At 46.3% G+C, this 72,089-nt stretch overlaps 2 protein-coding genes, 1 non-coding gene and 1 pseudogene across 3 annotated transcripts; 1 reads left to right on the top strand and 3 right to left on the bottom strand.

Moving 5' to 3' along the window:
* Positions 1–11,764: 11,764 nt before the first annotated feature.
* On the bottom strand, positions 11,765–12,178 carry LOC136461271 (uncharacterized). The gene has a single exon (XM_066460635.1). It carries the CDS (start codon positions 12,176–12,178, stop codon positions 11,765–11,767), a length of 414 nt encoding a protein of 137 aa, XP_066316732.1.
* A 33,544-nt stretch (positions 12,179–45,722) lies between these two features.
* LOC136459693 (glycine-rich RNA-binding protein 2, mitochondrial-like) lies at positions 45,723–47,886 on the bottom strand. Its single transcript, XM_066459535.1, has 5 exons — positions 47,754–47,886; positions 46,722–46,862; positions 46,563–46,631; positions 46,329–46,435; positions 45,723–46,148 (listed from the first exon to the last, which is right to left on the bottom strand). Exons 2-5 carry the CDS (start codon positions 46,846–46,848, stop codon positions 46,008–46,010), a joined length of 444 nt encoding a protein of 147 aa, XP_066315632.1. The 5' UTR covers positions 46,849–46,862; positions 47,754–47,886; the 3' UTR covers positions 45,723–46,007.
* A 2,495-nt stretch (positions 47,887–50,381) lies between these two features.
* Positions 50,382–50,578, top strand: LOC136462158 (U2 spliceosomal RNA). Its single transcript, XR_010760676.1, has one exon. It is a non-coding gene; the product is annotated as a U2 spliceosomal RNA (small nuclear RNA).
* Positions 50,579–51,204: 626 nt separating this feature from the next.
* Positions 51,205–54,729, bottom strand: LOC136459692 (selenium-binding protein 1-like; annotated as a pseudogene).
* Between the last annotated feature and the right edge of the window lie 17,360 nt (positions 54,730–72,089).

The following is a 72,089-nucleotide window of genomic DNA, read 5'->3' as shown; positions in this document are numbered from 1 at the left end:
AACATTGTTCATGAAAGTCACTTTTCTTAATCAAGCCTTAAGGCATGTTTCCTGTGATTGCCCTAACTAGCTCTATGAGTGACTACTACATAAAATGATTGAATGACCTTGCAATTTGCTTAAACATGCTTAGGATATCATTATGAACAACTTTGGTATTTAGGGCTAGGGCTAAATTGGTCATGTAGTCATGGTTTGAGTATGTATCATCATTTCAAAGTGACATGTTTGACTAAAGTTGAACTAGGTGCTAGAGACCTTGCATGGAGGAGATCACTAAAGCAATGTTGTAGTGTTTGACATAAGGTACAACTTTGATTTTTGGGTCTTTGACTGATTCAGCTCCTAACATGTGTGAATTTGGATTACAAAAATCAGAGAAATCAACAATTTCAACACTTGGCAAATTTTGCTAAGTCATGAACACTGACAGCCTGACAAGCCAACCTTGTGCATGATTTTTCTCTGTTTCTATTGCGAATTAGAACAAGTGCTTTGAACAAGTATTGTAGCTGGTACATAGGTCTACAAATTCGGTTTAGGATGTTTGCACAACGGAGCCACAGATTTTTAGTAAAATCGTTTGTGAAACCCGTCGTCAGGCTTAGTTTCGGTTCACTGAACGAACTGAATCAAAGCCATCAGTGGCCGACCGGTTCAGGCCGTGGTCGCTGCATGGCGCGGAGCGTGGCCGCGCGTCGCCGGCGCTCTACCCAGCGCGGCCAAGGCAGGCCGAAGCGCGCCTTCAACATGCCAGTACCCGCCCGCAATGCCCAGCGCCCTCAGTTCATTTTCCCCGCTCCTCCTTCGTCGTCTCGCAGCGCCAGCAGCAGCCGTCGAGCTCCCGCAGCTCCGCCATCGCCGTAGCCGTGCGCCAGCTCATGCTTAGCCACTCCATCACCACCGCAGCACTCTATCGCCACCCCAGCAACCCACTACCTCCTCCCGTGCCCGCTGACAGCTTTCGGTAAGCGCCAGCGTCGTGCGCAAGCTCGCCGGAGCTCCACCGCCAAGTCCGTCACCGTGGCTGGGGCACGTCCTTCCACCGTAGACCGTGTAGCCGTGCGCGTTAGATTCACCTGAGCCCCGGGATACTCGTCCGCGCCTTTTTTCACTTCGCCGTGGCCTCTACCGGCGTACCGCCGTAGTCCAGCCCCGCCGCTCCGCCATGGCCGCCGCCGTCATCTCTAGAGTCGACAATAGGGCCGGCCAACTGGCTCATTAGATGCGCTAGGTCGGGTAGAAAGTTTGGTGATGATGTCACCGCCGGCGAACTCGCCGTCGTCGAGTTCTGGCCGCGTCCGTAGAGCAGCGCCGCCGGCTCTGTTTTTGTCCCGCTGACCAGTGGGTCCCGCGTGTCAGCGACTCCATGTTTCAAATCCAGTTCAGTTTGAATGCAGATTCACATGTGTTTTGTTATTTTGTATCTTCAGTTTGATAGCCCCAAAAATTGTGAAATAAATTTGTGAGTGTTCCTTAGGAAGTGTAGTATTTAGGAAAAATATGTTTTTAACATTTACAGTAGAAAGTTTTGGAGATTTAAATAGGGATTTGAAATGTGCTTTTGAATGCATTCAAATTTGTTTATTTTATATCTAGAGTTCCTGTGCTCCAAAAATTATGAAATTTTTGTGGTAAGCTAGTCTTAGCATATATGAGCTCTGGTAAAAATTTGAGGACCAGTGCATGTGTAGATTTATAGTTATAGATTTCTCTTTTATGAATAGTTAATCCTTGCCTAATTTTTTATAAATTATTTAGGAGTCCAAAATTCATGAAATTTGTTGGAGGTAATCCTAGTACCATATGGATGTTAATAAAAATAGGAAATCTGTTGCTTGACACTTTTCAATAGGATTTTCCATTTATGCTATTTCAAGCCTTGCTTCCTTGTCATTTTTGTATAGAATGTTCTACTTGGTAAAATGACATGAAATTTTTATAGTAGTCCTTTGATAGCATTAGTAAGGCACTGTAAATTTTTGAGAATTTATGAAGTGTATCTGATATATGTTTATTATTTAACCTAGATATCTAAATAAAATAATAAAGGCAATTAAATAAATAGTTTGGGCTTCACCATTATATTATCTTAAATGTATTTGGTATGCTTAAACTGTTGGTAGATTCTATGTTGTCAAATTTTGAATGATTACATGAAGTAGAAGTATTATTACTTTATATTGCATATTAAATAGTTTCCGGACTGATTCTAGAGTTTAATGAGTTGCATGTTGAAACTGATGTGTACTGTAAAAATGGTTAATAACAAAGTTGTAGAGAATTTGATAAGCTTTCCAGAAAGTCTAGGATCACTGTTTTTGGATTAGTAGAACTCCAGTTAGGAGTAAAACAAGTAGCTACTGTTTGTGGCATAGTCGATGCATTGTAGAAGTAGTTAAGTAATAATCGAGAAGAGATATGCACCTACTCAATAAACATGATGCACTTGTTAACATTTATGCATTCGTAATACTTATGCCATACTCATGCATCTAGGATCGGAGAAAGAGATCACGTTGCTGGAATTCGAAGAAGCAGAGGAAGGGAACCAGCAGGAGGATCCACAAGCTGCAGCTCCCGAAGGCGTGGAGCAGAACCCTGAAGAGCTTCCGGAGTGCCCTGACCACCGTCCTACTTCCTTTCTACGAGGCAAGCCCCGGAGCATTCTAAGTCTCCCAGTAATTTACAAATATTTACTTACGTATTTATGGTTGATGCATTAGGTTATAAGAGTTGAATGAAACCACTTGATGCATATACATTCCTTGTCCAGATATTACACCTTTAACCGGTATAGGTCCATGATCGAATAAATGCTTAGCCATGCTTAGACCGGTAGAAGTCGGGTGATGTCCTGTCACCTACGAGATATAGGTGGATACCGGAGCACGGTTGGCTATATCTACCATCGTGGAACAGAACCATGAGGTAAAAGTAAATTAAGACCGGACGGGAGGTCGATAGAGAAGCAACAAGACATGGAGGTCTTGGGTGTGGATCTATCCCCGTCTGTGTCGATCAAGGACCGTACCGTTGTTGGAACTTCTGACAAGATTGAACGCATGCCTCTCACTTAGCTGGTCAGATAACTCGTTCCGACCGCGAAGCCGAGTAATTCAATTCAGGCCGGGACCCGTTCTGTTGTGCGCTCCTTCTGGGGAACGATCAGACTGAGCCCAAGGGCAGGCTGGGCCTGAGCATCCTGGCATCTGGTGTTCCAGATTGTGCGGCGTGGTACGGACCCATGAAATGTGTACCTGAGTTGTACCAAAGGTGACCTAAGGCTATCGTGGCTGGTAGACCTGGGTTTGTGTTAGGAATAAATTCCCAGCTGGTTGAAATCGATTCGAATCGCTGTCTCTCTCGGATAGTGAGAAACTTGACTAGCTCCAACATCGTAGTAACTGTGTTATGGAACATGATGGTTCGGATGAATATGGAATTACAATACCTGCTATGGTTACTATTGTATGCTTCTAAATGATATACCACATGTTTGGCACAGGATAGTTTGCGAATCTAAAAATGGATAGTTATAATTAACTTGATAAAGGAATCATAATTGTACAATGGGTCCATTGCCTTTTTCGCAAAATGTTGTCAAGTTTCGTCCACTTAAACAGCCTTGCATAATTCTTGGAGTCATTTATTTCTGGTTCATGACGGGTAAGTCTAGCTGAGTACCTTCTCGTACTCAGGGTTTATTTTCCCATTGTTGCAGATGGCACTGTGTATCATGGTTATTGCAAGAGTTGTTTCTATCCCACTGTGGATGAGGAGTAAGCCTTGGGTAGGCTTCTTTATTAATTCCTATCCTTGCTTTTGTGGACCGTGATATTACTTGGCACTGTATCAAACTATGTTGGAAACTTTATCTTCGAACTTATTTGCTTCCGCTTTATTTATCAAACTCGGTTTGTAATAACTTTTATTCGTACTCTGATGACGAAATGTAGCTGTGAACTTTATGTAATATGTGGCATGTATGTTGAATCATGTACGATCTTGGTTGTTGTAAATCGTTTATCGAGACCCGTCGTGGTACTCGACGGACTACCGGGTTTATATGGGTTCAAGTATGACAGTGCGACCCCTTGCGGATTGCCATTGTACTTGTATTCTTATAAATTGGTCGGTTCTGCGACAGATGCCATCACCGTGAACGTGCGGATGATCTTGAGATCCATCTGGTTCGCTATGGATCAGCGCGCACACCCCCTACCTGGCGCGCCACTGTCGACGAAATATGGTCAGCAGTCCACCGAGGGGGGTGCCCGTGGTGGTAGATTGTCGGTAGACGGTGCGTGTAATTAGGAACCAGATGGTGACACAAGGCGCAGAGACAGCGATTTAGACAGGTTCGGGCCGTCTGATCGACGTAATACCTTACGTCCTGTGTCTTTGGTGTATTGTATTGAGATTTAGATCTATCGTGCCCCCTGAGGGGGACCCCTGCCTCTCCTTAAATAGTCTGGAGGAGGAGGGTTACAAGTAAAGTATCCTATTTAGTACTATTACAATATCTGGTACAACTTGTAATCTAGCCGTGTACGTCTTGATCTTACGGGCCGGGCCACCTCGGATGGTGCGGCCCATGTACCATCTTGTGGTACCCGGGGGTATATCCCCCACACGCAGCGACAAGGTGGTGGTTATCGAGGAGGAAGACACCACCAGGGAGATGAAGAGACTAAAATCCACCGTCGATGGAGTAATGAAACAAATTGAGGTAAGTACTACATCTGAAATGCTCGTCTATGATGTTGGAGATCGGAGTTTGTCATTAGCATTGTACATTTGCAGGGGATAACTCGGACTATCAAGCAATGGCACCAGCTAATAAAGAGGATGGAGCCCCTCACCGAGGAGAACGAGAAACTCAAGGAGGCGATGAACCTCTTGGAGAAAAACATCCAGAGGACCCAGTGCGAACGAGACCTTGCAGAGTCCAATGCGCGGGACCTAGAATATCAGAGGGGGGTCTAGTCCGAACAGCTGGCCACTGTCTCCAAACAACTGAGGGGTGCCTCCGAGCAGTTGGAATAGAAATCCGAATAGCTCAGAAGTGTATCCAAGCAGAAAGCAGGTACGATATATCAGCGAATGTACTTTGTATTGCTGAACAACCATATTTTTGGTGATAATTGTTGTGCTTGAAGAGCAAGACATGGAGCTGAAAGGTCCTAATGGCTAGAGGGGGTGAATAGCCTAATAAAAATTCTTCAACAACACTTAACAAAAGGTTAGACAATTATGAGGCGAAGCAAGTGTTGCGCTAGCCTACTTAAAATGCAAGCCACCTACCACAATTCTAGTTTAGATAGTGTCAATTCACACAAGAGGTATGACACTACCCTATGTTAGTGTGCTCTCAAAGACTAACTAAAGAGCCACACCAACCAAGCTAGCAAGCTCTCACAACTAGTTACACTAAAGAGCTTGTCAACTAGTTTGCGATAATTGTAAAGAGAGTGATCAAGATAGTTATACCGCGGTGTAGATGAAGAACCAATCAATCACAAAGATGAATAACAATGAAGACCAATCACCTCGGAATCAATGATGAACACAATGATTTTTACCGAGGTTCACTTGCTTGCCAGCAAGCTAGTCCTCATTGTGGCGATTCACTCACTTGGAGGTTCAATCGCTAATTGGCTTCACACGCCAAACCCTCAATAGGGTGCCGCACAACCAACACAAGATGAGGATCACACAAGCCATGAGCAATTCACTAGAGTACCTTTTGGCGCTCCGCCGGGGAAAGGTCAAGAACCCCTCACAATCACCATGATCGAAGCCGGAGACAATCACCACCTCCGCTCGACGATCCTCGCTGCTCCAAGCCGTCTAGGTGGCAGCAACCACCAAGAGTAACAAGCGAAATCCGTAGCGAAACACGAACACCAAGTGCCTCTAGATGCAATCACTCAAGCAATGCACTTGGATCACTCCCAATCTCACTATGATGATGAATCAATGATGTAGATGAGTGGGAGGACTTTGGCTTAGCTCACAAGGTTGCTATGTTAATGAAAATGGCCAAAGATATGAGCTACAACTGGCCATGGGGCTTAAATAGAAGCCCCCACGAAATAGAGCCATTGTACCCCTTCACTGGGTACACTGCGCTCTGACCGGATGCTCCAGTCTTACTGACCAGACCCTGGACTCAGCGTCCGGTCCACAGATGTCGTCAGATTCCAACGGCTATGAAGTTGACCGGACACTCCGGTAAAACTGACCGGACGCTGGAGCCTCAACATCCGGTCGAGTACAGTAAGGGTCGAAACCTGGGTTTCCTCGACCGGATGCGTCCGGTCCACCTCGACCGGACATAGCCCAGCGTCCGGTGGTAAACCCTAGCCTCTGTACCGCCAGTCAACGCGACCGGACGCAGGCAGTCAGCGTCCGGTGCTTTTGGATCCAGCGTCCGGTCACTTGACCGACGCTGGCATCACCTCTGTTTTCACTTCTAACTTCTCCACCCTTGCTCCAATGTGCCAACCACCAAGTGTATCACCTTGTGCACATGTGTTAGCATATTTTCACAAATATTTTCAAGGGTGTTAGCACTCCACTAGATCCTAAATGCATATGCAATGAGTTAGAGCATCTAGTGGCACTTTGATAACCGTATTCCGATATGAGTTTGACCCCTCTTAATAGTACGGCTATCAAACCTAAATGTGATCACACTCTCTAAGTGTCTTGATCACCAAAACAAAATAGCTCCTATGGTTTATACCTTTGCCTTGAGCTTTTTGTTTTTCTCTTTCTTCTTTTCAAGTTTAAGCCCTTGATCATCGCCATGCCATCACCATTGTCATGCTATGATCTTCATTAGCTTCTCTTCTTGAAGTGTGCTACCTATCTCATGATCACTTGATAAACTAGGTTAGCACTTAGGGTTTCGTCAATTCACCAAAACCAAACTAGAGCTTCCAGGAGCTTAGCCAACTACGCCGAGCCATCGAACAACTTCGATAGGAGAAGGTGAAGGAGTCAGACCGAGCAGACAAACTGGCCGAGGAGCTGAAAGGTGAATACCTCCTGGTCGGAGTTACTGTTGAAGTAATTTCCTTGTATGATGGAACATTGTAACGCTTGCAGGCTACCATCATAATGCCAAGGCACAGTTTGATGTGCTAGTGTAGGAGGCTAGGACCCAAAGGGATAACTTCAACGCTGTAGTTGCCACAATTAAACCAGTGCTCGACTACGTCGACCTGGAACCGGCTCCTCAGCCCATCGGCAGGCATCAACATTTGGACACCATCATCTAGAGGTGCAAAGCAGTGTGGGAGAACTTCAAGATCTTCAACCACGATGACATTGTGACCGTCGCTACTCACGCCCTTGCGGTGGTTCAGTCCCACTACCCAACCATCGACCTTTAGGCGATAGGGGACGGGTTCACCGAAGGGCTGAGCGAGGTGGAAACCCAGCAGCTGGAGGATGAGGTGGAGGATGCAGCGAAGAAGCTGGCCGGTGATATAGACTTTTTCGGCGAGACGGAGGGTGATGGTGGAGCACAATGATCTGCTCAAAGGGTATTGTCTGTAACATCTTTAGAGGGTAGTTAGGACACGCGAGAGCGCAAAAAACATTTATGTATGTGTATAAATGTTATAAAGTGCATGTGATGCAGCTTGACTGTATTTGTGTCGAAAAATCATTGTAGTAATAGCCCTAATGCAATTATACATAGTATAAGTAGCATCCGAGCAGTTAGTTCGTTACTAAGCCATATGGCCTTGGCTAGCCCATAGTCCATAACGTCGAGCGCGGAGCCCGTGGATGTGTAGGAGCAACAAGCATGACCAAGGAACCGTAGCCGACCACCCATAATGTAGAGCGCGGAGCCCGTAGCACGTGTAGGGAGAGATCAGAGACTGGGTCTTCTCCATAGAGCGCAGAGCAAAACATGTGCTGCTCGACGGCTGGTGAAATAACTTGGAAATAGACATAGTATAAGTGGTGTCCGAGCAGTTAGTTCTTTACTAAGCTCTCGGCCTTGGCTAGCTCATAGTCCATAACATCAAGCGCAGAGCCCGTGCACGTGTAGGAGGAATAGGCGTGACCAAGGAACCACAGCCGACCACCCATAACATAGAGCGCGGAGCCCGTAGCACATTTAGGGAGAGATCGGAGACTGGGTCTTTTCCATAGAGAACAGAACTGAATGTATGTTGCTCGCTGATCGGCAAAATATCTTGGAGATTTGGAGAAAAATCTTCGGCGATTTGGAGAAACACATGGCGAAATACATTGGCGATTCAGAGAAAACATGCTCGGCGATTTGGAGAAAATGTTTTCGGTGATTTGGAGAAAACATGTTCGGCGATTTGGAGAAAACGTGTTCGGCGATTTGGAGAAACTCGTGGCGAAATACATTGGCGATTCGGAGAAAAGTGGTCGGCGCAGTCATGGCGATTTCATTTTGGAGTTCATCATGGAGTGGCGTAGAGCTCGGCGACCATAAGTGGAGATTTAAACTGTAATTGAGAAAAAAATGGAGACAAAATATGGAGACCAAAACTTTATTCATCATAAAGTGGAGAGTACATATTTGGGGTGTTTCAAGGATAGAAACATATGAGGTGCTCGATGTGCCAAGAGTTGGGAACATCGATTTTGTCTAAGTCACACAGGCAATAAGACCCTAGCTGGGTAACCTCTTTGACGGCGTAAGGCCCTTCCCAAGGGGAGGAGAGCTTGTGCATCCCTTCAGTTTTTTGTTTCCTACGAAGAACGAGGTCGCCGACAGCAAAGGAACGACCTTTGATGTTGCGGTTATAGTACCTCCACAAGCCTTCTAGATACTTGGCTGTGCGGACACAAGTGATTAGATGTTCTTCCTCGGCCCTATCGACGTCCTCTATCCGAACAGCTACAGCTTGCTCTTCATCATAATTCACCACCCTAGGTGCTCGGAAGGCATTATCTGCTAGTAGTATGGCTCCTGAGCCATAGACCAAGAAGTATTGAGACACACCGGTGCTATGACTAGCTGGAGTGCGCAGTCCCTAGACTACAGCTGGTACCTCCTTGAGCCATCTGTCTAGGTGCTTTTCTTCTTTCTGATATAGCCTCTTTTTGAGGGCATCAAGGATCATGCCGTTCGCCCGTTCGACCTGGTTGTTGGCTCTAGGATGGGCAACAGAGACGTATTTGACAGAGATGCACCGGCCTTCGTAGAAGTCCCAAAAGTGATGGCCGGTAAATGTAGTTCTGAGATCAGTGATGATGTTGTTCGGGAGACCGAATCTATGGTTGATGTCTTCAAAGAGCTCGACTACTTTCTTTGCAGTAGCCGAGACAAGCGGTTTATACTCGATCCACTTAGAGAACTTATCAATGGCGACATATACGTACCGAAAGCCACCTAGCACTGGCTTAAAAGGGTCAATCATGTCCAGTCCCCAGCATGCGAAGGGCCAAGAACCTAGAATGGTCTGCCGCTCTTGTGCTGGCACGTGTATTTGCTTAGCGAAAAATTGGCATCCTTCACAATGTTGGACGAGGTCTTCTGCATCGGAGATGGCCGTGGGCTAGTAAAAACCAGCTCAAAAAGCTTTACCGACCAGTGTTCTTGAGGCCACGTGGTTGCCACAGGAACCAGTGTGAATTTCGAGAAGTAGCTTCACTCCATCTTCTTGGGTGATGCATTTTTGCAGAATCCCTTCCTTGGCACTTTTCCTCATCAAGTTGCCATCCACCAGCACATAATGTTTGCTTCAACGGATTAGGCATTCGGTTTCAGTCTTATCGATGGGTACTTCGGCGCTGAAGAGGTACTTGATTCACTATTCCCTCCAATCGGCGACCGGCAAAGGTACCATAAGTACCAGCTGCTCGGTGGGGGGAACTTCCTGAATTTCCTTTTCTTCCTTAATGGATGGCGCCAGAAGATCTTGAACAAAGACCCCCAGTGGAATCACGGCGCGAGAGGAGCCTAACTTGGACAAGTGATCGGCGAGCTAATTTTGATCGCGTACCACGTGGTGGTACTTGATACCGTAGAACTTCCCTTCAATCTTCCTAATTTCGGCGCAATATGCATCCATCTTCTCGCTGGAGCAGGACCAGTCTTTATTCAGCTGGTTGATGACTAGCGCGGAGTCCCTGTATACCATGAGGCATTTGACACCAAGATCAACGGTTATATGGAGTCCATGGAGACATGCTTCGTATTCGGCGTCGTTGTTGGAGGCCGAAAAGTGTATCTAGAGAACATATCAGAGTTTATCCTTGGTCGGCGTAATGAACAGGATGCTGGCACCAGCACCGTTGATGTTAAGGGCGCCGTCGAAGTACATCACCTAGTGCTCGGGGCAGGTGGCGGCGATGGGCTCTTGGATCTCGGTCCATTCGGCGATGAAATCGGCGAGCGCCTGAGACTTGATGGTAGGCCTACTTCTGAATTCAATGGAGTAAGTGCCGAGCTCGATAGCCCACTTGATGATACGGCTGTTGGCCTCTTTGTTGTAGAGGATGTCCCCTAGAGGGAACTCAGTGACCACAGCGATCTTGTAATACTCGAAGTAGTGATGGAGCTTGCGCAATGTGATCAGGACGTCGTATAGTAGCTTCTGGACCTAAGGATAACGAGTCTTGGGCTCGTTAAGAACCTCGCTAATGAAATATACCAGACGTTGCACCTTATAGGCGTGCCCGACCTCCCCGCGTTTGACCACAATGGCTGTGCTGACGACACAAAAAGTAGCAGCGATGTAGAGTAGGAGGGTTTTGTCTGGTCGTGGCGCCGTCATGATCGGAGGCTTTGTTAGGAACGACTTGCGTTGCTCGAAAGCTGTGTTTGCCTCCTTCGACTAGGAAAAGCGCTCAGAGTCATTGAGGAGTTTGAAGAAAGGTAGCCCTTTTTCGCCGAGGCATGATATGAAGCGGCTTAAGGCAGCCATGCAGCCTGTAAGCTTCTGTATATCCTTGACGTATGTTGGTCGTTTCATGTTGGTGATGGCAGAGACCTTGTCAGGATTGGGCTCGATGCCTCGTGCACTGACAATGCAGCCCAGGAGTGTACTAGATGGAACTCCAAAGATGCACTTTGAAGGGTTTAGCTTCTATTGGTACCTTTTTAGGTTGGCGAACATTTCTCGAGGTCGGCGATAAGGTCATCGGCGGTCTTGGACTTGACGACCACATCATCGATGTAAGCTTTGATGTTGCGGCCAATCTATTGATCGAGGCACATCTAGATAGCCCTTTGATAAGTCGCCCCGGTGTTCTTGAGTCTAAAGGACATGGTGGTGTAGCAATATGCACCAAAGGGCATGATGAACACCGTCTTGATCTAGTCTTCTTCTATGAGGGAGATCTAGTGATAGCCGGAGTAACAGTCAAGGAAGGAGAACAGTTTGCAGCCGGCGGTGGAGTCTACAACCTCGTCTATCCGAGGCAAACCGAAGGGGTCTTTAGGGAAGTGTTTGTTAAGATCAGTATAATCAACGCACATTCTCCATTCTTTATTCTTTTTTTGAATGAGAACAGGGTTTGCTAACCACTCAGGATGATACACTTCTTTTATAAATCCGATAGCTAAGAGCCATTTTATTTCTACCTTAATAGCCTCCTTCTTGTCTGGCACGAATCGATAGAGTTTCTGCTTGATCGGTTTGGCGATCGGCGAGACATTTAAGGAGTGCTCGATCTTCTCCCATGGTACCCCCAGCATGTCTCCAGGTTTCTAAGCAAAAATGTCAGCGTTGGCATGTAGGAAGGAGACGAGTGCTCTTTTCTATTTAGGGTTAAGGTGAGCCCCAATCTTCACGGTCTTGGAGGGGTCATCGAGGCCAAGGCCGACCTCCTTTATTTCCTTAGACTTGGCGGAGGCACGGGGAGGCTCTAGCTCTAGGATCTCCATGTCGTCGGTGGGCAACATCTTGGCTTCGATGACCACGCTGGCCATCTGGATGGAGAGGTCGGTGGCTTTGGCGAGGGTGAGACTCTCTGTCTCGTAGGCGTACGCGATGGAGAGGTTGGCCCGTAGGGCCAAAACTTTTACAGGCGAAGGCATCTTTAGCACTAGATACACGTAGTGTGGTACAACCATGAACTTGGCCAGAGCTGGCCGACCAAGTATGGTGTGGTAAGTGGTGTTGAAATTGGCGATGTAGAAGTTGATGTGCTCGACACGGTAGTTGCTTGCCATACCGAACTGTACTGGTAGGGTGATCTCTCCAAGCAGTTTAGAGGCCCTACCAGGTACCACACCCCAAAAAGAGGAGTCAGAGGGTGTGAGATCTGCTAATCTGAGGCCTAGCTCCTTTAGGGCTCTGGCGAAGAGGAGATTCAGAGTGCTCCCACCGTCGACGAGCACTTTTCTGAAAAGCACCTTCTGGATGGTTGCATCGAGGACAAGGGGGAAACGCCTTATGTAGGAAATGTCCACCCACTGGCCGGCCCTGCTGAAGGAGATGGGGACCTCGGACCATGGGTGATAGCTAGGGTTGGCGATGGCGTCCTCCGTAGTGACGACGAGCACCCGACGTGCGGCGAGCTTCTGTTCTCTTCTGCTCTTGGTGGAGGCGAGGCCCCCAAAGATTGTGGAGACCACCTTGTCGTGGTCCTAGAAGGCATTGTCAATGCCCTTAGGTGGTCGGCGACCTCTGGCTCCATCGTTGGCATCATCGTCTAGCTTTTTGTCCTAGAACTCCTTAGCTAAACCAAGGCAGTTCTTCATCTTGTGCTTGGCATTCTTATGGAGAGGGCATGGGCCATCGAGGATCTTCTTGTACTGCTCGTCGTAGTTGCGCTTGGCGCAAGGTTCATTGATGGCAGCGACGATGTGGTCTGGCCGGCGACAGCGATTTTGACCAGTCTTGGGTCCTTCTAGCCATTCACGACCGTTGTCACGATGGTAACTACGGTCATCGTGGCGGCGGTCATCGGGGCGATCGTCGTAGCGGCATGTTGGGTGATGAGTGCCCGCATCCTCATTGAAGCGCACCTTGGCTTCCTTAGCATCGGCGTACTAGTTGGCGGTTGTGATCATCTCGCCGATCCTAGTGGGCGGCTTGTGGTTGAACTTGGAGCGAAGCTCGCAGTGATGTAGTCCTCGAATGAAGGCGGTGATGACCTCAGCTTCCGTGATGTTTGGAATAGAATTCCTCATCTCAAAAAAAGCATCGGATGTAGCTGCGGAGGAGCTTGGATGGCTTCTGGTTGATGCGGTTGAGATCATGCTTGGTTCCCGGTCACGTACATGTAGCCATATAATTGTTAGTGAAGACTTTTTTTAGCTCTTCCCATGATCCGATGGAGTATGGGGCAAGGCTAGTGAACAAGTTCATGATGGTTGGTGTGAGCATGATGGGAAGATAGTTTGCCATGACACTAGTGTCTCCTCCGGCGGCGCGAACAATAGTGGCGTAAGCCTGTAACCACTGTGTTGGATTCATCCTCCCCTCATAGGGCTCGACCCCAGTGATTTTGAAACCACTGGGCCACTGAAGTGTTCAGAGCACCCTTGTGAATGCCGAGGGGCCCTCGGGGTTGTCGGCACCGTCGTCTGCAACGTTGCCGCCAACAAGTGGCTCAAGAGCTAAGTCCGGGTTACCATACTCTTGCTCATACTCCTAGCGGTGGTGTACTTCATCTTCATGGTGACCGAAGCGGCATTCATCGATATGTCATCGTGCATCTCAGAGATTATTGAGGTACACCCGGACATCCTGGTCGACCTCCTGGTCATGTTGGCGGTGATGTTCGGCGTGGTTGCCCCTAGCTCTGCCCTAGAGGGGTTGCCTGTCGTCATGGTGCTGGTCAATGAAGCGACTTTTGTGGCGATCGGTTCTTGTGGCGACAGATCGGTGAATCAAAGTGGTGGAGTATGAAGGTCTCTGATCCTAGCGAATCTCATTGACCTAGTAGGCGCCGCTTTAAGCATGGTGGTGACCTTGGCAAGCTTGGGCGTCTGCGGGAGGAGGGCAAGCTCGTTGGTGTCCACTGCCAGATTGGCGCTTGGAGTCTTGAAGACGTTGTGGCCGTCAATGCGGAGAAACTCTTCGTTGAGGTTGCGTTGGAATGGTACTCCTTGTGAGTCAAGTTGCTGCTCGGCCCTCGCAAGGACATTCTCGTTTGCCCGATGTTGTGCATGGTTGACGTTCTGGTTCTCACGAGTGGCGCGTTCCTCCTCGGTCTCGCCGTTCCGAGGGGGGCTGTCGACGCTGATGTTGAAGATCACGTCACCCTGGAAAGGAGGGAGAGGAGGTTGCTCAGTGAAGGTTTCGACGAGGGTCTCCATAGAGCCTTGGGACTTGGAGTCTGGATTCTCCTCCAGGATGGTCTAGAGGGACGCTCCAGAGCGTCGTCTGATGTGGAGCATGTTGATGGCCAGCGAAGGCTGGTCGACGATCTAGTCGGTGAGAGGATGGATGTCTCCCACCTGGTCGGCAGCTTTGCCCCTTAGGGTGTCTTGGAAGGTAGCAGCGGTGTTGGTGAGCCCAAAGGGCATAGCCGCAACTCCTAGAGTCTTCCGAGCAGCCTCCGGTAGATCTGGATCGGTGGGTGGTCAGTGCTGGGCTAGAGTGTCTAGAGCCGATTCGATGATGGAGAGGCAATCGGCGAGCTTCAGACCAACCTGATCGATAGATGCGATCAGATCATCATTGTTAATCTGCCTCCTCTGGTAGCGAGGAAGCGAGCAACGAGTCGTCGATGAAGGTGACCTCAGAGGTAGTTCTGAGATCAGATCTGCTATCGCAGGTGCAGGGGTGATCGGCGCAGAATCAATTTGTGCCGGCTCAAGGAGCTCTCCGACTCCGTCAGCGTTGATGATCCACGAGATCGATCCGACCATAAAGATCTGGCTGGGCTACGGGAGGGATGAAGAGCCTACAGAAAAGTCATCTTGTTCGACAGGGAAACAGCACGCAAACCCCTACCTGGAGCGCCAACTGTCGATAGAATATCATCGGCAGTTCTTTGAGGTGTATCCCACGAAGGTAGATTGATCGGTAGAGGAGTATGAGATCAAGAACAAGAAGGCAACAGAGACACACGACTTAGACAGGTTTAGGCCGTTAGTATGATGTAATACCCTACTCCTATGGCTTGTTGGTTTGTATTAGCTATCGTATGATATTGCATGAGTTTGGAGGGGGTCCCTGCCCGCCTTATATAGTCCAGGGAGAAGGGTTACAAGTCATTTAGATCTGATAGATAACCAGAAAGTAATAACTGATTACAGAAATCTTGGAATCATACATATCCTAACAGATCTCGTAGTATCTTCAGGATATCTTCTAGATGTCTTGCGAGAGGCACCGAGCAGAGTCGTGCCCCACAAGGCTTCGTCTTATGGGCTAGGCCGCCCCTAGGGGCGTAGCCCATGTGGTCTGTTATGGGTATCCGGGGTCATACCCCCCACACTGCACCTACCATGACCTATCACCACGTCTCGTCGCGGGGCATGCGCACGCAACCTATGGCCATCCCCTTGGAAAACACACCAGATGTTTCGCCTCCCTGAACCAGCCATGACCCATCACAGGTAAGAGGGATATGGAGTTGAAGATGCTCCTACGGCCCATCTAGGCCTATGAGTTTGAAGGTTGGCCCACCGATGGGTTTGGCAATTGTTTCGGGCACCTTTAGAGTGTTGGCTGGAAACGAATGGGCCCGCTAGCAGCTAGTACCTAGGCGCACGAGCGCTGTGGGCACCCTGACCATGTTCAAGTCTTGGCCAGATACGATCCATGGTTTTTCCTCGAAGAAAGGCAGAGAGCCCTCAGGATCGGTCGAACGGACCCAAGAACTATATGGATTGACCACTAAGAATCTAGAGTCGGTCACCAACTAACCTAAGCCAGACCCCCATGAATGGGATGTCGGGGCCCCACTCGGACTAGCCCATTAACAGCCCACTAAGCACCATGATTCGTCCATAGAGGAAAATCATGGCACGGCTCAGCCCCTCCTTTTTTATCGAAAAAATGCATGAGGGAAGACGATCACAAAGATGAGCCGACCCTTGACTAGACCCCTGCTATGGGTGGGGGCTCAAGGAAAGTTGGACTCATAAGGAGACCGAATGTGTGGTCGCAGAACGATAGACCCCCATAGGGGTCAAAATTAGGAAAGACCTTTTCTGACCCACCAAATCTCATGGCTATACCCCAAGGGTTCCGATTATGACGAAAGGGAATCACCGTCCCTAGGACATGCCGTGGGCAATAAGAAAAGGCCAAGGCCCTTTGAGTCCTCCCATTCGGAAAAGCCTCTAAAGGAGTATTCTACTCCTACATAGACTCAGGGGCTACTATCAGGGACCAATACTAGGGTACCCAAAGAGGAGGAGCTAATGGTCATCAACATTGATTCAACCAAGTAGTCAAGAGTGCGCCTACAGCTCCAACCAACCCCCAGGTGCGCATGCTCTGCCTCGTTCGACCCTTGGGGGCGGGCTCCACCTCGCCCGACCCGAAGGCCATAGGCTCTGCCTCACCCGACCCTTGGGGGTGGGCTCCATCTCGCCCGACCACTAGGGACAGGCTTCACCTCACCCGACCTCTGGGTCGAGGGCTCCAACTCACCTATCCTCTGGGTCGGGGGCTCTGTCTCGCCTGACCCCTCGAGCGCAGCTCCTGATGGAAGCCCATATCACCGCCAACACTAGGGCAAAATGTTACATTACGACCCGCTGACAACACTAGGGCGTGTCATCAGTGGTGAACAGTCGCCCAGCGTGGAGCCATCCCTGTCACCATCTGCAGTGTCGGCAGGACCCGCACAAAGGAAAAGAAAGGCCCAGCGGTCCTGGAAGCCTTCCTCTCCTTGCCTCTTCTCCCTCTTTCTCTCTATGTAACCTGCTCTTCTCCTTTGTCTATAAATGGGGAAGCAGGATGTCCCAGGAGGGAGGTGGTTCATCACTCTATATGGTTGTAGACATCAAAACACATGCCCTAACATGCCTTAGGAGCACATGCACATCAGAGACTTGGGACATATACCTCTCTCGCTCATTTGTAACCCCTACTATAAACTTTCAGTACCGGTAACACGAGCAGCAGCAATGAACTGGACGTAGGGACTTTCTACCTGAACCAGTATAAAACTCGTGTCCTCTAAGCACACCATCCGAGCCAGATGCGTAATACTAGAAATTTACTCGTCGGTGGTAACTCAAAACACCGACAAAGATGGAGCACCTAATTGGCTTCCTATGCCACTTACAGGTGCAAAGACCTGAGCTATAAATGCCCTGAGCAAGGTGATTCGATGGGCGGCGGTGTGGTACTCTGGTCGGGTTATTTTGTGGGAGGGTACATGAGTGAACTCGAGCATCTTAAGACGGTGGCTCCGAGCGCTAGTGGCACCCCGAGCACATGCACCCAAGCGATGAGACAAAGGAGCTTGGTGTGATGTTCTTGAGTTGGAGCGGCAAGGCCCGAGTGGGCTTGCCGACGTCGGTTAGCGGGGGCAAATGAGGCAGAGAGGCGTCGCCATCAGCACTGTGACCTTAATGCGGTGACAATGGCGCATGTCCTGGAGATTGACTCGGTAGGTCAAATAAAGGGTGGTAGGAGTGCCTCGTTAGCCCAATGACACCGTCGCTGCTTTGACCTAGCCTAGTGGCACAGCGGCAGCAGGAGTCAGGCCGCGGCTAGCCGAAATCGGCCAACGCCGGGACATGGACGCCACGAGGCACTGACTAACGCTCAAGCCGACCAGCGGTAGTGGCCCGGCCATAGTTGGAGCTCAGCACCAGCAGTGCTCGCACGTAGACTGTGACCGTGGCTCATGCCGAACAAGAGTAAGTGGTGATGTGCATAAATTTTAAAGCGAACCAAAACTGTCGATTAACTCGACTAAAGTTCAACCAACTACTCTAACCCAAAGCCGGCACTATCCACTAGCTAGCGAAGCAAATCTCATGTCCCAAGAGCGACTAGAGAGGGGGATTGAAGCATGCCAACATGAGCTTGTCACGCCGAACGCCAGTCCACGAATAGAGCACCAAAACATGATCCACCGCGCGTTCTAAGGAGTTTTGGGCAATTTTTACGAGTACAACGTGACACCCAACATGGCTATAACCTTCACCATGCTCAAGTACACACTTTGACGTAACCAATAGTGCAAGAACATGGATCTAGGGCTTAATCATTTTTGTCGGAATTTAAATACCAACGCGACATTGTCTATTATCATTTCAGACTTAGGGAATTCAAGGGTTCAATTAGAACTAACATTCCCTAGCACTTTTTCCTTAATTTTTAAAAGGTCTAAACCTTGTTACTTTCAACTAACAAATACTTCATGCAATAGTCCATACCTTATATTAACCCATAGGAGCAAAATATCTAAGCACCATTTAACTATTTTGCTCAATATAATTTGCCAAAAATGGTATTTTAACAATAATTCAAGTGTTTGCCGACTTAACGAAAAGAGCTTATCATAACATCAAAATTGATTTTTGAGCTCCCAAAACACTAGTTAACAACATCTATTTTCCAAAAGTTAAAGTTGCCTTGTCATCTACAAAGTTTGTACTTCCAACTTTATTTAAGTATCACACACATGTTCTATAGTGTTTTTGCTTAATAAAAATTGGATTTAAACCCTACTTGATATACATGAGCTATTGAATCAATATACATTTAACATTTTTATTGGTTATTTTGGGCTATAAGAAATTTATCAACACCTTCTATCACATGCATTATTACATAAACACAATGCTCATGACATGATTTAGTAGTTGGTTTAGGGCGTAACACCGAGGGTGTTACAGGTATTGCCGCACGTGTTGTGCACCGCCCCTAAATGAATCGACCTATTGATTCAATTTGTCCATCAAATCTCCCTCCTACTCATTCATAGTACCACTAAGAACCCAAATCCATCACAGAAACACTCACATTGCATAGATCGAGTAGGTTTAGGGTTCTACCTTCTCAAACAAGGATTGGAGAGGATAGGGAAGAAACTGCTCGGGCCAAGGGCAGTAGCAGCCGTCAGCGACGTTGAGGGAGGGCTAGCAGCTACCGTGGCACTACCAGAGACCGGCAACGTGTGGCCAAGCAACGGCGATGTCATGGGCATGAGAGGAGAGAGAGGCGCGGGCGTCGACGTTGGGGGGAAGAGAGAGGGAAAGAAGTTATTGCAGACCTGGGGATAAGAGGAAGAATAAATGGGCCCCATAGTAAAACCGTTTGGGCTGAATCTCAATTGAGATTCAAAGTATGGCACTGCCGCATGCCTAGCCCGGCACTGTCGTAGAGTGGCACTGCCGCACGGCAGGCGCGGCACTGCCACACTCCCCAAAATAGTGGGAGTTAGCTATAATCTATATAACTCTCTCTATATAAGATATGGACACATATCACCTATATACCATGACCAGAAACAAATAATCAATACAGACCATGATCATGATACATAAGTTGCCTTTTATAAATCATTTTCATGCACAATATGAAAATGTTCAACTCTTTTGCCTAGATACTAGTTTATCAAACAGAGGCATGCTAAAATTCAAACCACATTACGAGAATCAAGTATATTTAGCTCACTATGCAAAGCACAAAACCTTGACTCATCGAGGGCCTTTGTGAATATATCAGCTAGTTGCTTTTCGGTGCTCACATGGCGAATTTCGATATCTCCTTTGGTTTTGTGGTCTCTCAAGAAATGATGATGGATGTCTATGTGCTTGGTTCTAGAGTGGCTTATCGGATTGTTTGCAAGCATAATGGCACTCTCATTGTCACATAATAATGGGATTTTGGTAAAATGACATCTGAAATCATGAAGAGTTTGCCTCATCCAAAGTAGTTGGGCACAACATGCACCGGCCACAACATACTCGGCCTCAGCAGTGGAAAGGGCTACACAATTTTGCTTTTTAGAACTCCAAGACACTAGGGATCGTCCAAGGAATTGACATGTCCCCAAAGTGCTTTTTCGATCTACTTTGCAACCAGCATAATCGGAATCCGAATACCCAAGTAGATCAAACTTAGAGCCCTTAGGATACCACAAACCAAGGTTAGGAGTGTGTACTAAATATCTCAAGATTCTCTTAATGGACACCAAGTGACACTCTTTCGGGTTAGCTTGAAATCTAGCACACATGCACACACTAAGCATAATATCAGGCCTAGATGCGCACAAATAAAGTAGAGAGCCGATCATGGAACGATATACCTTGGTATCCATGGCTTTCCCTTCATTGTTGAGATCAAGATGTCTATTGGTTGGCATGGGAATTTTGATAGGCTTGGCATTCGCCATGTCAAACTTCTTGAGCATATCATGGGTGTACTTCGTTTGACTAATAAAAGTTCCATCCTTCACTTGCTTGATTTGAAATTCGAGGAAGAACTTCAACTCACCCATCATGGACATCTTAAATCTCTTCATCATGATTCTACTAAATTCCTCACAAAAAGTATGATTAGTACTACCAAATATTATGTCATCGACATATATTTGGCACACAAATATATCTTTACCAACTTTGTGAGTGAAAAGGGTAGGGTCGGCTTTGCCTATTTCAAAGCCTTATTTAAGCAAGAATTCCTTAAGGCATTCATACCATGCTCTTGGTGCTTGCTTAAGCCCATAGAGCACCTTTTGGACTTTGTAGACGTGGTTGGGGAACTTGGGATCTTCAAAACCCAGTGGTTTCTCAACATAGACAAGTTCTTGAATGGGGCTATTGAGGAATGCACTCTTCACGTTCATTTGATATAGCTTGAAATTGTGATGAGCGGCATAGGCTAGAAGCATTCGGATTGCTTCAAGTCTTGCCACCGATGCATATGTTTCCTCAAAGTCCAAGCCCTCTACTTGAGTGAAACCTTGAGCAACCAATCTTGCCTTATTTTTTGTCACCACGCCATTCTCATCTTGCTTGTTGCGGAAGACCCACTTTATGCCAATGATATTGGTGTTGGGTCTCTCCACCAAGGTCCACACTTGATTTCTTTCAAAATTGTTGAGCTCATCTTGCATGGCCATCACCCAATCTGGATCACCAAGTGCTTGCTCAACCTTAAGAGGTTCCAAAGAAGAAACAAACGAGTAATATTGGTAAAAGTTTGCTAAATGTGAATGAGTTGTTATCCCTTTTGAAGACTCCCAAGGATGTTGTCAACAGGATGATTCTGTTGTATTGTTTGCCTTAGCCTTGGATGATCAATGGCCTCTTGTCCATCTTCTGGATCTTCATTATCTTCTTGCTCGAATATTGTTGTAGGTTCTATCCTTGAATCGGAGTTGGACTTGCTACTGCTATCAGAGGGAGTGTGGCACTGCCACTCTACTGATTTGTAGTAGGGGTCTGCTCCCCCTCAGCATCAGGTATGTCAGTGGAACTTTGTTCATTAGCAGCTTGAGGAACCTCCACTTCAGTGACTTTGTCTTCTTGTGGTCTTATATCACCAATAGCCAATTGCTTGATTGCTTCACATGGTGGATCCTCCTTTCCTACAACACTTGAATCAACTTGCTCTACTTGAGAGCAATTAGATTCATCAAATGTCACGTCTACCGCTATTTCAACTCTCTCGGAGGTTTTGTTAAAAACACAATAGGCATGCTCATTTGATCCATAACCGAGAAGAAAACCTTCATCAACTTTAGGTGCAAACTTAGAGGTTTTGGGTTTCTTGTTAAGAATGAAACACTTATACCCAAACACTCTAAAGTAGGACATCTTTGGTTTGTTACCGGTTAGAAGCTCATATGAAGTTTTCTTCAACTTCTTGTGTAGGTAGAGGCGGTTGATGGCATGGCAAGCGGTGTTGATAGCTTCGCACCAAAAGAGGCCCGACGTCTTGTACTCATCTAGCATTGTCCTTGCCATGTCAATTAGTGTACGATTCTTCCTCTCTACTACACCATTTTGTTGAGGGGTGTATAGAGTTGAGAACTCATGCTTGATGCCTTCTTCATCAAGAAACTCCTCAACTTGGGTGTTCTTGAATTCGGTCCCATTGTCGCTTCTCATTTTCTTGATCGGGAGACTGAACACCTTTTGAGCTCTTCTAACAAAAGTCTTCACTTTGTCTCTAACTTGACACTTATCAAACAAGAAAAATACCCAAGTGAAACAGGAATAATCATCAACAATAACAAGACCATATTTGTTACCCCCGATACTTAGGTAGGTGACCAGTCCAAAGAGATCCATGTGTATGAGCTCCAATGGTTGCATCATGGTCATGATGCTCTTTGGTGGGTGAGGTACGCCAACTTGCTTTCCGGCTTGACAAGCGCTACATATCCTATCTTTCTCAAAGTGAACATTTGTTAGCCCAAGGATATGTTCATCCTTTTGAAGTTTGGCCAAGTTCCTCATCCCAACATGGGCTAGTCGGCGATGCCAAAGCCACCCCATGCTAGATTTTGCCACTAAACAAGTCTCAAGATTAGCTTTAATTTTATTGAAATCAACTAGGTAAAGCTTGTTCTTTAAATGACCCATAAAGATAATAGAGGAATCCTCCCTTCTAAAGACTTCCACACCCTTATCCATAAAGAGATAATTGAAGCCCATCTCGCATAATTGAGAGACGGACAACAAATTATAACCTAACTAATCAACATGTAAAACATTTGTAATTGAATGCTCAAGGGTTATAGCAACTTTACCGAGACCAATCACATCCCCCTTAGAGTTGTCTCCAAAGAGAATATTTTCATTTGAGTCCATCTTCGGGGTAAATGATAAGAACATACTCCTTTCTCCGGTAATATGATTTGTACATCCACTATCAAGCACCCAACTTGACCCACCACAGGAGTATGCCTGCAAAATAGATTTAGTTGCTTGATTTAGGTCCCCAATTAGACTTGGGGCCTTGCATGTTAGTCACAAGAAATTTAGGAACCTAAATAGAAGTATTCCTATGTGTTGGCTTCATTTCCAACATATTTGGCAACCACTTTTCCACTGTTGTTGTTCCTTAAAACAAAACACGAAGTCAAGCTTTGTCGAGGTGGTTGAAACTTTGGTTGGTAGGCATACTTGTTCATAGTGCCCCACACTAATTCCTTTGGCTTCTGCTAAACCTATTTCTACTGGGACACCTTCTTCTTGAACTTAGTTTGATCAGGAGCAGAATTGGTAGCCTTCCCATTTTTACGGGGAGCGGCACAGCCAGCCTTCACTGCGGCACTATCGCGGTGCAGCACTGCTGCTCTAGACTGCGGCACTGCCACTATCTATGTAGGCTGATTTGTACCAACTCTTTCCTTCCTCTCAAACTTGACACTCATAGCCATTTATGATCTTTCTTCCATTTGTCTTGGCTCCTACAGTGAGCCCAAGCCCATGCTTGATTGAGGGGTGTCTCCCTTGCTTGAATTGAGGCACTTTTGAATCATTTGCCTTCTTGTCACTTACTTGAGCCTTACCACTCAAGCAGCCCTTGTAACAGAACCGACCAAATCATAAGAACGTAAGTACAAAAACAATCACCGAAGTGATCAAATTCCTATACTTAAGCTCCCATAATCCCGGTAGTCCGGAAATCACGAAGGATTTCAACCAACTCTCGACATACAAACCAAGTTCGAATTTGCGGAAGCAACATAGTTTAGTACATAACTTCATAGTTTCAAATACATTGCCAGATCTTAGTCATGTCCCACAAAAGCATCATCAGGTATGAGAACTAGGAGAGACCGCGCCCAACGGTCTAGTCTTCATCCCCAGCTGGGAGAAGGCAATACTTGCAGCAACCAAAGTAGAACTGGTCATCTGCAACAGGTGGGAGATAAACCCTGAGTACGAGAAGGTACTTAGCTAGACTTACTCGTCAAAACCAGAAATAAAAGACACCAAGGGTCATGCAAGGCTTATGAGGTGGGCTAGCTTGACACAGTTGCATAAAAGAGCTTATAATTATAGTAACCAATTTAAACTTCGCATCAAGCTTATCATCATTTACCTGTCCACTAGATTTGCACCTGTACTAGAGCACTCACTTATTAGGAGCAAACAATATTAACCATAGCAGGTATAATCAGGCTATCATCATCATATCATCATTTCCAAACCATTAGGTTATTAGTGTATCTACTTTGGAGATAAGCCCGTCAAGTTCTCACTAACCGGGAGAGACGGCGACTCGAATCGAATTACAACTCAGCTGAGGGGGTATCCCTAACTCTCACCCTAGCATACTTAGCAAGGGTAGCCATGGGTCACCTTTGGAACAACTCAGGAACCAAATTCACGGGTTCGATCAGTGCCAGCACTCTCAGGGATTACCCTTCTGCCAGGACGATCAGGACTTTTAAATCATCTACCCTTGGACTCACGCCTACGGCTCCCTTTCGAGGCGCACTTTATACTTATCGACTCCCGGCCTGAGGTGAGCTACTCAGCTTCGCGGTCGGTCTTCAGACATGGCCAACTAAGAGAGAGGCATGCGTTCAACATGAACAGGAAAGGCTCCAAGATTCAGTCCTTAATCGACACAGACGGAGTCACTGCAAACCGGCAAGCCTCCGTCCGGTCTTCATTTCAAATTAAGACTGGTTCTTTTCCACGATAGCAAATATAGCCAACCGTGCCATATGTATCTTCCTATAACTCGTAGGTGACAGGAAATCACCTGACTTCTACCATGTTTAAGCAGGGCTAAGCACTACACGTGCCTGAGCTACATAGGATTCAGGGTATCAATATCTAAACAAGGATTGGATAACCAATGCAGCAAGTGTTTGTATCCAACACCTAAACTTAATGCAACAATATATATATGTAACAATAATACTTTAACTGCATTTCGGAAATTAGGAGGCTTAATATGCTTCGGGGCTTGCCTTTCACAAAGTTGCACGGACTGTGATCCGGGCACTCAACGGCGACCTTGTCTGGCACTTCTCCTGAAGGCTGCACCTCCTGAACCTCCGGTGTTGTCTGCTGCTGCTCGCTTGGTTCCTCGAATTCCAGCAGTGTCACACCCTCCGGTACACCTATTGCATGCCGATGCACAAGATAAATATCATGGATGCATAAGGAATGACATGATGCTCATGATGAATGAATCACAGTAAGTGTTTAACGAAAACATCACTGGACACTCGTTTATCGATTAAGAATAGCTCTATTCAAATCACTTTAAAACATGTATCTAACTTACTTGAAGAACAAGATCAACTTACCTAACTTGCATAACCTAAGATAAAGATGCTCATCTTCAGTTAAAGGCCTAACACCTAGGAACATTACCACAAACTTAGAAATAGTAAAGGCATACTTAAAACAACAGTTAAAGTTTCATATGCACATGGGTAGTTCCTTAATTCAATCATAACCAGAGTTCTATAAATTCAAATGACTTGCAAGAGGACATTCTGGAAAGCTTATGAAATTCTCTACAAATCATTTGTAAACATCAAAGCATGATTCTTACGTTAACCAAATCGAATTCAAGTAAACCTAGAATCTATCCAGAAATGACAGGGTTACTAAATTAAATATTTAGTGATGATGCAAAAGCATAATTGGACCACACCAAGTTTACCAACTTGTTGCACATACTAGAGGAACATCAGAAAGTATAGTGCCAACTTCTAAATAAATTATTTAATGCCCTTTTCTAATTTATTTAGTTAATTAGGTGATTAAAGCAATATATAGTAAAATTGTTTAGAAAAATCTATAAAAATTACAGTAGCTATCTCATGCTTCACATAGACTACCATAAAAATTTCAAAGCCATTGAGCAAGCAAAACTTGCTGTATCCAAAATAACAGATGGCATGTCTATTTCGAGCATAATTAGGAAACCCTATTGAAAAGTGTCAAGCAACAGATTTCTTATTTTTCCTAGTATCAATCTAGCATAAGAATAGCACTCACCAATGTTTACCCTTACTGGATCTATAGAAAAATTATGAAAATTCACACAAGATCCATCCACACAAACAAGAGAATTTTATAACTCCTACATACAGTGTGCAAAATGTATGAAAATTTAACTACAAGCTATTCATGATATGAGCAGTACACCATAAAAATTTCATGCCATTTGGAGATACCTAGAAAAATATATAATTATCCCTATTTCCTTCATGATTAAAAGAGATATTTAGCAACTCCATTTTTCATAACAGAACATGGCATAATTTATATTTTTAATATAAACTAGACATTATCATGAACTCAACAAAATTGGAACCACATCATTTGAATCTACCAACTAGGAGATACATATTTTTTAATATATACACAAATCTGTGAAAAGAATAAAACAAAAACGAATTTGAAACCCTAACTCTACTGCTGGGCCGGCCCGAAGGACACGGCGGCCCGCGAAGCGCACGCTGGCGCCGCCCAGACTCGGCACAGCCCAAGTCTGGCTCCCGCCTCTGCTTCAGCGGCTGACACACGGGACCCGCGAGACAGTGAGACAGGCAGGGGAGGAAGAGAAGACGGCGGCGTAGCTCGTCGCCGGTGGCATCTCCGGCGAGTCCAGCGGTGCTACGGTGTTCGCCTCACCCATGTGCATCTAGCGGTGCCATCGATTTTGGCTATAACCGCAGCAAGAGGGGGTGGTGACGGCCACGACGGCGCTCGGCCACGGCTTGGCCGGCTCCAGCGAGGCTATGGCGTCACGGCCCTAGTGGGTGACCCTACGAGCTTCAGCGTCACTCACAGTGCTAGCGCAAGGGAGAGAAAGGATGGGAAGGTCGCGGTGACAGTTGGCCGCGTGGAGCGCCAACTCCGGCGAGGTCCCGCCATGGCGGCGGTGGAAGAAATGGCGATTACGCCCTTACCAAGCTTCAAATGACCCGATTGAAAGGTGGAGGTGGTAGAGGGGATCACGGCGAAGCTATGGGCAAGATGGCCGACACATTTTTGCAGTGGTGAGCGCGCAAGGCGACGGCGATGCTCGGTCGGAAATGGAGGAGCTGCGGCGGCTCGACGCTGCGCGCGGTGGAGGCGAAAGAGTGCAAATGGAGCAGGCGAGTGCGTCAGGCAGGCGCTGGCTTTCATCTGGAGCTCAGACACGCGACGTGGAGACGTTGGCTGAGCATGCACGCCACGGCGAGCTTTGTCTATTTTCTGAAATGTTGATTCAGTGTTCAACGACGACGACTAACAGGCGAACTTAGCAGTGATGGATCTCTTAAACCGTGACAATTTAGTGGAAGTGATGTATACAAAAGTTGTAGAGCTATGGTGGGGCTACAACTTTGATTTAGACATCTATAGCTAATTCACCCTGTATCCTAAGTTGTATCAAGCCAAAGTTGGCTCGATCCAACTGGAATGGCATCAATGACTTAGACAAATTTTTCAGTAAGAACTCAGCAGGGAAAAATGACTTGTGGCCCTTGTTTGAACATGTTCCACACATTTTCATGAGTTGGTCATAAAATAACTTTTGTTCCTTGATAATTTAGCTACAACTTTGGTAAAGAGTGTACAGCCATGCAAGATCTCTAAGTTGGACTTTTGAATTAGTCAAACAGTTTCACTCTAAAGGTCATTCAAAGTCAAACCTCCACTTGAGGGCATTTTTGTCATTTTGATCCACATGAACAATGTCCCAACAATTACCCTAAGTGTAATTAAGGTGTATTAGACCATAATCAACCACTTTACACCAGTGCTATACCCTTTTCTAATGATCACATGGGATGAAGCAACAAAACAAGCAATTCACTCAAATGTTGCAATTCCATGTTTCACATGTTTTATTACTTTTGTTGCAATTTTAACTTGCCACATTCCTACCATGTTGCCATGTTTCAAGGTATAAGAAACTCATGTTGTATTCACATGTTGCACTACTATCATTCATAAGCAATCAAGTATGAAACAAACAGAATTTGCGAACGTTGCATATGTATGTTTCAGTGACAATGGCATGATGAGATAAATGATGCATATGTTTATGAAATGAAATGCAATTTTGTGGAAGCCAAACACCTAGGGTGTTACAGCCCTCCCCCCTTAGAAAAATCTCGTCCCGAGATTTGGAAAGCGTACCATTTAATATAGAAAGCCGGATAATTTTCCTTTAGATAATCTTCCCGCTCCCATGTTGCATCCCGATCACTATGATTACTCCACACTACCTTGTATAACTTAACTACTCATCTATGAGTCACCCTTTCTTGAGTATCCAGAACCTGCACGGGCTTCTCCTCATAAGAAAGATCAGATTTCAATTCGATTCTCCTCGTTGCTATTCTTTCCTCGGGAATACAAAGACACTTCTTCAGCTGGGACACATGAAATACTAGGAATATAGCTCCCATCTCTCATGGTAGATCGAGTTTATAGGCTACTCTTCCACTTTTCTTGATAATGCTGTAAGGTCCAACATATCGAGGCTCAAGCTTCCTTTTGATTCCAAAACGTTTTACTCCTTTCATAGGGGATACCTTCAGATAAACATGATCACCTACTTCAAACTCAATAGGTTTTCTTCTCTTGTCAGCATAGCTCTTTTGTCTAGCCTGAGCGGCAGTCATATTCTTCTATATAGTTCGGACTTGCTCTTCGACTTCTTTTACAAAATCAATACCATAGAATCTTCTTTCTCCTGGTTCCACCCAGTTCAAAGGAGTTCTACACTTGCGGCCATAAAGAGCTTCAAAAGGAGCCATTTTGATACTCTCTTGATAACTGTTGTTATAAGAGAATTCAGCGAGAGGCAACCATTCCTCCCAAGAGCCTTTGCAAGAGATAAGACAAGCTCTAAGCATGTCTTCAAGAATTTGATTAACACGCTCAGTCTGTCCTGATGTTTGCGGATGATAGGCAGAACTACGGATTAGATGAGTGCCAAGATTATGATGTAAGCACTCCCAAAAGCGAGCCATGAATTGCGGTCCTCTATCTGAAACAATGGATTTGGGTACACCATGGAGATGTACCACTTGTTGAAAATAAATCTCAGCATAATTGTGAGGGTGATAGGTAGACTTGACCAGAATAAAGTCAGCGGATTTGGTTAGACGATCTATGATAACCCAGATGGAATCACAACCCTTTTTGGTAGTGGGTAACCCAACAATGAAATCCATAACAATTTCTTCCCACTTCCAGCCAGGAATAGAGAGTGGCTGCAATAATCCGGGCCTCATGTGAATAGCCTTGACTCTGCAACAGTTATCACACCTTGCCACGTAGGCTACGATTTCTTTCTTCATCTTGGTCCACCAATAATACAGCTTGAGATCTTGATACATTTTACTGCTACCAGGATGGATGGACAATTTAGAAGAATGGGCTTCAGCCATAATTTGATTTCTAAGTTCTTTATCTTTGGGTACCACAAGCCTATCATTAAACCAGAGAATTCCTTTGTCATCGACCCTAAAGTGCTTGGTCTCCTGATCTTTCATCTTCCACTTGATGTGAAACACACCCACATCAGTCTTCTGGAGTTCGATAATTCGACTTCTAAGAGAGCAATCCACAGTGATATTGTGGAGTACTACAGGATGAAGGAGGTGTGCCAGATGAAAGTCTTCACTAACTAAGGAATTGCAATGGGCCTTTCTGCTTAAGGCATCAGCAACCACATTTGCCTTGCCAGGATGGTAGTGCACTTGAAGGTTGTAGTCTTTGATCAATTCTAACCATCGTCGTTGACGCATGTTCAACTTGGGTTGAGTAAAGATGTACTTGAGACTTTTATGGTCAGTATAGATGTTGCACACATTACCTAGCAAGTAATGTCTCCAAATCTTCAGGGCATGAACAACCACGGCTAGCTCTAAGTCATGGGTAGGATAATTGACTTCATGTTTTCGAAGCTGGCGGGAAGCATAAGCAATGACTCGGCCCTCCTGCATAAGAACACACCCCAAACCGATGCCACATGCATCACAATAGACATCAAAAGGCTTCTCAATGTCAGGTTGTGCCAATACAGGAGCAGAAGTTAGTAGGGTCCGCAAAGTGTGGAAAGCCTCTTCACACTTCGAAGTCCACACAAACTTCTCATCCTTTTGAAGTAGTCGAGTCATGGGCTTGGCGATTTTAGAGAAATCCGGGATAAAGTGACGATAGTAGCCAGCCAAACCCAAGAAACTTTGGACTTCTGTGACCGTAGTAGGTGCCTTCCACTCTAGGACTTCTTGCACCTTAGTGGGGTCAACCGAAATTCCATCTCCAGATAACACATGACCTAGAAAAGGTATCTTGTTCAACCAGAATTCGCACTTGCTGAACTTAGCATAAAGCTGGTTGTCACGTAATCGAGTTAAAACAATTCTCAGATGTTCAGCATGCTCTTCTTCATTCTGAGAATATACAAGAATATCATCAATGAACACGACGATGAACTTGTCCAATTCCGGCATGAATACTAAATTCATTAGGTACATAAAGTGTGCTGGAGCATTTGTCAACCCAAAGGACATGACAAGGTATTCGAACAAGCCATAACGAGTAGAGAAAGCTGTCTTAGGTATATCTTCAGGACGAATTTTGATCTGATGGTAGCCAGACCTCAAATCGATCTTGGAGAATACCTTAGCTTTGGAGAGTTGATCAAACAGAATATCGATGCGAGGAAGAGGGTATTTGTTCTTGATAGTAACAGCATTAAGGGGGCAATAATCCATGCACATGCGCAGAGACTCGTCCTTCTTCTTCACAAAGATAGCCGGACAACCCCAAGGAGACGAACTAGGCCGAATCAAACCTTTCTTTAATAGCTCATTCAACTAAATCTTCAGCTCAGCCAACTCATTGGGCGGCATTCTATAGGGCCTTCGAGAAATAGGTGCCGTACCCGGGATGAGTTCTATCTTGAATTCTACATCACGGTCCAGAGGTAATCCAGGCAAGTCATCAGGGAAGACCTCTAGAAACTCACAGACAACCGGTATATCTTCAATGGCTTTGGCTAGGGTAGCATTGGCCGTATTGTGGATAGCGATATCACGAGGTAACTACACTAGAAAACCCTTCTTATCCACAGGATCTCTCAACATTACCACATGGGTTGATGTATCGATCAACACTCCATTCTCGCTCATCCACTTCATCCCTAGGATTACATCGATTCCTACCCCTGGCAGAACTACAAGATCCGTAAGGAACTCTCGATCCCCAATCTCAATCTTTATATCTTTAACTACTTGGTTAGTCATGATATTATTTCCAGCAGCACTAATACAATAACCACCCTTGACAATTGTAATCACATTCATCTTATGCTTAGATGCAAAAGTAGAACTCACAAAGGAATGCGAAGCACCCGAATTAAAGAGCACAACTGCAGGGTGATCATTAACAAGGAACTTACCAGCAGTGACCACTTCACCAGCAGGAATTTCCTCCACAGTAGTGTAGTGAACACGCCCCTGACGGACGTTTCCCTGAGCATTCTGCTTGGAAGGATAGGGACACTTATTAGCCCAGTGACCAGGCTGGTTACAGTTCCAGCACAGCCTGTTTGCTGGTGGGACATTGGAGCTACCCTGCCCAGAGGTATTCTTTGGCAAGGAAATTGTGTACCCCTTGCGGAAACCAGTTTTAGCTTGATTCTTCTTCTGAGGTGGGCGGTACCGGACATTAGCATTGGGTGGACTATACTGGGTCTTGGATACCACTGGTGCCTTAGACTGAGAAGCACCTGCCTCAAAGTTTCTTTTATGGGTCTTGGAAGCAGCATATACCTTATCATTATTCTCCTAAGTCAGGGTGTCACTGATAAACTCATTGAAGGTGACACACTTGCAGTTGCCCATAGACTTCATCAGTTTAGGGGAAAGTCCCCTCTTGAAGCTAGCTATCTTCTTGGCATTAGTATCCACGAACTCGGGAGCATACCTTGCCAGGTTGTTGAATGCCTAGAGGTATTCATTAAGACTCTTGTTGCCTTGGGTTAGCTTCATGAACTCGGTATGCTTAATGGCCATGAGACCAGGAGGGATAAAATGTCCCCTGAAAGCTGCCTGGAACTGGTCCCAGACTATCTCGACATTTGCCGGGAAGGTGGTCCTGTGATGGGTCCACCAGATGCATGCAGGGCCTTGGAGCTAGTGTCCTGCATACGAGGCCTTCATACCTTCTATCAAACGGAGCAATCCAAACCTTTGCTCTATCGTACTCAACCATTCATCAGCTTGTAATGGTTCTTCTGTCTCTCTAAAGATAGGAGGCTTTGTGTCCATGAAGTCCTTAAAGCTGCTGTACTAGTTCGGCTCAGGTCCCTGGCAGACATGTCGATCCTCGTGGTTAGCCATTTGGCGCATAGCCTCAGCTAGCATGCGCTGACTTTCGACAACTGTCTGCATTAGCTCAGCTGGTGTGGGCGGTGGAGGAGGTGGTTGTTCCTCATCTCCAATGCTACGACCGCGACGAAGGTTATAAGCCATCTGTAGCAAAAAGTTGCAACTTAAGGGAAGAATCATTTAAGGGATACGAAATTTAATTAGTCGAGACCATCAATTTTTAAAAGAGGGAGTAATGCAAAAATGCTATGTATGCTTGAACATGATGCATGCACGATCCGTACGTCCTCACAAACCTAGAAAAATTTAAAGGCTAGCGAATATACGGTGGCATACATACGTTCTCTCGTATACGGTATCTAGTCGATCTACAATGATACGTTGTTAGTGTACCTACAGAAAATTTCATTTCAGCCCAATAATTTCCCAAATGCATGTAAAGTAAGCAGTAAACTAAATACTTTCATACATACATCCCCCGATGTATATATTCTAGTATCACAGCTACCCGACAGAGATACCCACATTTAAGTACTCTCATAGATACATGATCGAACATGTAAGTATGCGAGCAACCACAACTACTCTCCCCTAGACCGACGGTTGGACGGTCATGCTCTCACAACTCCCACTTACCAGAGCGTAGAGGTATTTTGATCCATACATTACCACCCAAGCAGATGGCATCCATACAATAGCACGCCGTATGGACAACGAAATAGAAACAAGTAGGAACCCCCAAGTTAGTACTTTAATAAGCCACCTAAGAGTCCTTATTTGGGCATAAGGGATATGACCACTGGCAATACTTAGTATTTAATTTAGAATTTTCACAAATACTTTTGTTTTAAATACACAAATGACATGTTTAGTGTCGAATCTTGCTCTGATGCCAGCTGAACAGAACCGACCAAATCATAAGAACATAAGTACAAAAACAATCACCGAAGTGATCAAATTCCTGTACTTAAGCTCCCATAATCCCGGTAGTCCGGAAATCACAAAGGATTTCAACCAACTCTCGACATACAAACCAAGTTCGAATTTACGGAAGCAACATAGTTTAGTACATAACTTCATAGTTTCAAATACATTGCCAGATCTTAGTCATGTCCCACAAAAGCATCATCAGGTACGAGAACTAGGAGAGACCACGCCCAATGGTCTAGTCTTCATCCCCAGCTAGGAGAAGGCAATACTTGCAGCAACCAAAGTAGAACTGGTCATCTGCAACAGGTGGGAGATAAACCCTGAGTACGAGAAGGTACTCAGCTAGACTTACCCATCAAAACTAGAAATAAAAGACACCAAGGGTCATGCAAGGCTTATGAGGTGGGCTAGCTTGACACAGTTGCATAAAAGAGCTTATGATTATAGTAACCAATTTAAACTTCGCATCAAGCTTATCATCATTTACCTGTCCACTAGATTTGCACCTATACTAGAGCACTCACTTATTAGGAGCAAACAATATTAACCATAGCAGGTATAATCAGGCTGTCATCATCATATCATCATTTCCGAACCATTAGGTTATTAGTGTATCTACTTTGGAGATAAGCCCGTCAAGTTCTCACTAACCGGGAGAGATGGCGACTCGAATCAAATTACAACTCAGCTGAGGGGGTATTCCTAACTCTCACCCTGGCATACTTAGCAAGGGTAGCCGTGGGTCACCTTTGGAACAACTCAGGAACCAAATTCGCGGGTTCGATTAGCGCCAGCACTCTCAGGGATTACCCTTCTACCAGGACAATCAGGACTTTTAAATCACTTGCCCTTGGACTCACGCCTACGGCTCCCTTCTGAGGCGCACTTTATACTTATCGACTCCCGGCCTAAGGTGAGCTACTCGGCTTCGCGGTCGGTCTTCAGACATGGCCAACTAAGAGAGAGGCATGCGTTCAACATGAACAGGAAAGGCTCCAAGATTCAGTCCTTAATCGACACAGACGGAGTCACTGCAAACCGGCAAGCCTCCGTCCGGTCTTCATTTCAAATTAAGACTGGTTCTTTTCCACGATAGCAAATATAGCCAACCGTGCCATATGTATCTTCCTATATCTCGCAGGTGACAGGAAATCACCTGACTTCTACCGTGTTTAAGCAGGGCTAAGCACTACACGAGCCTGAGCTACATAGGATTCAGGGTATCAATATCTGGACAAGGATTGGATAACCAATGCAGCAAGTGTTTGCATCCAACACCTAAACTTAATGCAACAATATATATATGTAACAATAATACTTTAACTGCATTTCGGAAATTAGGAGGCTTAATATGCTCCGGGGCTTGCCTTTCACAAAGTTGCATGGACGGTGATCCGGGCACTCAACGGCGACCTCGTCTAGCACTTCTCCTGAAGGCTGCACCTCCTGAACCTCCGGTGTTGTCTGCTGCTGCTCGCTCGGTTCCTCGAATTCCAGCAGTGTCACACCCTCCGGTACACCTATTGCATGCCGATGCACAAGATAAATATCATGGATGCATAAGGAATGACATGATGCTCATGATGAATGAATCACAGTAAGTGTTTAACGAAAACATCACTGGACACTCCTTTACCGATTAAGAATAGCTCTATTCAAATCACTTTAAAACATGTATCTAACTTACTTGAAGAACGAGATCAACTTACCTAACTTGCATAACCTAAGATAAAGATGCTCATCTTCAGTTAAAGGCCTAACACCTAGGAACATTACCACAAACTTAGAAATAGTAAAGGCATACTTAAAACAACAGTTAAAGTTTCATATGCACACGGGTAGTTCCTTAATTCAATCATAACCAGAGTTCTATAAATTCAAATGACTTGCAAGAGGACATTCTGAAAAGCTTATGAAATTCTCTACAAATCATTTGTAAACATCAAAGCATGATTCTTACGTTAACCAAATCGAATTCAAGTAAACCTAGAATCTATCCAGAAATGACGGGGTTACTAAATTAAATATTTAGTGATGATGCAAAAGCATAATTGGACCAAACCAAGTTTAACAACTTGTTGCACATACCAGAGGAACATCAGAAAGTATAGTGCCAACTTCTAAATAAATTATTTAATGCCCTTTTCTAATTTATTTAGTTAATTAGGTGATTAAAGCAATATATAGTAAAACTATTCAGAAAAATCTATAAAAATTACAGTAGCTATCTCATGCTTCACATAGACTACCATAAAAATTTCAAAGCCATTGAGCAAGCAGAACTTGTTGTATCCAAAATAACAGATGGCATGTCTATTTCGAGCATAATTAGGAAACCCTATTGAAAAGTGTCAAGCAACAGATTTCTTATTTTTCCTAGTATCACTCTAGCATAAGAATATCACTCACCAATTTTTACCCTTACTGGATCTATAGAAAAATTATGAAAATTCACACAAGATCCATCCACGCAAACAAGAGAATTTTATAACTCCTACATACAGTGTCCAAAATGTATGAAAATTTAACTACAAGCTATTCATGATATGAGCAGTACACCATAAAAATTTCATGCCATTTGGAGATACCTAGAAAAAGATATAATTATCCCTATTTCCTTCATGATTAAAAGAGATATTTAGCAACTCCATTTTTCATAACAGAACATGGCATAATTTATATTTTTAATATAAACTAGACATTATCATGAACTCAACAAAATTGGAACCACATCATTTGAATCTACCAACTAGGAGATACATATTTTTGAATATATACACAAATCTGTGAAAAGAATAAAACAAAAACGAATTTGAAACCCTAACTCTACTGCTGGGCCGGCCCGAAGGACACGGTGGCCCATGAAGCGCGCGCTGGTGCGGCCCAGACTCGGCGCAGCCCAGGTCTGGCTCCCGCCTCCACTTCAGTGGCTGACACATGGGACCCGCGAGACAGTGAGACAGGCAGGGGAGGAAGAGAAGACGGCGGCATAGCTCGTCGCCGGTGGCATCTCCGGCGAGTCCAGCGGTGCTACGGTGTTTGCCTCACCCATGTGCATCTAGCGGTGCCATCAATTTTGGCTATAACCACAGCAAGAGGGGGTGGTGACGGCCATGGCGGCGCTCGGCCACGGCTTGGCCGGCTCCGGCGAGGCTACAGTGTCACGGCCCTAGTGGGTGACCCTACGAGCTTCAGTGTCACTCACAGTAGCTAGCACAAGGGAGAGAAAGGATGGGAAGGTCGCAGTGACAGTTGGCCATGTGGAGCGCCAACTTCGGCGAGGTCCCGCCAAGGCAGCGGTGGAAGAAATGGCGATTACGCCCTTACCAAGCTTCAAATGACCCGATTGAAAGGTGGAGGTGGTAGAGGGGATCACGGCGAAGCTAGGGGCAAGATGGCCGGCGTGTTTTTGTAGTGGTGAGCGCGCAAGGCGACGATGACACTCGGTCAGAAATGGAGGAGCTGCGGCAGCTCGGCGCTGCGCGCGGTGGAGGCGAAAGAGTGCAAATGGAGCAGGCGAGTGCGTCGGGCAGGCACTGGCTTTCATCTGGAGCTCGGACACGCGACGTGGAGATGTTGGCCGAGCATGCGCGCCACGCGGCGATCAGCTCCTACGCCGGTCGGCCACGGCGAGCTCTGTCCGTTTTCTGAAATGTTGATTCAGTGTTCAACGACGACGACTGACAGGCGAACTTAGCAGTGATGGATCTCTTAAACCGTGACGATTTAGTGGAAGTGATGTATACAAAAGTTGTAGAGCTATGGTGGGGCTACAACTTTGATTTAGACATCTACAGCTAATTCACCCTGTATCCTGAGTTGTATCAAGCCAAAGTTGGCTCGATCCAACTAGAATGGCATCAATGACTTAGACAAATTTTTCAGTAAGAACTCAGCAGGGAAAAATGACTTGTGGCCCTTGTTTGAACATGTTCCACACATTTTCATGAGTTGGTCATAAAACAACTTTTGTTCCTTGATAATTTAGCTACAACTTTGGTAAAGAGTGTGTAGCCATGCAAGATCTCTAAGTTGGACTTTTGAATTAGTCAAACAGTTTCACTCTAAGGGTCATTCAAAGTCAAACCTCCACTTGAGGGCATTTTTGTCATTTTGATCCACATGAACAATGTCCCAACAATTACCCTAAGTGTAATTAAGGTGTATTAGACCATAATCAACCACTTTACACCAGTGCTATACCCTTTTCTAATGATCACATGGGATGAAGCAACAAAACAAGCAATTCACTCAAATGTTGCAATTCCATGTTTCACATGTTTCATTACTTTTGTTGCAATTTTAACTTGCCACATTCCTACCATGTTGCCATGTTTCAAGGTATAAGAAACTCATGTTGCATTCACATGTTGCACTACTATCATTCATAAGCAATCAAGTATGAAACAAACAGAATTTGCGAACATTGCATATGTATGTTTCAGTGACAATGGCATGATGAGATAAATGATGCATATGTTTATGAAATGAAATGCAATTTTGTGGAAGCCAAACACCTAGGGTGTTACAGCCCTTGCCAATTATCTCATTGAGTCTAGCAATTTTTTTCTCATTGCCTCCATGTTTGCAAGGTTAGTGGAATAAGCATTCAAATCAATATTATAACATTTTTCACAACCTTGACTAGTGGAGATAGTAGAGGCATCCTTTGCATTAGAGGGATGTGAGTTGCTATCCCAAAGAATGTTATATTGTAGCTCAAGTTCTTTGTGCTTTTCATCTAAGTCACAATACTTTTTCTTGAGAGCAATATTTTCTTTCTTTGTGATAGCATGGTCCCCTTGTTCTTTAGCCAAGGCCTTGCGTAAGGATTCCACATCACTTCTCTCTAATGCAAGAGCTTCCTTGCTAGCAATGTAGAGATCCTCTTGTTGTATAAGAGTTTTCTCTCTAGATTCTAGCTCGGCTTAGACACTCTCTAAGTCCTCCATTAGTTTAGTGATGAATAGTTTGATCTTTCCATCTAAGTCCTTAGTTAATTTATAAATTTCTTCATCACTAGAGCTATCACTAATTACACTACTAGAGATATCACTAGGAGGTGGAGGTGAAGGAGTTTTGACCTTGGATTTAGATTTTACCTTCTCACCCTTTGCCATAAGACAAATGTGAGGAGAGTTGTAGTCATCATCGGACATGTTGGTGAAGAGTCTTGGTGAAGAAGATGGCTCATGGATAGCAATGGATGTAACTTTCTCATCTTCTTCACTTGAGCTTTCAATAGATGAATCCCATTCATGCCCAATGTGAGCTTCTCCCATGTTTTTCTTGCTCTTTCTCCGGTCGGCCTTGTCTGCCTTCTCTTTCTTATACTTGTCCTCCTTGATCTCATGTGGGCACTTGGCAATGAAGTGATCGGTGCTTCCATAATTGTAGTATGTCCTCTTCTTCTTGTTTGGAAACTTCCTCTTTACTACCTTATACCCTTGCTTCTTCAACCCTTTGTGAAACCTCCTCGTAAAGAGAGCAACATCATCCACTTTCTCATATTGGTCATCATCATGTTCACTCTCACTAGAGGATGAGGTGGTCTCTACTCTTTCTTGAACTTGCTTGATTGCTTTGGGCTTGCTAATTGAAGCTTGCTTATTGGTCTTGGACTTGCTAGTAGAGCCTTGCTTGCTTGATTTGTTGGCTTTGTGAGCTACATACTTGTTGATCTTTATGCCTTCTAGCTTTGCTTGCAATTCTCCAAGCTTCTTTCTCTCATTTGCTTCTTCTCTTTGCAAGTCAAAGGTCAAGATCCTCCTAAGTACATCATTTGGTGTGAAGTACTCAAACTTCTTCTTGTCTCTAATTAGAGTTACTACGGTCTCATTTCTTGGTGAATAAGCTTCCAACATAATCTTGAAAACTTTATGATCATCTAGCTCATCATAACCATAGCCTCTAATCTTGCCCACCATGGTCATCAACCTATCAAACATCTCTTGTGGCCCTTCTCCATCTAAGATAACAAATCGGTTGAGCTTGGACATCAACAAATCAATTCTTGCCCTTCTCACTTTGTCAACCCCTTCATGTGCAAGATGCAAAGTATCCCAAATTTTCTTGGCAACATCCATACCAATCACTCTATTGTACTCATCACCATCCAAGGCACTAAGTAGCACACTAGTAGCTTGACCGTTGAGGTGGATGATTCTCATTTCTTCCATGGTTGGATTCTTGGGATCAACCAGTGGCTCAAATCCATTGCAAATAACCTCCCAAATGTCGGGATGAAGACCTATAAGATAGGCTCTCATCAAGTGCTTCCACTTGGCAAAGTTAATCCCATTGAAATGAGAAAACTTGCTCACGAGCATATTGATGAAAGACTTGCGATCATGGTTAGTCATAGACATAGAAGAATAGTTAAATGATACGGTGGCATATTTGTTATCGTCAATCTTCTTGCCCTTTCCTTTCTTGTCCTTCTTGCTATGCACTTGGTAGGACTCATCATCATCACCATCTTCGAAGCTGCTAGATAGCTCACTTGAAGATGCATTGGAGGCTTTTGCTTCTTGTTCCTTCTTTCTTGCTTCTCTTCTTTTTCTTCTAGCTTCTCTCTTGAGTCTTCTTTCTTCTTTTTTTGCTTTCTTCTCTTCTAACTGCTAATGCTCCTTCTTCTTCTTCTTCTTCTTCTCTCTTGCTTCTCTTTTCTCTTTTCTAGCTGCCCTTCTTCTTCTTCTTTCTTCTTCATTTTGAGCTTTTTCGGCATCGGTTGCCTCTAGCTGTGGGAGCATGGAGTTGCTCGTTGTAGAGGCGCTAAGCTCACTGTTGTCGGTGTCATGCAGCCCAACATCCTCTAGATCGACGTTGATGGGCTTCACAACACCAGATCCTCCCTCGGGCTCCATATCTCACGTGGTGAAGCGCACACGAGGTAACCTGCTCTGATACCACTTGTAGGATCTCTGGTATGTCTAGAGGGGGGTGAATAGGCCTATAAAAATTCAACTTAAACCGAAGTCAAATTCCTCCGAGGCACTGTCGCTCTGTGAGCGTAGCACTGCCGCACAGCGGTACTGCCGCACCTACAGAAGAGATTAGTTTATAGTTCAAAATATACTAAACAAAATTTAGATCGGGTAAATTTCTTAGCTTCCTACAGGGTAGTAGATCACAGATCGATAGCTGAAAGTGGTGGGAACACCACACACAAGTAGATCGACCTCAAACCCTAGAAATCACCTCAATAACAACAAGAACACAAGTGTAGCAACACAAGCACATGAGGACACAAGGATTTATCCCGTGGTTCAGCTCGCCACCAAGGCTTGCCTAAGTCCATGTTGTTGAGGTATACCACAAAGGCTTAGGGCTTTGCAACCCTACCTCGTTCTCAAGTCAAGAGAGTGAACTCTTGAGATGAGGGGTGATTTTACTCGCTGCAAGAGGTGGTTACAAACCTCTCGAGGCTACCACAAACTTGGCAAGCTCACCAGGCGACGCTCTAGCCGGCTAGGAGCCAAGCTCCAAGAGTAACAAATACAACCGCCGGTCAAAACGTGAACCAAATGCTCTTTAGACTTTAAGAATCAGTGGGGCTGCTCTCTAATCACTTTTGGCACCTTTTTCTCTCAAGGATTGAAGGGAAAGTCAAAGGGAAAGCTTGAGAGCTTAAAGGGCACCAATGGAGGAGAGGGGAGATGAGCACCTACTGATTTTCGTTGGTCTGAACCATTGGGGAAGAAGAGAGAGACGTTATGGAGGATAGGGAAGAGTATAAATACCCTCCTGTCTCCCAATGGTTACTTAAGTGCGGCAGTGTCGCGGTGCGGCAGTGCCTCTCTCCAGGTGCGGCACTATCGCACCCAGCAAGACAGCAAGGGTGAAGGAGTTGTTAAGTTGGCTGTCTTGGCTAAGGTATGAGGATGTTTTGTGTAAAGATTTAGCATTTGGTCGCATAGTTTTAATCAGTTGTAGTGTCCCCCTTTATAGTACGGCTTTTCCCATACTTAATTTCAAAAGACAAAAGAATTCAAAACTCCTTTGGGCGCGATGCCGTCCTTATTTGTAATTGGGGGCTCCTCCTTTCTATGTAACATCCTCTATAATGAATTTCCTGCTTGTCATCTTAATAAATCTCATTAGTTCTCTAATTAGGTGGTCATCAACACCAAAACCCACATTGGGGCTTGATTTCACTTATAGTACCATGTTCTAGCCTTTATGGGTAGCCTAATATGCCCTCTTTAGCATAGTAAAGGTGGTTTAGGTTCAACTTCGATAGTTTAGTTTTTACGGACGCTTTAAAATTCGTGCATGCACACAGTCACTGGCTGACTGGCCTACGCGCGTGGTCACCACGCGTGGCTACTCTGCATCGCCATGCAGCCGTGCCCTACATGCCCGCACTACCGCACGCTGGCCGGCTAGCCACGGGCCATGGTGCCCCGTAGGCCGCCGCTGCCCTACTCGCTACCGCTGCTGCCCTCCTTGCTTCGCACTGTCGCGCTATGGCTGCTACCACTACATCTCGCTACCACGCACGTGGGCTAGCCCTTGCTACCCTACGCTGTCTTCTCGCCATTATGGTGTTGTGCCACACTTGGCTTGGTCTCAGCTGGGGACATGCACGCACGTTCCCTCTGACCACATTAGCCTATAGCACGCGCACGTATACCATTCTGCTAGCAGTCAGTCGTGTCCCACCAAGGCGAGGATGAGCTGAGCCAGACCTACCCCCCTCTCTTCTCTACTGCCATGGCCACTGAGCCACGCCATCAAATTTGGCATGGTTGAGTCACCATCGCCCGATTCATCACGTCCCTGGCTCTACCATTAAGTCATCTTGCTAATCAACCCCACCCCACCTTAAATCGTGCTCGGTCGAGCTCCAATTTTGGAGTTTCCCCAACGCCGAGCCATTAAGGCCACATTCGGCTAGCATGGTGGCAACCTTCCTAGTAGTCATTCATGCTCATCCAGCTACACCACTAGCCTCACCTTGACTCCCTCTTCATCCTGTGCTCATTAGCTATACCTCTACCGCTATCCTAGCGCCACTGACGTGGTCATGTCGCCGCGGCTCGTCGTTGAGCTCACCACGCGCACGTGGCCAGCCCGGCTCAGGTAGTCTCCGGCCGAACCATCACCTCGACCAGGTCCACGGTAAGCTCCTGATGCTCACTCGCTAGTTGGTTAGGCCTATAGCTGCCCTAGTGCACCAGAAAGACTGTACCGCTGCCGTGGACGACCGCGCACAACTGCCACCCGCTCTAGTGCGTCCCGCTGCCCCTCACCTCTGCTTAGTGTAGGCGCTTAGGTCGTAGATGGCGGTCGACCCTTTAGGTAGGTCCACGTGAACCCTAGATGGCCGGCGTGGCTGGCCAGTGCCAGTGCTCGCCACACCGCCGCTCGCCCTGTCTTAGGGGCATGCGTGGAAGAATTAAGAAAACCCCAAGGGGTTAAGTGCAAAGGTCAGAGAGAGAAAGAAATAGTGAAAAGACAGTGACGTAGTTTGGAGCAAGTATGAGGTCTCTTTTGTAAAAACGCCAGCGCACACGCGGGCTCCCCCGTCGTGGACCGCTTCCGCGCGTGGGCCACGCTGGGCCAGTTCGGTTCCTCTTTTTCGTAAAGAATTAGAAATAGCTTTTTATTTTTAATTGTGAGCCAGTTTTATTTAATTAATATAAAATCATATAGGTGTCCAAAAATCGTAAAACTAATTTTGTTAGGTTCCACAAATTATTGTCTATTTGTTAGTGTAGTTGGTTCATACATATCTATGTTGATGCGGAGAGCTATTAAATCATTTGAAAGTGTTTAATATTGTTAGGTTAATTATTGTAGGAATTTTTATGGTAAATTGGTGATAGCTTTGATCCTAAAATTTTTATAGTAGCTTCATTGTATTATTATGTGCTCACTGTAATTTTTGTAGCCTTAGACTAGACTAAACATTAGGGTAGTTAAATGTTCCTTGTTTAAATCTACATTAACTCTTTAATAGAAATAAAGGCATACAATTGATTTGCGAAACTAGGTGCTTGTTAGTTGAACTCAATACTTTGCTTGATGAAGATGATAGTTAGCTTAGTATCTTAGTTATTAGAGCTAGCTTAGTAGCTTAGCATGTGTATCCTTATTTTAAGAGTTGTTGTTGCCTAAATACTAAATTGTTGCGTCATCATCATCGCATGCATATAGAGAACGGGTTGGTAGAGATTGAGACCACCGGCGAGCACGAGCTCGAGAAGATCATCGAGGAGTACAAGGAGGAGATTCTCATGTAGAAGGTCCTAGAGCCACCGCTGACTGACTCATCTGATATCGCGCCTGCCCGAGGCAAGCCCCGGTGCATATATATATGTGTGTGTGTGATGTGCATTTATGTTACAGGAATTTTATAAAAACCACATGCATATATATACATATCCTATGAGTCTTACTAGTGCAGGATCGAGTAGCTTCTATGCTTAGATTTATCGGTAGCGTGGGTAACCTTTCGTTACTCACAAGTAGGTGAATACTACTATTACTCTCATAATAAAATGATGGAAGGAAAAATAGTGACCGAACAGGGATATGGTATGGTTATTGGTGGGTATAACAAGTTGTGTCCCACGGCCACGGGGCTTAGCTTGGTTACATTGTTTTCCCTGTCCGTGTTGATTGAGGACCGTCCGTTGTTGTGGATGGTAGTCAGGTTACAGACTTATTATCCTGAGCACATATTTGCTTATGAAAGCGGAAAGACTCGTTACGCTCTTGTTGTGGGTTTCGGCTCTTTCTGGACCGACTGATTGAAGGCGGGGAAAGGTGGAGGTCTAAGCACCATAGTGAGACCGGGTCTCAAGAGTGGGGGCTTGGAGTCCAAGTTTGAACGAGGACCTAGACCCCGTGACAGGAATAGAATGGGTTGGTCTTGTTTATGCCTGGGGTACAAACGGGGCGTGTGTTTCGGGGTACCCAGCTAGGATACATTGGTTCGCAAATCGCCGTTTCCATGAGACGGTACGCCTTGGCTATGGTTTAGCATCGTAGTAAGAACTAGAAGATGAAAGATGGTGAAATAGTTCTGATTGCTCAACCCTTGCTTGAAAGTAGAACATGTGCTTATCTAGAATGGTTAGCTAATGAAGTAATCATGATTGCTAATAAAACTTGACTGTAAGGATGAACTATTAGTAATGTTTTCCACAAACAAAAAGAAAACAGCAAACCCATATTGCCTATCATACCCTTAGAGTCGGGAAACTATTCCTACTAGTCGGATAAGTCTTGCGAGTACATTATGTACTCAGGGTTTATTTACCCTTGTTGCAGGTGCAGCTTGAGGAGTAGCTCTTGTATGGAGGATTCTTCTGGTGGGCACAGATGGATCCTTGTATCGTTTCCGTTAGACGTTTATTTCAAGTCCGCTGTTTAATTACCGCACTCTGAACTCTGGTATTGTAATAAATAATTTCTAAGAACTTTTGTTGTATGAAATGGACTAAGTATTGTAAACTCGTACTCAGTATTGGATTCTGGATGTAAAACGTGGATTGTTTCGAGTTCTCCCCTGGGGTGTACTCGACGAAACTATCCGATGTAGCTAACTTTCTAAGTGCTTAGTGTCTAGTGGAAGACGAGCACATTCGAAAGCGTGTTATTTCGGACGGTTCTGCCACAGGCTCCTCCGGAGGAGCCCTACCAAACATTTTGCAGGAGGAGCCGTTTTTCAGTGGAAAAACAGATGAGCCGGAGCCGTTATGGAGGAGCCATAATTGTGGCTCCTGCGAAGCCTCTCAAGAGGAGCCCTGCCAAACACCCCATTAATGAGTTCTTTAGATGCCTTTAAATTCTATGGATAGAAACTACACTAACATTTTAAATTATATGGATGGAAACTACACGAACTACGCCTGGATAGAATGTACGAAGAGTTTAATAGAAAAAAAACGAGTTCAATGATCAATGAGTGGCACAAGAAAATTTTTCCGTAATGTTCAATCTCTTCATAGAATTGTGGAAGATCTGTTCGATCTCTTCATAGAATTGACATAATTTTCAATCTCTTAGTAGAATTTTTTTTCCCAAAATTGTAAAGTACCAAATCATCATTCCATATGATTTTTCCCCCAAAAAAATTGTTAAGTACCAACTACCAAATCATCATTCCATATGAATTTTGTAGGATTTGTTGAAACCTAATCATTCGTTAGAAAGAGTTACATAGCAAAAAATTCTATAATATTCCAATCCTCTAACTTCATCTATTTCTCATTTGTTCCAAAGAGAGCCTTAGAATTGGCCTAAACCTGACAATGGTTTGGTTTAAATTAAATTGGCTTTAGTCCTCTATATGAATGCTACGTTATTGTAGCACATCCGCCCCTACTTTTGAGAATGGTTATTGTAGCACAGCCGAGAAATGTTCAATAGATGAGAACGCCTCTACTTTGAAAAAAGTTCAATAGATGAGAACAGACAGGACGGATTGAGAACCCCAGTGGAATAAAATTGGCTCAAGAGGGGCATTCGGTGTCTACACTGACGAAAGTTACCATAAAACTCAGGATCAAACACATAAGCCACCATTAACCATGGTAGCCAAGCAAAATTTCAAGTAATTCCAGCATCTGAAAAACAAAACGAATTCCAAATCGCAAATACTTCATGTAATACTCCTGTACACATTGCAAAGGATAGCCACCTAAGGTAATGTGTGCAAATTATGTATCCACTCGATGGAAATACATGCTACTTGCATTTGCACTTTTCAAAGCAACCAAAACCAATAGGCATGATTCTGCGGCTCAGTCTATGCATCTAGGAGTTCCAACAATAACATAACACAAATAGCAAAACACAAGGCCTCACATGAGCCCCATGCCAGATCCTAAAGTTCATTATTTCAAATATCTTGACAGTTAATGCACTTAATAGCCACCACCATAGCTTTGGTTGTCACCACCATAGCCACCACCTCCGAAACCGCCACCGCCATAGCCACCACCACCGCGGTTCCCTGCAGGTCTGTCGTTAGCGATGTTGACACGTACCGGCCGCCCATCAATTTCCTGCGAGCAACATGAATGCAATATACAATGACACCTTAAAAGAGTGCACAATTTGTCAAATAAAAACTTCAAGGACACTATAGCACAAATCAAAATGAATTCCTCTGCATGGTACTACTTGAAACAGAGCATATGAGGTATATGTTTGACTACTTGAAACAGATCATATGAGGTACTCGCCTTGCCATCCATTCCAGATATAGCTGCATTGGCATCATCATTGTTGGTGTAGTTAACAAAGCCAAAGCCTCTTGACCTCCCAGTATCCCTGTCCGTGATCACTCGCGCTGCAACATGAATATTTGCCATTTTAAGACAGAATGTGAACCACAACACAACAGCAGAGGAAAATGAAGCAATATTATTCAGACAGCCACTAACACATCATGGTAACATTCAAATGTATATACAGACCTTCAGTAACATCTCCAAAGCCGCTAAACGCTTCTCTCAGTTTCACGTCATCAACACCCCATGAAAGACCTAACCAAAGAACACTAATAAACATAAAACAAAAGTGACAGTTTCATAGGTTGCTTGTATATTAGAGGAAACAAGACAACAAAAACTAACCACCAACATATAGCTTGGTGGACATGAGCCGAGCAGCATTGAACACTGCAGGAGAAGAGCTAGCAGCGACACCGCTCGCCAGAGCACTGTGCCTTAGAAGGCCACCGAGCTTGTTGAAGGCCGCCATTTTGAACACTAAACCTGCACATACGGGAAGATTACGAAAATTCAGCGGGGCATGCACGAGCAAACTCTTAACAGCAGTTAGGACCTTGAACGAGGCACTGTAACAATGTGTGATGCAGAAATGGTATTGCAAGAAATGTTTCTAATTCAATCATTGCAGGGAACGTATCTAAATAGCACCTACAACTACCTTAGTATGCATCAATGGAGACAAACCTAAACCAATCGAACCTCCTAATAGACAGGATGGGAATCTGTGATTCCTTCCGGGCGAGGATACATGAAAAACTACCATACTGCAGTTGGAACCCTAAAATTCACAGCAACCAAAACATTTCCCCAACAAAGATACATTGTTATATATACTAAAACTGGATCTGCTGCTGGCTTCGCACAGCGCACAACGAATGGGGTGCGTAGCCACCGCTAGCCCCGCACGCGGGCGCCTCACGAGAGAGGAAGCAGCCGACTCGAGGGCCTGAACCGCTGCTCCCCTAACACGGTGGCGCCGCCGTCATCTCGCGGGGCGGGGCACTGATCCCAGTCGCGGACCTCCCCCGAGCGGGAGCGCTTCTATACGCGGTCCTCGCCGTCCTCGCGAAGGGCGAGCCACGACCCTTCTCACCGGAGCGCGTAGGATCGGGCTTCCCTCAACCCAATGGTTCAACTTTTCACCACTGCCCCGTATAAGAATCAACCCCAAAGGAACCCAAGCGCAACACGAGATCCACCGCGACAATTGACTACTTGAAACGATAGATCGGACATTTCCCCACTGCCCCCATCTAAGAATCAACAGCCAACCGCAAAGGAACCGAAGCGCAACACGAGATCCACCGCTACAATTGACTACTAGAGACGATAGATCGGATCGAGCGGAACGAAGGCGGCTGAATGGAGCCATACCTGAGGGGGAGATGCGGTCGGAGTAGGAGAGGCGGCGGGACGGGGGGCGAGCGAATGCGGCGCGGCTTGGGGTTTAAGAAAGGAATGGGAAAGCGGCTAGGGTTTTGTTGCGCCCTTGCCTCTCGCGGCTTTGGACTTCGGAAGGATGGCGATGTGGCTGCCAGCTCGGCACAAAATATCTCGCCCTCTGGAGGCGCCAAGAAAAAAAATCCCCTGGCTGGATACATAAACTAAGGCGGTGTTTAGTTCGTGAAATTTGGGAATTTAAATGATGTAGCATTTTTGTTTTTATTTAGCAATTAGGGTTTAATCATGGACTAATTAGGCTCAAAACGTTCGTCTTGTAATTTTTCAACCAAACTGTGCAATTAGTTTTTTTTTCGTCTACATTCGTTTTTATTTGGCAATTAGTGTTCAATCATGAACTAATTAGGCTCCAAACGTTCGTCTCGCGATTTTCCAACCAAACTGTGCAATTAGTTTTTTTCGTCTACATTTAATGCTCCATGCACGTATCGCAAGATTCGATGCGATGGCTACTGTAGCACTTTTTAAGGAACTAAACACAGCCTAACGGCAAATTACCATAGAAAAGATATTGATATCCCATTTTGATATATCAGTTACAACGGTTGAGCTCACTCCGTTGATGTTATGTTTTTTTGTTAAACTTATTCTCAAATAAAAGAAGATAATTGAGAAAATATTTTCTTAACTTAAATAGTCCTTGCATATTGTGAAGTTGGTTGGTAAATTAATGGGTTTAACTTGAACAACAAGTAAAACCTAACTCTATAGTACTATTTACTTATTATAAAAAAACTGTAAGTAAGTAGTTAAAAAGAAGAAACATAAGTACATAATTGAGAAAAATATTTTCTTAATTTAAATAGACCATCCATAACTCTGAAGGTCGTTGGGAAATTAATGGGTTCTAGTTGAACAAGAAGTAAAATCGAACTCTATACTATTTTTATGTTGCAAAGAAACACTAAAGTTGTTTAAGAAAATTCAGTTTTTTACCATGCTATGGACAATTTAGAAAACTCTACCATATTGGATCTAGCATCAGTCATAGAATCGTGGAATCATCCGTTGGTAAATTCATGACTTTAGCCTTAAAGAACACACAATAACTTATAATGATGCATTTTACATTGGGCTACATAAGAGACAGTTTACGTTAACATTCTTATATAGGGTAAATTTAAAGTGAATTATAAATTGCTACCTACCATCAAGCAAAATAATGAAAATAGAAAAATCGGTCCTAGTATTTTCGAGTCTTCCACAGAGAGATATTTTCCTGTGCCGACTTAAGATATTTCATTCAAGTAAAATTACCGACATTGGAGTTCATCCTTTTTTCAGAGAGAGAATGGAGTTCATCTTTTTTTTTGGAGCAAATAATGGAGTTCATCTTGTGGTTGCTAAGTCGTGTTTGCGTAGCGCTTTGTTGTTGCGGCGGGCCCGGTTACACCAGTGGGACCCACGGAGCCTTCATGTAGCATGGCCTTGTAGCCAATAAATCTGGCCTCTTGGGCTTATTCTGTTCGTGGGCTCGTCTCTACCCCGCAAGCCATTTAAGCCCAGTCCACTAGCTCACGTTATTGGCATTGGCAAGCACCGAAATGCACCATGCTTGCACAAATGTGCAATTCGCGAATGCGAAGTTGCGATTTGCAAACCACTGGCGTGCTGAAGCTAGACTGCTTGCACCATGCTTGCACAGCAGAGACAGAGCCCGATGTGCTTGCTGATATGCTGCCATCCATATGTGCGAAATCTACTATTTTCAGAGAGCATTCAGACATTCAGGGACGGATTCCTATCAGCAATCAGCATGCAGTTGTAAGAACAACTAGTAGCGTTGCTCTAATGAACAAAAGATCCACACAGAGTTCAGAGTTGTTCTTGATGCACGTAGCTCTAGCAGTCTAGCTTCTGTGCTTGGCTGCAAGCCTGTAGTCCTAACTGAAGTTGGTGGTGTAGCTATTGATGAAGTCAGGTGCTATGTTCAAATGTTGGTTTCAGAGTTAAGCTGATCAAAAGTTGCAGCGTGACATGACGCAGAGTTCATTCAGAGTCGATGATGCAAGAGGACTGGATTCCATGTCTATTGACCGGCGAATGCAATTAAGTTGCGGGCTCCGGGAGGCGTGCGAAGACGGCGTCCGCAAGCGCGGCGGCGCCGGGGACGGACGCGAGGGCGAGGAGGCGCAGCGGGGAGGCGGCGAGGTGGCCCGAGGTGAGGAGGAGGGCGTGGCACTGGAGCGCGTGGGAGGCGGACCTGCACGCGCGGAGGCGGGAGAGGAGCGTCGGCGGGACGCGGAGGCCGCATGGCTCAGCATGGCCGCTTCAAACTCTGACGAAGCCAAGTGGTAGGTAGGACGGAGGGAGACGGAGCGAATTCCACACCCAAGGGATTCTCTTCTTTGGTGGGCTAGCTATTGATGGGCCTTAGCGAGCCCATTTCCACCGCTGTCTGGGCAGCACCGACGCCTGGTACTAAAGAACGCACGCCGTGCTTGCGCCGAGCGCAACTCTGTTAGTCCCACCTCGGAAGCTTTGGACGAGCGAAGCCAGAGGAACGCTATAAGAGGAGACCCCTGGGCAGCCGAGCAACTCATACCTTTCTCGGCCTTTTGGCTAAGATCAAGTGTAGTATCTGTTCTTATCAGTTTAATATCTGATATGTGGGCCATGCGCCCACTTCGATATTAAATTTATTTTTTGTGGGGGAGGGCCCACCACAGTAGCTTGCTACTGGGGTCCTCGCGTGTCGCTCGGGCGTTGCACTACTGCCCGAGCCTGGCGCACCCCAACCAGAACGGAATATTTAATTTTCGTTCGTTGGTTTTGCACTGTATTGATTTTCGTTCTTTGTGCCTCGCTTTGTAAATGCCTTATTTGGGCCTTGAACCTTTGTTGATAAGAGGCAAACTTCCCTCTTGGGCGTGCCTTCGTTGTTTTCTTCCATTATGATCAACTTTGAACGGTGTTTAAGTGGATTATAAAGAGTTAAAAATTTGCCTCGTTTAGCAAGGATTAGTATTGCGGATTCTCTTAGGTTTGGTGGGGGTGGGTATTAGAAGAGATTGAGATAAATTTTATACCGGAGATTAACTGAACAACTCCAAGTGACCTCCCCGCACCTCAACACTAAACCTTGAGATGGTCAATATGAAATGCTCTGCGTTTAGAGTTATACATCGGACTTAATCAGCTGCAGAATATGACCTTTTATCTGGCCCCGTGTTACGATGCATTTGCGTTAGTGTTAGCGCACAGGAGGTTGAGGAGCTTGTCCTATCATCGCCAAATCGTGCATAGTGATAAAAAATACTTTCAGTCCTGGTGCTGCAACCCACTCCTGATAGAACGAGAGCGCCTGCTGTACCAGAAATCTCACAATATAGCAAAGACGGCAGAGCCGACGACAATCAGAAAATTTAGAATCGATATTTTTTTTATTAATCTAAAGTTCTCATGAAACCATGCCTTATTCCACTGGCAACAGTCACGATACAAGATTAAACACTGCACGGATACCATGTTAATTACAGTGCATACAACAGCGGGGATCTCCATCAGCCTGTTATGCCAAATCCTTGACCTCAGATCCATATATCAGAGGTGCAGTCCCCACCAGGATATCTCATCTCATGGGCCAGGGCAGGACCATCAGGCTCGGTGCCAAAATCTACAAAGAAGTTGGGGTTGATAGCCAGCCCTCCTTTCTCGGTGTCGACATCGATCTGCAACATGTGGGAGCCCTTCTTGACAAGATCATCACCAAAGAACTGCTCATCCCAACGGCTGAAAAGTGAGTTGGTCACGTATATCCTCTTGCCATCCAAGCTCAACTGAATCATCTGTGGTCCACCTCTAAGTCGATGACCCTGATTATAAAGAAACATATGGTGAATCAGAGTAATCAAAATTCCATTGTATTTCCATCTTGGCTATTTGCCTATTTCTGGAAGTGTTATGGTTAATTAGGATTCCAAGTGTGCCAGTATTCTAGCGTGACAATGCAAAAGTTTGTAGAAATGGATGTGGTGTAGTTTGGTATTTGGTAACTCCACAGTGAACCACCCATAACCACCACTGAAACCCGGACTGTAATAATTATAAAAATCTTCTCGTTTCAGAAGGTTTCAAGAGGGGAGATTACCTTGACTTGAGGCACATTATACTGTTCTTCTTGACCATCGTCAGTAACATAGACGACATCACTGCCCTTTTGAAGAAGACCACCAACCCATACTTGTCCAGCCAAGAAAGGCTTTGCAGGATCCTCAATGTTGTACTGCCTGATATCGCCATGAAGCCAATTTACCAAGTAGAGATAACGGTCGTCAAGAGAGATAACGAAATCAGTTATCAATCCCGGCATTTCCGGCAGAATCCAGTTGCGGACCTTCAATGTTTTCACAGAGATAGCAACCTACAAGCGCAGTCATAGGAATATAAGCAAGTTGGAAAATCAAGCTCATTAGGTGGGAAAGAACTTATCATGTAGCATGAACAAACCTCATGGCTCCACGATCCATCCGTGGTCTTGAAAAATCTCACCATGTTGCTTGTCAAAGCACAGCCAACATAGCCAGTGTCCTTTGATGGATCATGTAAAAACCTCACCTGCAGGTGAAACAAACAAACAGAGAAGTGTTACAACAGGCTCTGGAAGCACCATACTACTCTGGTAGCATTTACAGAGAAATAAAGACAGCACAAAAGTAACAAATATAGACAAATGCAAAATTATTCTGGCAGCAGTTTTCTACATTTTCAATAATTTATTACCTCAAGGGGAAGAAGTCCAGTGTCACCTAGATCAAGTGTCTGCTTGAGCTCACCACCAGGCCAGTCGTACACATGCAGGTGCCTTCCGTACAGGCCATCCTGGACATGCTGAAGATTGAAACCTGTCCTGAACGCTGCAGGGGCTCCCCATGATGAACTGATCATCGTCTTGTGGCGAGGCTGGTACCAGAAGTCATATCCAAACAATGGACTATGACCTGGCTTTTCCCAACTGCATGTAGCAAAGTGCAAAGACTTAATAATTAATCAAGACACAGAGATCAGCATAATGAATCTGTCTGGTTTTCACATGTCAAGCAATTTGCCATATATCTGCAGCTATTTCAGAGCACATTACTTGAACTACACCCATTATACAAGTCATCGTGTGTTCTTAATCTTATGTTACTGTAAATGTGGCAAACTGTATAACAGCATGATGTAGTACTACGATAATAGGCTATATGCTCTGTAATTGGCCATAGTTACATGCTACACATCAATATCAATGGGCCTAAACTGTGAGAAGTACTTACCGCCCTTTGACATTAAACTCTGAATCCAACAGCAGGAAGCCATTGCCAGCTGCATTCCCCTCCTTGTCCCCAAGGCAAGAAATCATAATGTCGCCAGATGCAAGGCAATGAGACGTGTGAGGAAACCCAAGCCCAGTCTTCTCAGCAATGTCCTCAGACTCAACCACCTTATGCAAGGATGGCGCCCTCGGGTCTGTCGCTGTGTCAACGACATACACACGACCTGACCTGCAAATAACCATCGAAACCACACCACAGATTCTCAGTCGGGGTCAGCAGTCGAGTCAGCCAATTGATTCATTCATCTAACCATCTCCATTTATTTGATAATACTCACAGCAACGAAGGAAGGATCAGGAAGCGGCGCTTGGCTGATGGATCGCCGTGGCAGGAGCTGCAGGAGTTTCAGCCAGAGTGATGCAGCTCATCGCCGGTGTGGGTGACCGGGAGCCTGTGGATCACCTGGGAGTATGTAGGAGAGTTGGGATCCAAATCCACCGTCGCAAGGTAATCCGGCTTGTTAATTCCAGTACCTGCATAAATCATATGTAACCACATGAACACAAAATTCCCAACAAGGCAAACATCTAATCTGTGCAGTGTTCACATGGTTTGTGACTTTGTGTGATCTGTAAGCGTCCCCAAAGGAGAAACCATGTGACCCCTGTCATAAACAGAAAACGTTTTGGAGCAGGTAGTGTTCATACGCGCTAACCGCTAAGTTTGCAAACTAACTGAACCCAAGTATAGTCCTATTTTTTTGACAGACCAAAGCGGTCTTAAACTATGAAAACAGGTAGTATCATTTGCAAAGGACATGAAGAAAACCCTATTTAATCGAATTCCAAAAGAATCGGGGATCTAAGCTAGAACAATTCTTGTCAGCTAAATTACCCTTACACAAATAAAAGGGTCCCTTTGCATGCTAGTAACAACACCCACCTGTCCTGTATACTAAATAAACTTTGCGAATACTCCTGACTAATCCTCCAAGGTGTACGCGTATGTCCCATGTGTATTCCCCTGGCTACAGTCCTATACGCATGATAGAAGCAGAAATCACAAACCGTTGTAGACGCAGGTGAGACGCAGGTGACGTAGACGAGCTTCTCCCTGGGCCCCTTCTTCATGGCCTCCAGCGGCGTGGCGTACCCGGGCCCCATGGCGGCGTGGCAGCACGCCCCTCCGTTGGCCGCCGCCGCCGGCACGTCGACCGCCGCCACCGCTGCTCCAGCCATCTTTTCTGCCTGACCCCGGTGCTGTGCTCTCAGGTCGCGCGCCGACACCTGCCGTTCCGACGAGCTAGCGCTGCGGGGTCAGGTCTCGTACCGCCGGGAGGGAAGGATGAATGGGGAGATGGATGGAGAAGCAAAGCTGCTCACTCACTCACTCACCCGACCGCGGACCACCCGCGTGGGACAACAAGAGGAGATGAGGGAAAAGACGGCTAACGGCTTGGTGTGGCTGCAGTTTCTGGCGAGGCGAGCAGGCGCAGGCAGGCAGGCCTAATTATAGCGTCCCGGCGGGGGCGTGGAGGCACGGCGTCCGTTGACTGCGCGCCGCGATGCGTGCGGAGGCGGAGCATGTCCTTAAATGGGAATTTTGCCGTTACGGGGTGGACTTCGCTAGAACGTCATTAAGTTTGTGGACTTCGTCAGAATGTTGTTATGAAAGGTGTGTTTCACGCTATTTTACTATTCATTTTTTTTCAACTTTGTAAATTTCTAACCCTATTTTTTTGACCAGGCGTGACCGTTGTATCCCTGTCTGCTTCAACCTTATCCTCTTGCTCCGCTTCTCACGGTCACGGTAATTTCTCCTTTCTCTCCCGTTCTCTCTCCGTCTCGACCGGTGTTTGGGTGGGAGCCCGCCGGCGGCCACCGCCGCCCGTCCCCGCAGGCCACCGTCGACAGGCCACACGTCACTAGGCACACCGCCCCTCCCTATGTCCTGTAGCTCCCTGCGCATCGCCCCAGACCAACCCTGCAGCTGTCTGCTCGCACCGTCGGCCAGCAGTCAGGCCGGGTCGTCCCCAGGCGAAGGCTCCCGCAGTCCAGGACACGCGCCTGCCTCCGAAGCCTCAGCCGCGGCAACATTCTCCCCCCAGAACTAAGGTGAGGCTTCAAGTCGCCCATATTCAGGATTGATTTGTGGATTCGATGGGTATAGTGTTAACTTAGGGTTTTACAGGAGTAAGAAATGGTGATTCTCTTATGTGCTTGTGCTATGGATTATAATCGGAGTGATGTAGTTATCGGGTATGCATCATTATTTACTCTTTGTTGTACAAATATATTTTACTACGACTACTTGTATGGCATGCGTGTAGTGTTCTAACTCTGTAATGGGTGTTTTTTTAGGCTTGATGCGGAGCCTGAGCATAGTTTAGTGCTTCTAGATGGTGGCATTCTAGAACAACCATAGGGACATGTCGTTAATTGGGATAAATTACGGATTGAGGAAAGGCAAGATGATGAAGGGGAAGGAAGGTTAGAAATTTTCGATGAGGATGAGCTGTATCGTTTGCTGGGCCTAAGAACCGAGGATGATCATGGCCAGGGTGCTGCTGATTCTACTTCAAATGATGATCAGGCTACCGCAAACAATGGTAGTACAGTCCCTGATGTTGACACTAGAGGTGCAGCTATCCCTATTGATGATGCAATACCGGAGGAGAGGGTGATGGTGTATGACCCTAACAAACCATGCATGGATATTGGCACCATGTACCTCAACATGGTTGAGTTTAGATTGGTTGTGAGGCAGTTTGCCATTAATGAAGAGTTTGCATTACAAACTGTGAAAACAGACACAAAGAGGTTTATTGGGAAGTGCATGGCATCAGATTGCCCTTGGCATATTCATGGTCGAAAACAACGTCATTCGAAAACTATTATGGTATACAGATTTTTTTGTTATATGAATGACTTTTTTTTGAGTTATGACAATGTTCTAATTTCTGTAATAATGCAGGTTACAGCTCTAATTGCTCAACATAATTGTTCATCCAGTGCGAGGAGACTTACTACTACACCCACTGTTGCCTGGGTTGCTTCAAGGGGTATCAAGCACCTCAGGAAGGACCCAAATATGGGCCCAAAAGAACTGAAGAAGCAGCTGCAAGATGACCACAAATGTGAAAATCACTATGACACCGTTTGTAAGGGGAGACAGATTGCAATGAAAGAGTTGTTTGGCAGCTAGGAGAAAAGCTTCCAAATGCTCTACAATTGGAGGGCAGAGGTTCTAAAGCACTCACCAAACAGTGTCTTGAGATTGACATCAAGATGGTTGATGGCAAGGTACACTTTCACAGATTCTTTTGTGCTTTGAGTCCTTGTATTGAGGGTTTTCTAGAGGGATGCAGGCCTTACCTTAGTATAGACTCCATTGCATTGAATGGTAGATGGTGTGGACACTTAGCAGCAGCCACTGCTCTAAATGGACACAATTGGATGTACCCTGTTGCATTTGGCTTCATAGATGGTGATACAACAAAAAATTAGGAATGGTTTATGACTCAGTTGCATAAGGCCATAGGAGACCTGCCTGTTCATGCTATTTGCACTGATGCATGCAAAGGTCTAGAGAAAGCTGTTAAAAATGTGTTTTCTCATGCTGAACATAGAGAGTGTTTTAGGCATCTTATGCAGAATTTCATTAAGAAGTTTGGGGGTGATGTTTTTTCGAAGATGTATCCTGCAGCTCGAGCATATAGAGTTGAAGTATTCCAATATTTCTTCAAATTTGTTAGAGAGGCTAGCGATCAAGTGATGGAATGGCTTGACAATCATCATAAATTGTTGTGGATGAGAAGTGCATTTAACCCTAAAATCAAGTGTGACTATATAACCAACAACCTCGCTGAATGTTTTAATAATTGGATCAAGAACTAGAAGGACCTTCCTGTAGTTGAGCTTGCTGATAAAATTAGGGAGATGCTAATGATATTGTGGAGGAAGAGAAGGCAGATTGGACAAAAGCTTAATGGGAGAATTTTACATACAGTCATACATCAGCTGAAAATGAGAACTAGAGGAGTTATCACCTCTTATAGTATTGCTGTAGAGATATGGGCTGGCCTGGCCCGGCACGGTACGGGCCCGTGAAAAGCACGGGCCTCTCAGGTCGTGCCTCTTAGGGCCACGGGCCTAGCCTTTGGCCCAAGCATGGCACTATGGGCCGTTTTTTGTGTCGTGCTGGCCCGCTAAGCATGACCAAAATTACGGGCCATGCCAGCCCACAGCCCGTTACCCTTGTGTTGGGTTCATAAACCCGGGATCCTTCATGGACCGACTTTCCAACAAAGGCTCAGCCCAACAGACAACGTTGCGAGCAACACGCAACTCATGGGCCCGCCCAAATACCTAGACGATAGGCTAGACACTGGCATTTTGCATCTGCTGCCCGCCACTTGCGACGTTGATTGCTTGCTTCTTCAATAGGCGTGGGAACATTGACATTACCACACAACCCAACCCAATTTGCACGATATGAGGCGAGTGTCATTGCGGCTCTCATGCACATAGGCTTCCTTCCATTCCTTGGAGCTTTGTGCCATGATGAGCATGCCACTGACGATGAGCCAGTTGAGATTTGCAGCACTCTCGCACGACATGGATGGAGAACTTTGATTGATCAGGGTGGCGGTGGGTATACATTACTACGGGGTACAACTGAACTGCTACATTAGTTTCAGCATCTACTACGCTCAAGACTCAACTGAAACTGGACTGATTGACCGACTAACTCTCAGGCCTCTCCTCTCCCTTATAGTGTTATGGGCGCCATCAACTCCCATACCAGATAAATACGGTAAGGCTCCCCCACGTGCCTCTGAGGCATCGACAGTGTTGTGGGCACCAGCATTTACTGTGCTAGGAGAACATGGTAAAAAACACCTGCATGCCTCTCGGCATCGACAGTATAGCAGGTACCGACATCTGCCATATCTGAAGAAGACGACGCAACCTCCCACATGCATATGACATTCAACAGTATTGTGGGCACCTACCATCATCTCGTACTCGCCGGCGTGGGCAGCAAGACTTAGCAGCGAACGCACTCGCTCCCTCTCACTTGTAAGACCACCCCCTTCATCTATAATGGGGGATGCGCTCTCTTCCAACAGATAAGTTGATTCAGATCGACCAAGTTCACTAGTACACAACAATAGAACCACCGGGTTCAAACCTCGAGCACACGATCGAACACATAGCACATAGCGGAGTTCCCGTCACTCTCGGTCCCTCTGACCAGAGTCCGACCGGACCTCTTGTACCCCCCATCTTTCTCCTTCTCATTTGTAACCCCACTGCAAACTTCGAGCACCTAGGCTCAAGAATAAAGTCACCGACCGACTCAAACTGGATGTAGGGCATGTTGCCTAAACCAGTATAAACTCTATGTCATTGAGTGCTAGGCCACCTCCGATCACAACGTATGGCAAAACTACAAATATTTACGTGTTGGTCACTTTCTGCACCGACAGTTGGCGCCGATCGTCGGGAAGACGCTGTACGTTCAACACTTTTGGTCATCGGATGGCCCACTTTTCTGCCACCTTCTCCATGGCGGGCTCAAGCGATACGACTCACTTCGGCTCACTGGAGTTTTCCGCACTCCTACCTGTTGGGATGCGGGTTCCACCCGTCTTCGAGCCATCCTAGGCCTTCCTCTTTGGAAGCCTGGACTTCGTCGCCGACCAGCTCGGCGTACTACACCTTCGCGAGGAGGCACTCGTTCTGACACCCGTCGGAGGGGCGCCCTCCATCGGCTCCGGGACGCACAACAACTTCAACAACGAGGTGCATGTGCTTCATTCTAAGTAAACTCTCTGCTCAAATCCCACTGTGAGTAATGCACATGCTGTTATTTACTTGCTATTCTCTATCTTCCGCCGATTATTCGGAGGGACCCTGTTGTCCCCGCTACGAACACCATGCGACCGGTTCCCCTACGGCCTCGCTTTCCCCGTGCATGCGTACGCCCGAGGGCTCCAAAGGATGCCAGCGCTACCCCCTCTCACATCCAAATTCCTAGGGATGGCAAGCTATGTCCCACTTGTTTCCTCGACCTCATGGATGACGATGTTGAGAGTGATGGCTCCAGCATCGGCGATGTGGCGCCTAGCCACCGTCCGTCCCGAGAGTGCGCTATGGCGGACGCTCTAGGATAGTCACCGATGGTAGCGGAGTCCTTGTAGACACACACCCCTCTGGACCCTCGTGCGGAGACCCCCGCGCTCACACAGGAGCACGGTGAGGAGCTACGACAACAGCGGCTAAACTCGCCGCTGCTTGCGCCAGCACGCTTGGCACACCACACTGCGCCCCATGCGCATAAACCGGCGAGCGGCGCCTGAGGTTGTGCCCGTCGAGTCCCGCGCAACACCATGGATGGGGGGAATGATCCCCCACAGTTTGCTCAGGCTGATCAGAATATCGTCGCTGCGGCAATGCTTCTACGCAGCCTTCCCGAGCCAAATGACCCCCAGGAACAGGTGATCCACCGGAACCTTCGGGCACTGGTGGAAACCACCGCCGTTCAACAGGTGGAGAGCTCTGCATCGCGACACCGAATCATAGCCTCTCTCCCTACCAGGGGAGTGGGGACGCACTAGATGAATCACTCCATCCGCTCACCGCTACAGCCGCCGAGCATGGCACAGGAAGCTGCATCTGCGTCTTGATCTAACATGGCGCCCTCTCCACACTGACCGCCTGTACGTGAGCTGCTCGGGCCGAACCAAGACGCTCGCAGCATCATCAGCGACCAACATCAGTCTTAGCAGGATGATGGCATCCATTGAGCGACAGTAATGGCAGGCGACATAGACCCCGGCTGGACCATCGTGAGGAGTGGTGAAACACACCCTAGGCGCAGTCGCTGGCCGGACGACCGGAGTCCTAGCCCGAATAGCTTGGGACCATGGGACTTTGTCCGACGCATCCAGAGAGTGTCGCTCCTACAATGCTTCAACGGAGGCTGAGGCAAAGGCAAGGCCAAGCGCGATGATCAGGTGAAGGGCCCCTCCACGCAGAGGGGCAAAAAGAACAAAAAAGATCTTTGCCAATCGACCAACTCCGCGTTGGTCGCCACGACTAATCTCACGGGCAAATAGCCCCAGCAGGGTCTTCCAGACCACTTCAATGAGCTCATGGAGAGCCCATGCACCAACCACACCTACCCCCATCAAACACCTCTACAAGGACCGCGAGCTGCTCAAGCGCCTTCTGCGACAGGCCGGCGGGCCAAAGGAAGAAAAAGGCGAAGAAGCAGCGGCTAGGAAAGGGGGCATAGCGGGCAAGGATCCGAATAACTGAAGGTCAAGGTGATCCGACCGGACATCTACCGACTGAAGGACGACAACGACGATGTTCTCACAAACGCTTGGAATAGCTATGTCGTTTCTTCCCCTAAAATTCAGTCTTACCATTGTTTACTTAACGTTTGCTCCTATAAAAGCGCCCCGACCCGAACACTTTCGGCCTGGGTCGCTCGAGGGCCCCACGGGGGTGCACTACCACCTCTCTTTTCATTTACTATCATATGGTAAAACTCCTTCCTACCCGAATGAAAGGGTAGTTCGTTCCTTTAATTTACCTTACGTAGCTTTGCTTCAAATATTCCGACTGATCGCACCCCACCTCTACCTACGGTTACGAGCAGCTGAGCCTCGTGAGCCATGCCCGGGCTCCTAAGGTTGCAACCTATGGGACGAATGGGCAAGTGCAAAAAAGAATAAATAAAAAACAAAATTATGCTAAGGTAAAACCAAGGAACGAATGGGACAAGCTTCCCTAAACGGAGTGATTCTATCACAAAAAACGAAACTAATTCACTAAGTACACAAAAAACGTTTGCACGGGGGCTCCCCCACGAACTTAACTTTTTACATCTACTTCTACTTTACAAGCTATTGGGGCTGCCCGGTGGCATCTGCTGTCGGTGCGACCGGTGAAGGCATGGGCTGCTCACTCCCCGGCTGGACGACATTCGGCTCGGTTGAAGGCGGGGCGATGTCCACTTCCGACCCAGGCTCCACGCCATCCGCAAGCTGGGCGACGTCCCCCTGACGCACGCTTCCGACCATGTCCTCACGATGAGCATCCATCACCCACTGCATGGAGACATGCTCGGCCAACAACCTTGCGTGTGGCAGCAAGCTCTCCCCGAGCAACTGGATGTCCTCTGTGCTACAGCCATCGGCATACCCACTGTAGATGGTGGTGAAGTCCAGGTCCAAGTGGTACATCGCCACCGAAGTCAACACCCCCGACACACCATAGAACAGCCCATGGGTGATGAGGGCACGAACCTCATCTAGAACCTCCGCCAGCCGGATGGCGGGCGCGCTGGTACTTGGCGCCGACCCGAAGACCTCCGAGACGACAAGCTAGGCAACATTGCGGATCTGGTCAAGTTCCCCCTCGAGAGCACGTCGCTCTTCAAGGGACTTGGCCAGCGCCTCCACATTCCAGCCAAAAGTCGCCTTGGCCGTCTCTAGGTCTCGCTCCAACGATTCCACCTTTCCACCCAGCTCTGGAAAAAGGACGACAAGCTTAGAATCAAGCTAAAGGAAGAAACCAACATGTCAAAAGCAGAAAAGGTACTTATCAAGGTGGGTGTTCTCGAGGACAGAGAGTCCCTCCACCTGCCGGGTCACCTACTCGCGCAGCCAGGCGTTCGCCACCTTCGTCCCCATCACCCGGCCCCGAAGTGCGAGCACTTCCTGGTCTGCCTCTGACTAGGCCTTTCGCTCTGACTCTAGGGCATTCTGCTCCGACTCGAGGGTCTCCAGGGATTTTTGGAGCGCCACCTTGGTGTCCACCAAGGACTTCCGTAGCTCCGCATTGGTCTCCGCCTGACGGGCCTTCGCCGCCTCAAGCCCCCGCTCGGTGATAGTCGCCCACTCCACCACGAGCTGCTCCACCGTCCGCGCCTCGGTCGCCTGGTCCTAGGACTCATGGCGGGTGGACTCCAGCTGACGCTCAAGCTCGACCATACGGGCGTGCTCCATCTAGAGGAAACAGGACTTGCGGCATGACATCTCCTGTAGACCCTGCAAAAATGAGAAGCAAGCATGCTGAGGGAACCAACAAGAGACTAAGGGGTCAAATACAAGCGTGGGAAACTCACCTCCATGGCGTGCTATAGGTCGACCTTGACCAACCGCTAGACAAACTTAACCCACTCATGGGCATCCTCAAGCTTCATCGACAGCTTGGCAAGATCGGACTCCATGGCAAGTCCTCTCCCCCCAAGGATGTCCCAGAGCTGACACTCCTACGAATCCTGAAGGATGAACCAAACCTTCATCGGGTCCTCAGGGTAGGGCCACACCAGGTCGTCTCCTCTAGCTCGCTGGAGGGCCCAGCCTCCGACCAGACCACCTCCAGCTCCCGCGACAGCACCGGTGGCTCCACCTCGTCATCTGCCTCGTCGTCAGAGGTGATCTCCACCACCTCAGTCTCACGGGCCACCGGTAGGCATTCCGGCTCTGTCCCGGCCACATCTCCCCCTAGCACCACCAGCGCTGACTGGGAAGGTGAGCCATGCGGCCCTCCGCCTGGCGAGGCAGGAAGCCCGATCTCCCTCTCCTCTTCCGCCATAGCCGGTGGAGGAGGGGCCGCAAGGGACACCTCCGACGCAGCCTCCGCCATCACCACCAGAATCGCCGCCAACACCGTCGCTGCCACTGCCACCGTGCTAGCAACCGACCTGGGAAGCACCACCCCCGGAAGGGAAGGACTCGCCGCCACCATCCTGCTCTCCCCGCCGCTCGCCGCGGCACGCTACAAGGTGGGCCTCCAAACCTCCTGCACAGGAGTTGGGGCGATGCTCAACCCCGTCAGCGTCCGACCGCTGTCAAAAAATACAGGTTAGTCATACTCCAAAAAAGACTCAACAGCAAGATCGAAAAGAAACAACGAAAGACGTACCGGGATGTAAGCGATGCGACTCTAAAACCAAGACCCGACGTCGATGGGCTCGTAGGGCAAGGACCGCTCCCGGGCTGCGACCCGCGCCCCCGCACTTCAGCCGGGCACGGAGTCGACCCAACTGGCTCCTGCCTGGCCCACGAGTCACCACAACCTTTGACTCGGGGCACGCTGACTGAAGCGGCAGGTGAGGCATCCTCCCGTTGTGAGTCGCACACTGGCGCCAGCCCCAGTGACGTGCGGGTGTAAGCCCGCTCCTCTGACCGCCTTGCTTGCTCGGCTGCGCCCGTGGTAGGTGGGGATGAAACCGGCTGAAAGGTCCTAATGGCTAGAGGGGGGTGAATAGCCTAATAAAAATTTCTACAACAACACTTAACAAAATGGTTAGACAATTATGAGGCGAAGCAAGTGTTGTGCTAGCCTACTCAAAGTGCAAGCCACCTACCACAATTCTAGTTTAGATAGTATCTATTCACACAATAGCTATGACACTACCCTATGTTAGTGTGCTCTCAAAGGCTAACTAAAGAGCCACACCAACCAAGCAAGCAAGCTCTCACAACTAGCTACACTAAAGAGCTTGACAACTAGTTTGCAACAATGTAAAGAGAGTGATCAAGAAGGTTATACCACCGTGTCAAGGAAGGAGCCAATCAATCATAAGAATGAATAACAATGAAGACCAATCACCTCAGAATCAATGATGAACACAAAGATTTTTATCGAGATTCACTTGCTTGCCGGCAAGCTAGTCCTCGTTGTGGCGATTCACCCACTTGGAGGTTCACGAGCTAATTGGCTTCACACGCCAAACCCTCAATAGGGTGCCGCACAACCAACACAAGATGAGGATCACATAAGCCACAAGCAATACATTAGAGTACCATTTGGCTCTCCACCAGGGAAAGGTCAAGAACCCCTCACAATCACCACAATCGGAGCCAGAGACAATCACCACTCTCCGCTCGATGATCCTCGCTGCTCCAAGCCATCTAGGTGGTGACAACCACCAAGAGTAACAAATGAATTCTGTAGTGAAACATGAACACCAAGTACCTCTAGATGCAAACACTCAAGCAATGCACTTGAATTCTATCCTAATCTCACAAAGATGATGAATCAATGATGGAGATGAGTGGGAGGGCTTTGGCTAAGCTCATAAGGTTGCTATGTCAATGAAAATTGCCAAAGGTGTGAGCTTCAATCGGCCATGGGGCTTAAATAGAAGCCCCCACGAAATAGAGCCGTTGTACCCCTTCACTGGGCACAACGTGGGGTGACCGGATGCTCCGGTCCGATCGACCGGACGCTGGTCCTCAGCGTCCGGTCATGTGATTCACGCCACGTGTCCCCTGCTTCAAATACTGTTTATCAGATTTCAACGGTCATCAGCTGACCGAACGCTGCGCATAAACTGACCGGACGCTCATCCTCCAGCGTCCGGTCGTTTCCAGTAAGGTTCCAGAAACGATTTTCTTTGACCGGACACGTCCGGTCATGCTTGACCGGACCCAGCAAGCGTCCGGTCACTTAGTGACTTTTCTCTACGCTGTCCGACAATAGGACCAGATCCTAGACCTCAGCGTCCAGTCAGTCCAAGACCCAGCGTCCAGTCGTTTGACCGACGCCAGCGTCTTCGCTGCCACACTTGACCGGACGCACCGGTCTCTCTGAGACCAGCGTCTGGTCACTCAGTGACCAGCAAGACTAACTCATTTTCACCTCTAATTTCTTCATCCTTGCTCAAATGTGCCAACCACCAAGTGTATCACTTTGTGCACATGTGTTAGCATATTTTCACAAACATTTTCAAGGGTGTTAGCATTCCACTAGATTCTAAATGCATATGCAATGAGTTAGAGCATCTAGTGGCACTTTGATAACCGCATTCCGATACGAGTTTCACCCCTCTTAATAGTACGGCTATCAAACCTAAATGTGATCACACTCTCTAAGTGTCTTGATCACCAAAACAAAATAGCTCCTACAATTTATACCTTTGCCTTGAGCTTTTCTATTTTTCTCTTTCTTCTCTCCAAGTCCAAGCACTTGATCATTATCATGGCATCATCATTATCATGCTATGATCTTCATTTGCTTCACCACTTGGAGTGTGCTACCTATCTCATGATCACTTGATAAACTAGGTTATCACTTAGGGTTTCATCAATTCACCAAAACCAAACTAGAGCTTTCAATCTCCCCCTTTTTGGTAATGACAACCCTTTCACAAAGATATGAATTAAAATTTAATTGAATTCATGTTGCTTGCCCAAGCATATTTACCATATGTAAAAGAATATGGACAAGTTTCATGAACCCCAAATGGTAGCAATTGCTCCCCCTACATATGTGTTAAGAGTTTGGATTGAAGCTTGCACATATGCTTAGATAGGAAATATAGGAGACAATGTCTACCAAATGATGCTAAGGTATAAAAGATGGACCTTTGAAGCATGATACCAATCGGAGTGCACCATTATACCATCCTTAGCACCATGGTTAGCTCTATACCACTTGAAAACATACTTTGAAAATATACCACTTGTAACACTTACTTGGAAATGAAAGTTATCTAGTGATTTTATTTCATCATTCAATCTTACAACTAGCATACATCACACAAGCATGGATATTGAAATTTAAAACTTGTGCCATGCAAGCAAACATATGAAATGCACATTTAAATGCACCATACAAGTTCATGAGCTTGCTCTCCCTATGTCAAGTTCTCCCCCTTATGTCAAGTTCTCCCCCTTTCACTTGTATCTTTATCTCTCTCCCCTTTGTGTTGTCTTGTTTTCACTATCTTTGTGCACTACTTCTTCCCCTTTGTCATCAATGACCACAAAGGTTTAAAATATAGATAGTTTGAGATTTATCAATGTCAATCAATGGGGTGAGGATCATATTCCCAAATTTGGTCCAATCTAGATCATTTGCAAAGATATTTAACTCGGTTTGATCCAAGGACAAGATTCTTCACACCTCCCAATAAGGGTTATCTTGTACCATGTTGAGTTAAACACTTAGAGTGCTTTTTCTAGATTAAACACTAGGTTTACAAGCCCATAAACATGTCATATGTTACCACTAGATCAAGTCAAGCATAGAAGCAATAGTGATACCATATAAACATCAAAATCATTTGATTTTCATGAATGAGCCTAATAAAATTGAACCACTTGAAAGGTCCTAATAAAATTGAAAATGTGACTAGATGCACTAAATATGTCCTTAGCAAGGATGTATGTCATGCCAATCAACTTTTACCTTGGATTGCTCGAAGGAGAGGCATGTCATATAAGTGGGGGTGCATCAACACATATTTGAGAAATCCAATATGTTCAACTTATTCCTTAGCTTGCAAAACCTTTTCTCATCCAATGGCTTGGTGAATATATCAGCAAGTTGATCTTCGGTGCCTACACTCTCAATACAAATGTCCCCCTTTTGTTGGTGATCTCTTATGAAATGGTGGTGGACATCAATGTGCTTTGTTCTTGCATGTTGAACCGGATTGTTTGTCAACTTGATTGCACTCTCATTGTCACATAGCAATGGCACTTTCTTGAACTTAATTCCAAAGTCACTCAAAGTGGCCTTCATCCAAAGTATTTGTGCACAACAACTACCGGCGGATATGTATTCAGCTTCAGCGGTTGATAATGCAACACTATTTTGCTTCTTTGATGACCATGAAACAAGTGATCTTCCCAACAATTGACATGTGCCCGAGGTGCTCTTCCTTTCAACCTTGCATCCCGCATAATCCGAGTCAGAGTAACCAACTAGCTCAAACTTTGCTCCTTTGGGATACCATAAACCAACATTTGATGTATGCTTCAAATACCTCAATATTCTCTTTGTAGCCTTCAAATGACTTTCTCTTGGTGAGGCTTAAAATCTTGCACACATGCATACACTAAACATGATATCCGGCCTTGATGCGGTCATATAGAGTAGGCTTCCAATCATAGACCGATATAATTTTTGATCCACCATGTTGCCACTTGCATCACTATCCAAGTTACCATTTGTTCCCATTGGTGTGCTAATGACTTTGCTATCACTCATGCCAAACTGCTTGATCATGTCCTTGATATACTTGCCTTGACTCATAAAAGTACCATTCTTCAATTGCTTGATTTGAAGACCAAGAAAGTAACTTAACTCTCCAATCATGGACATCTCAAACTCATTAGCCATCATTTTTCCAAACTCATCACAAAAGTCTTGATTTATTGATCCAAATATGATGTCATCAACATAGATTTGCAACACAAATAAATCTTTTCCAATCTTCTTGATGAAAAGAGTGGTGTCAACCTTGCCCATCATAAACCCTTTAGAGAGTAGGAAGTCCATCAATCTCTCATACCATGCTCTAGGTGCTTGCTTTAAGCCATATAATGCCTTCTTCAACTTGTACACATGGTTGGGCTTCTTGTCATCTTCAAAATCGGGAGGTTGCTCAACATATACTTCTTCATTGATGTAACCGTTGAGAAATACACTCTTAACATTCATTTGATAGAGCTTGATGTTGTGGGCACAAGCATAGGCTAGCAAGATTTTAATTGCTTCCAATCTAGCAACCAAGGCATATGTTTCTCCAAAGTCAAGACCTTCAACTTGTGTATAGCCTTGTGCTACCAATCTTGCTTTGTTCCTTACTACTATTCCATCTTGATCTTGCTTATTTCTAAAGACCCATTTGGTTTTAATCACATTGTGTCCCTTTGGTCTCTCTACTAATTCCCATACTTGATTTCTTGTGAAGTTATTTAACTCTTCATGCATAGCATTCACCCAATCAACATCCTTCAATGCTTTATCTATTTTCTTTGGTTCAATGGATGACACAAATGAGAAATGCTCACAAAATGAAGCCAATCTTGATCTAGTTTGCACACCTCTTGAAATATCACCAATGATAGTGTCCAATTGATGATTTCTTGAAATATTGATTGGTTGGAGGATTGGAACTTGATTGCTTGCACTTGCTTGATCATTGGATTGAGATGATATACTAGCCACTTGATCTTGTTCATTATCATGAGATCCACTTGTACTAGATTGAGTTGTATCATCTTGCACATTTGAGTTAGAGAGCACTTGCACTTGATCATCTTCATCATCATTCACTTGCCTAGGCCTCAATTCACCAACATCCATGTTTTTCATGGCATTTGAAAGTTGAATGCCTCTAACATCTTCCAAGTTCTCATTCTCTACTTGTGAACCCTTAGTTTCATCAAATTCAACATCATGAACTTCCTCAAGAGTACCACTATCCAAATTCCAAACTCTATATGCTTTGCTTGTAGTGGAATAACCAAGTAGGAATCCTTCATCATATTTCTTATCAAACTTGCCCAATCTAGTGCCTTTCTTCAAGATATAGCATTTGCAACCAAAGACCAAAAAATATGCAATGTTGGGCTTTCTACCATTCAAGAGCTCATATGGTGTCTTTTCTTTCAATGTGTGACAATAGAGGCTGTTGCTACAATAGCAAGCCGTGTTGATAGCTCTCGGGAAAATGAAATGTCTATTTTCTATTGCGCCGGATGCAAAATTCTTGGTGGTTGGCACACTTGAGCAAGGGTGAAGAAGTAAGAGTTGAAATGGAGTTGATCGGAATGATGCTGGCGTCGGTCTACTGACCGGACGCTGGGTCACTCAGCGACCGGACGCTGAAAGGCTGCGTCCGGTCGAGCTGTCAGACAGCACAGTGGCTAGGGTTGAGCACCGGACGCTGGCTGCGTCCGGTCAAGGTGGACCGGACGCGTCCGGTCAAAAAAAACATGCCTCGGGGAGCTTACTGGAAACGACCGGACGCTGGGGCTTCAGCGTCCGGTCAGTTTTATCGGAGCGTCCGGTCAGCTTTCCGACCGTTGGAATCTGACGAACAGCGTTTGAAGGCGATGACACGTGGCGTCCATCGGGCGACCGGACGCTGAGGGCCAGCATCCGGTCAGTATGACCGGAGCGTCTGGTCAGAGCGCGTTTTGCCCAGTGAAGGGGTATAACGGCTCTATTTGATTGGGGCCCTATTTATAGCCCCATGGCCGGCTCAAGGGACAACTCTTGCACATTTTCATTGACATAGCAACCTTGTGAGCCTAGCCAAAGAACTCCCACTCATCTACATCATTGATTCATCATCATAGTGAGATTGGGAGTGATCCAAGTGCATTGCTTGAGTGATTGCATCTAGAGGCACTTGGTGATTGTGTTTCGCTGCGGATTTCTCTTGTTACTCTTGGTGGTTGCCGCCACCTAGACGGCTTGGAGCAGCAAGGATCGTTGAGTGGAGGAGGTGATTGTCTCTGACTCCGATCATGGTGATTGTGAGGGGTTCTTGACCTTTCCCCGGCGGAGCGCCAAAAGGTACTCTAGTAAATTGCTTGTGGCTTGTGTGATCCTCATCTTGTGTTGGTTGTGCGGCACCCTATTGAGGGTTTGGCGAGTGATGCCAATCAGCGCGTGAACCTCCAAGTGAGTGAATCGCCACAACGAGGACTAGCTTGCCGGCAAGCAAGTGAACCTCGGTAAAAATCATTGTGTTCATCATTTGATTCCGAGGTGATTGGTCTACATTGGTATTCATCATTGTGATTGATTGGTTCCTACCACTACACGGCGGTATAACTCTCTTGCTCACTCTTACATTACCGCAAACTAGTTATCAAGCTCTTTAGTGTAGTTAGTTATGAGAGCTTGTTTGTTTGTTTAGTGTTGCTCTTTAGTTAGTCTTTGAGAGCACACTAATTTAGCTAAGTGTCATAGCTATTGTGTGGATATACACTATTCGAAATAGAATTGTGGTAGGTGGCTTGCATTTTAGTAGGCTAGCGCAACACTCGCTTCGCCGCAGCGAGGATCGTCGAGACAATCACCACTCTCTGCTCGACGATCCTCGCTGCTCCAAGCCATCAAGGTGGCGGCAACCACCAAGAGTAACAAGTGAATTCTGCAGCGAAACACGAACACCAAGTGCCTCTAGATGCAAACACTCAAGCAATGCACTTGGATTCTCTCCCAATCTCACAAAGATGATGAATCAATGATGGAGATGAGTGGGAGGGCTTTGGCTAAGCTCACAAGGTTGCTATGTCAATGAAAATTGCCAAAGGTGTGAGCTTCAACCGGCCATGGGGCTTAAATAGAAGCCCCTACGAAATAGAGTCATTGTACTTCTTCACTGGGCACAACACGGGGTGACCGGACGCTCCGGTCCGATCGACCGGACACTGGCCCTCAGCGTCCGGTCACATGATTCATGCCACGTTTCCCCTGCTTCAAATACTATTCATCAGATTTCAACGGTCATCAGCTGACCGGACGCTGCGCACAAACTGACCGAACACTCATCCTCCAGCGTCCGGTCGTTTCCAGTAAGGTTCCAGAAACGATTTTCTTTGACCGGACCCTACAAGCGTCCGATCACTCAGTGACTTTTCTCTGCGCTGTCCGACAACAGGACCAGACCCTAGACCTCAGCGTCCGGTCAGTCCAAGACCCAGCGTCCGGTTGTTTGACCGATGCCAGCATCTTCGCTGCCACACTTGACTGGACGCGCCGGTCTCTCTGAGACCAGCGTCCGGTCACTCAGTGACCAGCAAGACTAACTCCTTTTCACCTCTAATTTCTTCACCCTTGCTCAAATGTGCCAACCACCAAGTGTATCACCTTGTGCACATGTGTTAGCATATTTTCACAAACATTTTCAAGGGTGTTAGCATTCCACTAGATCCTAAATGCATAAGCAATGAGTTAGAGCATCTATTGGCACTTTGATAACCGCATTCCGATACGAGTTTCACCTCTCTTAATAGTACGGCTATCAAACCTAAATGTGATCATACTCTCTAAGTGTCTTGATCACCAAAACAAAATAGCTCCTACAATTTATACCTTTGCCTTAAGCTTTTTTGTTTTTCTCTTTCTTCTCTCCAAGTCCAAGCACTTGATCATTATCATGGCATCATCATTATCATGCTATGACCTTCATTTGCTTCACCACCTGGAGTGTGCTACCTATCTCATGATCACTTGATAAACTAGGTTAGCACTCAGGGTTTCATCAATTCACCAAAACCAAACTAGAGATTTCACCGGTGACGCCACCGAAGGGCGTGGTGACCGCGTTCGATTCGCCTCCCATTTGCCGGCGATGACCGCGCTCGCAGCACGCTTCCTCGGCATGGGAACATCGCCGTGCCTCTCTGCCTCCTGCTCACCGCCAGCGGACATGGCCATAGGATCATGACGCTCTACCAAGGTCACAATGACCTCCTAGCTTTCCTTCTCCTCGGAGAAAATCATGTCATCCACCTTTGTTGGGTCCTCCAACTCGAGCTTTGACTCGACGTCGCTCCTATTTTCCCTGGCCTTCACGCGCTGGGCGATCTCCTTCTCCTTCTCATACTTCCGCCAAGCCACCTCAGCTTTCTTCTTCTTCTTGGCATCCGCCGCCTCCTTCTAGGCGGCCTACCGAGCCGCGCCCTCCGGCCCCTTCAGAAGGTGCGGTCGGGACTTGTAAGCATCAAGTCCCTACAAACACAGGCGACTCAAAATAAAAAAAGCAAGAAAGCAAAGGGGAAAAGAACACGGAGTAAAGAGAGGGGAGCATAACATTTTGGACACCACCGAGGTGTTGAGAGGTCCAGGCTTTCCATCGACCTTCTCTTTGGGATTCAGCTACAGCACCTGGTTGAGGCGACTGCAGACCTCGTCGTTCGGCAGCTCCTCCGGTGACGCACGATCAGGGTCCAACGGGCCACCATACTTCCACATCAGCCACGCCCTCTCCGCCAACGGAGCAACCCGACGGCGGTAGAGGGTGTGGAACACCTGCACCCCATCAAGGCCGTGCCGCACGAGCTTCTAGAGCTCCACCTCGGTGATCTCCACCTTCTTCTCCCGACGGGAAGGGCCCCATGACCAACTTTCCCGCCTGTCTAGCCTTCCACCGGTGAACGCCGAGAACGACGCCTCCACCGGGTTCCTAATATAGAACCACTCCCCGTGCCACCCCC

Source organism: Miscanthus floridulus, chromosome 6 (genome assembly GCF_019320115.1).
Source record: "Miscanthus floridulus cultivar M001 chromosome 6, ASM1932011v1, whole genome shotgun sequence".
Taxonomy (NCBI): Eukaryota; Viridiplantae; Streptophyta; class Magnoliopsida; order Poales; family Poaceae; genus Miscanthus; species Miscanthus floridulus.
This window is presented reverse-complemented; position numbering and strand designations above follow the sequence as displayed.

Bases quoted from the DNA above. Each gene is read 5' to 3' on its own strand.
- LOC136461271 (XM_066460635.1), bottom strand. From the start codon at position 12,178: ATGGCAAGCAACTACCGTGTCGAGCACATCAACTTCTACATCGCCAAT.
- LOC136459693 (XM_066459535.1), bottom strand. From the start codon at position 46,848: ATGGCGGCCTTCAACAAGCTCGGTGGCCTTCTAAGGCACAGTGCTCTG. The intron at 46,632-46,721 runs GTTAGTTTTTGT...TTCTTTGGTTAG, and splicing joins CACCAAGCTATATGTTGGTG to GTCTTTCATGGGGTGTTGAT. The intron at 46,149-46,328 runs GCGAGTACCTCA...TGTTGCTCGCAG, and splicing joins TATCTGGAATGGATGGCAAG to GAAATTGATGGGCGGCCGGT.